This window comes from Amblyomma mixtum, chromosome 8, assembly GCF_055824585.1.
Source record: "Amblyomma mixtum isolate Tamu chromosome 8, ASM5582458v1, whole genome shotgun sequence".
In the NCBI taxonomy this organism is placed as follows: domain Eukaryota; kingdom Metazoa; phylum Arthropoda; class Arachnida; order Ixodida; family Ixodidae; genus Amblyomma; species Amblyomma mixtum.
The window spans coordinates 51,797,510-51,868,442 of NC_143019.1; the positions used below are offsets into that span (position 1 = coordinate 51,797,510).

Consider the following 70,933-nt stretch of genomic DNA (forward strand, 5'->3'; position numbering starts at 1 on the left):
CACCCGACTACTAAAAGAAAAAATTGGCGAAAATATTTTTCGCGAAACTGGAAGAAATGCGCCGAAGCGATGGTAATTGAGTCGGAGTCATTATGAATTCATCGCTCACATTTTGTATTCCTGTCTACACTCAGCGCTTATGCACAATGGGTGCGTCTACAATTTATCACAGTGTAGAACGGAGACGTGTCACACCTTTCCGCCAGTTCCCTGTGAGATTGCTTTCGCTAAGCCTAACCGAGACAAGGGGTAGCAAAAGACGGGCTCTAAATGCTGGCGGGTGATTGGGCAAATCATGCACTTGGCGGACTGGCATGTGATCACTTTCAAACCTACAGTGCAGTCGTGGTTATGATGAAGAAACAGGAGCACTGTCTCTCAATCACAGTGAACGCATGGGCAGATATAAAACAGTAATTCAGTTTAGTTGTATTCCTTTTACTGCGTTACCAGTACGACCATCTTTCTGAGAACAAGCCGGGGCCGGTATATGTGTGTCTGAAGCCTTCGCTCTCAGGAGGAAGCACGCACTGGCAAAAATGCATTTCCTACCTTCGAATCTCCTTCCCCGGAGCCCACGATGCAGCGGAGCGAAAAAGTGACGGCGAAATTGAATTCAAAGACGCAATGGAAAGGCGATCAACGTAAAAGCAAAATGTGTAACCATGTACTGATCATGCAGTTTTGTCGGATCACATCGCGCGACCACCCGTCCATTTTAGAGCGTTAGCTCTATTATCTTGTTCTTCAATTTCGCGTCATCGCTGGCGTCGTAGTCGGTGTCCGTAGCGCCCCCCTACCGCTTACCACCGGCCACCTGCCTCTCGTTGGCAGGTGGCTCGCCAAACCCTTCTCTTTCCGTGGTAAACCTCTTCCTCCTTCCAACCCGCTGTTGGGAAATCCTCTACTCTCGCCACACCCTCCTCCCACCGGTTACGATTTCCTCTCTCTCCATGACAACGCACTCGCCGGTTTCGCCGACAACTACTGCTACTAATATTACTACTACTACTACTACTACTACTACTACTACTACTACTACTACTACTACTACTACTACCCCCACCACCACCACCACCACCACCACTACTACTACAACTACTACTACTACCCCCACCACCACCACCACCACTACTACTACTACTACTACTACTACTACTACTACGACGCGAAATCCAGGAAATGGCGCTCAATAAATGCAGCTGTAAAACTGAACATGTTTGTGAAAAATCAGCCATGAGACGAGAGCTAATGATCGAAAACACTCGCGACCATCCTGTGGTATTTTCTTGTATTTTTACTTTTCTTCTCCAAGCACTGTGGCTTCGGGGCACGGCTGGGCACAGCAAAAGTCACCGGATCTAGAGCAAAACTGTAGAGGCATCTGTAGGACAACAGAAATGGCGCTTAAACAGTGCTAGGCCTAAGAACGCGGCTGAGTGTAGGCGCAGGGGCAAGTTTTTTTGTTTTTTTTTCGCCATTCATTACGACTGAAGTTTAAAAACAATGCCACAGAAGAAACGCTCTCTTGGCACACTGAAGCAGTCTTTGTCCCTACCTTCATGGTAATGCACGGAACTAAGCGGAGCAGCAGAACGCGCCGAACCGCGTCGATGACGTAACCCCGTGTCCCTAAGCAGACGGCGCGTCGCCTCTTGCAACAATGCCAGCAGGCTTTCACTTTCCCTCTTCTTTCGCTCTCCCATAACTAAGCAGGTCCTTTTCTTGTCTGCGGAGACCTGGGACCTGTCACTTGTGCTTTAAATATAGCAGAAGAGCCGGCAGCGTGTCCGCCCGCAAAGTGGGCTCTAGGGACTTGAAAAGAAATGTGTTTCCGAAGACAACTCTTTTCTTCCTGAATCCGGGGGCGCTCGGAAGCAGTGCTGCCTTAGTGCTGCCTAGGCTGCCTTGATGTTCGCGTGCCTAGTGTTGCCACTGCATGGAAGGCTTTGGTTCTGCTGTGGTCTTATCCTAGTGCTTATCATTGCAGTTTCATCAAAAGAACACGATAGCAATAAGGTGGTCGTCTTCGGAAGGCTTTTGGACTGATATGGGGGCTGCAGCTACGGAGCTGCCATCTGCATTGCTTGCACTCATTCATAGCCGTCTGCACAGCCTCTGAAACGTAAACCTTAACGCGTACTATTATGAACGTTTCAGTTACCATTGTGTTATTGCTGTGGATGTTGCCGTCTCGTCGCTGTTATCGCAGTCGCAACGTCATTATTTGAGTAAAAAATGATAACGGACGTATTAAGCTGTCAACAGATGATATTATCTCAGATGCCGAACTTCTTTATGGTTCCTTTATAAGTTCACGCTTTATTCCGATGACTGAATGGGAGAAGAGGCTGTAAAGAATGAAAAGACGAAGCTATCGAGTCACTGGGTAGCCAATTGAATCAAGCCTTACAGGACTGTGGATACCAAATTTCAGCTGCGTGTTTTCTTCTTTCAAAACATGCGCTGGGTATTAGATTACACGCATCGCAGCGTAGTGTTCCTCTGCGCCCACTGAATAATTTATGATTCGATTTCTTCTTTATGTCGTTTCGGTTTCGGTTTCATCAACCAAACAATGGCTATGACGTGGGGTTGGCGTCTTCGTCACGTGAGGTACAAAGAAAACCAGAACGTAATCGCTGATATGTAGCTTCAATTCATTATAATACTTGCAGTAAGCCTCCTTCGAGAGCTGGAATGACAACAAACGAGGTATCAGCAGTTATGCTGCCGTTTTTTTTTTCATGCATCACGTTACTGAAACACGAACTACACATCCCAGTCATTGTTCGGTTGACGAAATCAAAACCGAAACTACGTCAAGAAGAAATTGAATTGTAATTTATTTGGCGGTCACCGGCGAATACTCACGTATAATCATTTTTGTTTATTTCAGTACCCTAAAGGCCCATGCGCGCATTATAAGGGGGGAGGGGGGGAATTCATGAAGAAAAACTTAACAAATATACAGCACAAAATATAAAGCGCTGAAAACAAACGGACAAGAGGCCAGGTACCAATTATTAAGAGAAATGGAAAAAAGTGACTAGGAAAAGGTGCTTAAAAAATACACATGTCTAACGCGTCATTTGAAACAAAGCAAGCAAGCAAAAATTTGGGGTCTATATATTCATTAAGGCCAGGTTCGCGCGCGCATAAATAAATATGCACACACATGTTCGCTTCTTCGCACCCTTGCGTGTGGCGCAACACCGATACTGCGTAGTCCCACCTGCAGTGGAACAACTGGCGCAGCCGACAGGATCAGGCTTAGTGTACGCGCAAAAAGGCACAAAGAACGAGCGCCGGCTTGCCTTGTGTAAAGTCGGTTACTCTGTTAACCGGACGACTGCGATTTCGTTCTTCACCATCTGGTTTATGCATCATAATGGCACTATCGCGATAATAAATCAAACCATTTTTTCTTGAACGCAGCACCTGTTCGCGACTGTTGCTATATAGCTCCAACGCGGCCTGCAACCGCCTTCTTACAATTTTGACATGACCGTCGTAAATAATAAACCACTTTTTCAATGCACTGCTTAGTTTTTCTCCTTTAGGATGTCATCATGAGTTAGCTTGTCCCCTAGCGGACGAAGCATGAAATATGTCTTCCCTGGGCATGGAAGCGGTTCCTGTCGTCCCAGGCGCAATCGCAGTACCGTTGTTTCGCAAAGCTTTATTCTCTTTGTCCGCATATCCAATGCTTGCGTAAGTCCAGGGTATATCTTCCAATGTATTTCCGCGTCGCGCTGTAGACGGCAGGGCGGTGAAGTAAAAGGCGTGTCATCTGCGTATATAATATGTGCTAGGTATTCTAGAGGCTATGGGAACGCACGCCGTTAGGTATCTGGAAAACAGCATCACATAAATATATTGGGTCACCTCAAACACTAGGAAATAAAAAATGCCAGCACCGTTCAGTGTTCGGTGAAGTCTCAAAAGTATACAACAGGAACCCTTTTTAGTTATTCATTCGTGTTACTTATAAAGACCCTCAAATGGAGGGTATTGGCCGCCGCGGTGGCTCAGTGGTTATGGTGCTCGGCTGCTGACCCAAAGGACGCGGGTTCGATCCCGGCCGCGGCGGCTGGAATTTCTTTGGAGGAGAAATTCTAGAGGCCCGTGTACTGTGCGATGTCAGTGCACGTTAAAGAACCCCACGTGGTCGCAATTTCCGGAGCCCTCCACTACGGCGTCTCTCATAGCCTTAGTCGCTTTGGGACATTAAACCCTATAAACCAAACCAAACCAAACCAAATGGAGGGTATTATTTGGGGAGAGGGGGTGACGATATATAATTACTAATAAAATATCGTATACGTTAATATTTAATAAACGATATATAGAAACCGGGAAAAGGAAAACAGAGTTTTTAGTAGAGCAAGAAGAACAATCCTGATGCACGAAATAATTGAAAAGAGCTCGAACCAACACTATTTAACGTTTCTGTCGAAGCGATCCAGTTCATGAAATTTCATGAGTTGATGAGCGAGTTGACCTCCTTTGCTTGATCGTACAGAAATAAAAGCTTTCCCGCGGAGACACATCCCGCAAACTTTTGGCCTTGACTGCATACATATGCAAGGAACATGACAGGAAAGGCTCAGTTTCTACTAAAAAAAAACAAATTTGTGTCTTTCTTTATCAAAAATGAAGTATTTTAAAACTAAAGCTACTGCCAAAAAATAAATCTCCCCCTTCCCGCCCTCCCTGAGGCGATCTAGTGGCAGCAGGTAGCGACGGCTTAACTCCCCCCCCCCCCCCCCCCCCTTCATATATTCATTTCAAACCTGGCATTTTCGTCACGACGACATACCATAATGCTGAAACCGACGGCTACTCCATCACCTCGTAGGAATCCTTCTCAGCCCTTAATTAATTGTATGCTCCTAACCTCTGTTTGCCGCCGCGGTGGCTCAGTGGTTATGGTGCTCGGCTGCTGACCCGAAAGAAGCGGGTTCGATCCCGGCCGCGGCGGTTGAATTTATTTGGAGGAGAAATTCCAGAGGCCCGTGTACTGTGCGATGTCAGTGCACGTTAAAGAACTCCAGGTGGTCGAAATTTCCGGAGCCCTCCACTACGGCGTCCCTCATAGCCTTAGCCTCTTTGGGACGTTAAACCCCATACACCAACCAACTAACCTCTGTTTCTTTTCCCACACCTTGCACCTCCACGGATGGCTCATTTCAGTGGAGGCGAAAAGCATAGGCACCCGTGTGCTGTGAGATTTCAGCGCACGTTAAAGGTCCCCGGGTAGTCGAAATTATTCCGGAGCCCTTCACTACGGCACCTCTTTCTTCCTATCTTCTTTCCCTCCCACCTTCATCCCTTCCCTCACGGTGTGGTTGAGGTGTCCAGCGAGCTGTGAGACAGTTACTGCACCATTTCCTTTGCTCAAAAACCACTAAATTTTTTTAAACCCCGCCATTCTGTCTGCCCTTTCTGGGCTTTTATTTCTTTATTTTCATTTATTAGCAAAATACCGCAGGCCCCCAGACAGGCCCTGACAGGAGGGGCAAGAGGAACAAAAGTACCGTATTTTCCGGTGTATAAGACGCGCCCTTGTATAAGACGCACCCGCCGTATATGCAGCCCGCCATTGAAAAAGTTCGTATATAAGACGCACCCGTGCATAAGACGCACCCAAGCTTACCCAATTAGGCTAGTGAGGCTTAATTAAACATGCTTGCGCGACCATCTAGAAAGGCACCGTACCTGTGAGAAATTCTTAAGCAACGCTAAGTGATCGAAACAGGCAACACTCACGCCATACCCGCCCACGTTTCTGCAAGAAAGAAAGCAAAAACGAAAGAGCTACCCCTATGTCCATAACAACATTTTATTTCTACTTAAAACCTTCGAAGTCTTCATCTTCAGATGCGCTATCAAAAAGTTCGCTAATTTCGGGAGGCAACGCGGCTGAAACACGCACTACGTACACGGAGCAAACAAAGTTGCAAATGGTGACTAAAAAAGAACGCCGGTTTGTCTTGGCTTGTCTTGACAATGGCGAGAAGCGCGATTGTCGCCATTTTTTGGCATTTCTCATTACTTTTGCTTGGGCCCTCCGAAACGGCCGCGAGTTTGTGATCCCGGAAGCCGTCATCCCCGCCGTTTCATAATAAAGTTCACCTAAAAAAGTTGCGCACGGCGGTCCGCGTATTGAAGTATTAATCGTGTTGCAACCGCGTTATTGGTAGCGCTATTTTTTCGGTGAAGAAAGCTTGAGCATGAACCTGAGTAACCTCTGAACTCGCAAAAAAAAAAACGAAAAATTCGCATATAAGACGCACCCTTGTATAGGACGCACCAGCAAAATTTTTGAAAAAAAGCCGCGTCTTATCCACCGGAAAATACGGTAATACAAACAATACAATATCGAACGTGTCAAGGGCAAAAATAGTGAACTAACCCTGCGAAACAGTAAACTGGAACACATCAGTCATTACAGAAACCAAGAAAACGGGAAATTTTTAATTGCTAAAACCCGGATATACCGCTCAAAGTGGCGGAAGCTTTCAAGAATGAATTCGGTCAATCAAATTTGGTTTATTTGGGTTTAACGTCCCGAAGCAACTCAGGCTATGAGGTACGCCGTAGTGAAGGGCTCCGGAAATTTCGACCACCTGGTGTCCTTTAACGTGCACTGACATCGCACAGTACACGGGCCTCTAGAATTTCGCCTTCATCGAAATTCGGCCGCCGCGGCCGGGATCGAATCCGCGTCTTTCGGGTCAGCAGCCGAGAGCCGTAAGCACTGAGCCACCGGGACGGGTGGTCAATCAAGTGGATGCTATTTGTTAGGTGAGGTGGCAGTCGATTGCATTCTTCGATTGTATGCAAAAAAGAAAATAATATTTAAAGCAATAATTATTCCGAACTTCGAACACGCAGAAGCAAGAACGTAAACTACACCAATGTCAATTTTTGTCAAAAATTTAGCGTCTGTTAGCAACGAAACGGGTTAAAGCTCACTGTACGAGCCCCCCTCGCAAGGGACGTGAATTGCGGGACGCGAAGCAAGGTCTTGCGGGAGAGTCCGCGGCCGGAGACCGGTCCCTCCCGAGCCGCGCCGGCTGCGTTCTGAGCAGCAAAGCTGCCGCCGCCGCCGCCGGAGTCCCCCTTATCAGCTGGACGAACGCGGCCCGCTTATCTTCCGGGGGCCACCAGCCTGGCTGCCGCTGATTAAAACCGCCTGCCGTCGCTGCGTGTGTGCTGTCGGACTGCGAAAGCGCATCACCTACGAGCGAGGCCCCTCTTGTGTACCGGGAACTGGAAGGAATATAAACACTGAGGAACGGTGGAAAAGCGGCGTAAAAAACTGCGAGGACACTTCGGCAACTAAAAGTAACTTGAGAGGCGAAAGCCGAGGACACTATGCCTCGAGGACTACGGGTGGATGTGACGTCACACCGTTCCCGTGGCTACATCGATACTCAAATTGTACATCTTTCGGGGATGTTAAGTGTTAGTTACGCTCAATTACACATTTCCCCATCTAATCTGGCACAAATCCAACGTTTTTCCGACCATTCTGTGGCAATTTTCACTGTGCTGTGACCACTTCCGGTGGATGTGACGTCACACCGTTCCCATGGCTACATCGATGTCCGCGCTATTTCGACGTAATTTAAACATTTTTGCCTATAATTAATTAGCTAATTAATCTACAGTCATCAAACTTTGCTTCTAGGTTCATTTCTTCCTCTTCTATTTGAAGCAACCGTTGGTTTCCATCTATCTTGTTTAGTTACCGAGTTAAACGCGTGAGACACGCGTTGTTAACAGACGACAGTATGAGCCATTGAAGGCTTTCGCCTTAAAACATGACCACGACAGGAAAAACCGGAGACGACACCACGGGCGCTGAACACAGTGTCATTTGATCCAAATTCCCCACACTTCGCTTTTAAATTACTTTCTTCTCCATTCTTGATCGCGTGCAAACCGCACCAGCCTTTGGTTATTAGGGAACACCTAATGATAATAATAATTAGGTTAATTCATATACGTGAAACTAGCAAACGCATGAAAAAAAAAGGAGATTAATCCCTGGATCTGTCAAGGAATGCCAATTCGTTGTCATGCACAGTAACACCTCTGGATTCGGTGTTGTTAAAGCTGCACTAAAGAGGATACAGAACTCCTCTTTTGTACCGCGGGAACTCGATCTACACGTTCCGAGCATTCTTAGGAACTTCAAATTATTGTCCTGTGCGACCGATTTCCCTAATTTAAGTAGGGTTGAACGTACCGGCTCCCACTTTTTTTTTTTTTGAACTCAACACTGAAGGTAGAAGGAGTCGACCAACGCATGGAGTGCCTTTCAGGCAGTCACGTGGTGGCTTCGCTTTTACTTTTATTTTGTTTTCAGGTTTCCGTTAATAAATAGATCTAGTCAGAGACTACACAGCTGCAAATCAGGCCCACGGAAATAAAAATACGAGCGAACTCTTTGCTTTCGCCGTCAGTTACGTATCACTCTGCCGATGGCTGGGCGGCAAGCAGACACGGGACTGGCTGGAAGTCACTCCACGTGTTGCTGACTCCTCGTATACCGTGAGCGGTGAGTTCAAAAAAGAAGCGGGAGCCGGGACATTTAACACGATTTAAATTAGGCAAAATGGGCCGCACAGGACAATAATTCAAAGTTTCTAAGGATGCTTGAAAAGTGTAGACACAGGACAATAATTCAAAGTTTATAAGGATGCTTGAAAAGTGTAGACACAGGACAATAATTCAAAGTTTCTAAGGGTGCTTGAAAAGTGTAGATCGAGTTCCCGCAGCTAAAAGACGAGTTCAGATTCCTCTTTAGTGGCCCTTTAATATAGCTTTGATCGATTATTTCTTTTCTCTTTGTACCATATGTCCCAGGAACTGACCGTCATTCCAGTTCCTGCCAGAATCTGTGCGAAAAAAATTCATTTTTTTATACTTTCATTCATCTTTATACTTTCAAAATTCGTTTTTAAAGTTAAGAGAAAGTTAAGCCTTACACGTAGTGCCAGTTTAACGTTCGCGCGGTGTTTACGCTAGCCGTCGAGTTCGCGATCTCCGACTACTAGCGCCACAGCGACGGCATGACGTCCCACCGCACTGTGCTCCGCGCGTGATAAAATGGTGATTTGGCGTGCCCAAAATAGGCAGCAGCTCGCAGCCTACTGATCTGGACAAATATGCGATAAAGACAGTATGTACGTACCGATAACTGTCAGCACTCGAGCGTTCCATACGTGCAGTGAAAATCCGGGCCAAGAGTATGCACATACTTAAAGGGAACCCTGAAATGATTTCCATGGGCATATTCTATTGCAACAGGTGCATAGAGGTGTTTTTTTTTTTAGTATTCGTTCAAATTTGAAAGCACTAAGTGCACCCTATAATTTAGAAACCACTTTTAAAAATCGCTGCTCGCAGTAGCCGCAACCGATTAGGGCGACACACCTCACTACGCGTCCCCAACCCCGATGACGTCAGTGGGCAGATGAGGCGAGCTTGAAGGCTGGCTCTTCTTCCTACTGACGTCATCGCGGTAGGGGGCGCGCGGTGAGGGTTGTCGCCCTAATCGGTCGCGAGCTACTGCGAGCAGCGATTTTTTAAAAATTATTTATAAATTATAGGGTCCAAGCAGAGCATTCAAATTTGACTCGTATACTCACAAAGAACACCTCTACAGGTATGTAGCACTAGAGTATGACCATCGTAATCGTTTCAGCGTACCTTTAAACCTGATGTCTTGTACGAACTAAAAGCCTTTCGCGTCGGTAAGTTCGGTGTACAGGGTGCATCTCTGTAAGTTTGGTGGCCTTATTTACAAGAGCTTGACTGCAACGGGTCGAGTCAGGGGATTGAGCTGTGCAAGATCAGGCCGAGTCGACGACTGCCTGTTTACAGGAACTCAATGCGAGCAAATGAGCCATGTGTGACGAAGGGTCTCCAGAGATCCCGATCAACTTTACTGTACCTCACACGCACGGGCTCTGCTCGTACTCCTGCTTGGATGTATAAGACTGGCCTGGCGTGGTCTCCATCATGTTCAACGTGTGGTGTGTGCGGTGACTTAGGACATTACTTAATGTGCTGCACTGTTTACAGCGCGGAAAGGTGCACATAATTCGGTTCTCTCAAGAAGGCAGGACTCCCTCACAACTCCCTTCAGGACATTGTTTTCCCGCACGGGAACCAATTCTGTAGAAAGGAAGCTTCACGTCTTCTTTTAAAGTACTTGACATCCACCCAAGCGCAGCCATACGGCTACAAAGGAAAGCTATACAGCTTTCTCAGAAACTTCGCAGTTAAAGAAAAATTCGTCCTGGTCCGGGGTTCGAACCCTGGACCACCGCTTCACCGGAGCAGTAGCTCTACCAACTGAGCTAACCGGGACGGCAAGCTTATGGTAGGGCGAGAGCGAATTGATCAATAGCTCGAAGTGGGAACAGTGTTGGTCAAATGTTTAGGGGAATCCCCCAAGGTGGAGTAAATTTGTAATAAGGGAGTAATTACTCACTGACATCCACCCAAGCGCAGCCATACGGCTACAACTACACGGCTACAACTACACGGCTACGGCTACGGCTACACTGACATCGCACAGTACACGGGCCTCCAGAATTTCGCCTCCATAGAAATTCGACCACCACGGCAGGAGTCGAACCCGCGTCTTTCGGGTCAGTAGCCGAGCACCATAACCACCGAGCCACCACAGCGGGCAGTACTTACTGGGCACGGACCTAGTCTCCACATGGTGACAGCCTGAGTGACAATTGTTTGTGTTTGTGCGTTCGGTGCCGGATTATGTGATTTAGTTATTGTACGTGTAGCTACGGTGGAGCAGTTGCCAGCAGAAACCGCAAGGCTAACCCCACCTGTAGCTTACAGCATCTCAACTCCTGTGGCGCCCGGCAAGGCGCGTCCGCACGAGTAGTAAACCGGCTCCCGCTTCTGTTCTCGCCTACAGAAAATGCTCTCCCCAAGCGTAAAAGAGGATTAGAGGAATTTGCGGAGGGGACTGCGAGTCAAGCCAACCACTTACGGCGGAGTTGAGGAGTCGAGTCGTCCAGTCGACACCCCGACCTGACAGTTCTCGGTGGTGGGGGCCCGACTCGGCGGCATTTACACGAACCCAGTAACCGGTTTTCTACCCAACTCGACGCCACCCGACCCTGTCGGGATCATGTAAACACCACTCACGTCATTTCAAGAGCTCGGGTACTAACGCATAGCTGATTCATTCGACTCGCTTCGCTGGCGTTTCATTGCGCGGCAAACAATGTAGCAGGTTCAAAGACGGATCGAGCTTGAATGTGGTCTAAAACGATAACAGTGCAAAACAGGAACGTAACTCGAGAAAGCCTACAAACGAAAGCGCTTTGCTTATAGAGGTCTCCAAGTCTTAACAAAAGACTTGCCTCCGAATCCCAAGCAAAAGCAAAAACTATTCGTTCCTTCTTCCCACGCGACGTTGTCGTAATGTCAGGAAACCGATTTGTCGCTTCCCGCATTGTGCGGACGACCCATTGTCCGAGCGGCGGCGGCCACATAGATGCTCTCTTACTCGCCGGATCAAGCTCAAGAGCGATAGTTATATGAACGACCCTTGCGGGGGCAGCACCGGCGAATCGGAAAGAATGCAGTCGCTTTTACACAACTCGGTCATGCGTTTTTCAAGGGTGTTGACAGTCGTGTCCGAGTGTACAATACAATAAGGTAGACGAGTGGTTTCCCTTATCTGTTATACAGGCCCGTAGGGCGCTCGACACAAACGAGAGCGAATAGCTAAAAATAACTGCAGCGCAAACTCGTTCTCTTTCTTTTCACTCGCGGAAACTATATGCAGCGTTGAACTTAACAGTTTTCTTGTTAAGTTTCAAACTCGACCGAAAGCATGAGCTAAAGCTGAAAAGAAAAATTCCCCTCTCTATAATCTATGCATAAATAACATTCCCGGAAATCCGAAACAAACGTTTCTAGTTCCCTTGACTGCTACCATGTGGTGCATGGCTTTCAACATTCAAGAATCGGTGACGTCATCGGTGACGTAAGGAAGGTAACGACTAATTGGCTGCAGGACAGAACGTGATAAGCCGGTAGGCTTAGCGGCCCTGGCTGGGTACCGGCAAGAAAAATGGCGGCTTCTTGTGGCGACGTGGAAATAAAAACAAAAAGTGAGGTTTCAAACCGCGTAACTCTCAGAGGCTCGTTCTGAATTCTTCGTACGTACAGCTATGCAACGATTCTGCTCGAGTATGTGAGCCTTTCACTGCCGTTTTCGGGGGACAAACAAGGACTTTTTATCGTTGCTGCCTCCTCAAGTAATTGGATGAGGCAAGCACAGCGTCCGAAAAGTAGCACAGTTACACAGGTGATGATTTGTATGATCATAAAACAGCTGGGCTGAGCTATATATAAAACTAAGGACCTTCCCTTAAAAAAAAAATAGTCTACAGACTGTCCATAGACTTCTGTCTATGAAGTCTATAGACTCTCTAGAGACAAATCCTAGAAATCAGTCTATAGGCAATACAAAGGCTATAGACAGTAGATCAGATAGCCCCGAAAAAAGTTGGGAGCATTTGTGCGAGGGTTGACAAGCGCTCTGGTTGTGCTGTTCATAATAAGCGGAAGGTGTGCAATGTGAACCGTGTAAACGGGTACATCACGTGCGAAAAAGGTGTAGTGTATCAATTACGCTGTGCCGCCGCGGTGGCTCAGTGGCTATGGTGCTCGGCTGCTGGCCCGAAAGACGCGGGTTCGATCCCGGCCGCGGCGGCTGGATTTCTTTGGAGGAGAAATTCGAGGCCCGTGTACTGTGCGATGTCAGTGCACGTTAAAGAACCCCAGGTGGTCGAAATTTCCGGAGCCCTCCACTACGGCGTCTCTCATAGCCTTAGTCGCTTTGGGACGTTAAACCCCATAAACCAACCAAACCAACCAATCAATTACGCTGTCTTGTGGGCGCATGTATGTCGGTCAGACTGGCCGTTGCATGAATGTTCGCTTACAAGAGCACAACTTGTCGTTGGGAAAACCGCCTTCTTCCAATCTTACCAAGCACTGTATGGAATGCAGGGGCTGTAAGCCTTTACTCGATAAAACAACTGTTTTGTTTAGGCATCCTAATCAATTGACTAGAGAGGTATCATAGCTACAAAAACCAGCCTACATGTGTTAGTGACCTATCTGTTGTCCTGCATGAAGGGGCATTTTCATATCTGGACGCGCCTGCGTAATTGCTTAAGTTTTGATGTTTTTGTTTTTCTTTTGAGCATATATTTTCTGCGTTTGCGAATAAACGCCTAGTTGCGAGTCAGCGCTTGTGGTGTTCTCTTCTTTTTTCCTGTCCTGTGAGCGCTAGAAATTTTCCAACATGCTGTACCGTAAACTTGTTCAAATGTCAGTTTTGCAGTCAATCTATAGGTTTATGACCACACACTTTCAGCAGACTCATGCAGGCCCCTCCCGGATGCCTGCATGTCCCGACGAACCTAACCCCTTTGCAACTAACGACCGCATCGCCCTTGGTGACCACGGTTTCAAGGAATACCGGTTTTCTGTCCAGCATGTTGACGCGTCCAGTTTCAAGTGCCTTTCTTCCTCTCGAATAGGTTATTCTGGTTCAACGTGCCTCCCCAAACACCTGCACCAAGTCCGACTACTGCCCCCCCCCCCCCCCCCCCTTCCGTCTACCACGCTCGCGCAAGCATCCTCTTCGCTGCCTGGCACGGACGTTCGGGGTGTGAGGAGGTTGAGAGGGGGCAAAGAGCTTGTCAACGCGACTGCAGTGAACAACTGAAAAACCAGTTGTGGCCCCGTCCCATCGTGCCTTACGCTTCCCGCGGTGCTTCCGAGGTGAAGGGTGGTCTGCGTTTGACTCCTGTCCCCCGAGGTGTCAATGCCCTTCGCTTCTAAGCAGCCCCAGAGCAGTTCTTGAAGAATCATTGCACGCGTCTTGCAAGTGGAAGCCACACCGGATGCGTTGTCCCAGCCACGGGCAGCCGTCTCCCAAACTTCGGAGAGCCGGCACACATTTCAAAAGGGGCACTACCGCATGACTCTAGGGCTTCGAACCAACGTATTTTTTTTTTTGCTGCGAAAGCAACAATACTCGAGTCGCCGAGCCATTTCGCGCACCTGACGAAAGGCAATGGACCTCTCCCTGGTGTAAACAGTGTGACGTCAAAAAGGTGTGGCCCGATGGTGGTGGTGGTGGTAGTGGTTTATTTAAAAAATAAAAAGTGAAGCAAAAGAGTGTTGCCGGCCGCGGCAATTGCTATCTAATATCTTAAAGGTGCCCTGCGACGTAGATAATGCATGGGGTCTTTATTCTTTGTATGCAGAGTAAGGGACATTGTGAGTCCTGAACGCGCAATGAGATCACCGAAATCATAATATTTGATATTTTAATCTTCGCTAGAAATGCTTGTTTCGAGCCGATGGTGTCGCAACGCGGCGGCCACTTGCGGCAGCGGAAATGAGGTGGCATCCAGATAGAGCGCTGCCTTTCTCATTGGTTGGGCGTCCAGTTTGCATATTGTTCCTTTATACTTGCGAAAAGGATCCAAAATATTATGTCTCTGAGTACTGAAAGCTTTTCGCATGCCACAAAAACTGGAAAGAAGCAGGGAAAGCGATCGAAAACTAACAAGAATACAGCTAGGGGCGACACTTTCCATTCCGCTTCAAACCTTCGTGGCGGCCAGCGCTGTTCAAAAAACGTTGGCTCAGACCAGAAAGCGCGCGCGTCGAGACCGGCCGTGACCATACCAAGACGGCAGTGAAAAAAAAAGCCAGTCGACACACCTTGCCCAAAATTGTAAAGAGAAAGGCCGGACAGGAGACGGGAGTCGAGTTTGGGGGGTAGGGGGGCTACTGCCGACAGCCTTCCAGTCCGACTAAAAAAGAAACTTCGGGGAGCTTCCTTTGTTGTCACCCATGCCCTGACTAAGGCTATAGTGAACACTGTACTACGGCGCCGCGTACACGGGGGAAAGACGCCGTCAAAACGCGCGGCTCTCTACAGCCCCGACAAAGCAACAATTGCATGCACGCTTCCGCTGCGTGTGCGCTAGGCGCGGTTCTGATTGGTAGCGCCCAATCTCGATACTGGGTAAGTGAAATGGGCGAGTGAAATGCGTTTTCGTCTGAGCTTTTCACTTCGAATTTTCAGAGTGGAATAACTTTCGTTTGCATGTTCCGATTTCAATAATTCTTTTTGCTCTGGTCTCTGGAAAGCATGATGAATCTATTTAATGATATTAACTGGTACCGAGGAAATCATCGCAGTGCCCCTTTAAGCACCCGAGCTGCAGCCGGCGGAAACGAAAGGGAAAGGAAGAGGATAGTGAGGAGAAGTATAGAGGGGAGCGACAGCGAGAAAGGACAGAGGCCCGATGGGCAAAATCGTCGACTTTCGACAAGGGCAAGCTTTGGGCCAGTTGGTTTGACATGTTGGAGAGGAGGAATAACCGCGAACTTGACAGGAGTGACACCGCTCGTCCTGTCCTCTTCTCGTTCTTCACAGTCCTGTCAAGTTCGCGGTTATTCCTCCTCTCCAACACGTCGACTTTCGGTTCTGAACCGTTTTTTTTTTTTTTTGGTGTCGAGCGCTCCCCACCACCTTTGTTCCCCGATTCGAAACGGCTCGCAGCCTTCCTTCTCCCGGTGTGAGCCGTCTCGGTACGGCGCATGTTTTGCACATCGGACCAGAAACACGTGCGCTGATCACGTAGGCCGGGAGAGGAGCAGTGACGTCACACCTCACTGCTCCGTCGTGTTTTCAGTAACCACCTGTTTGTTTCTGTAATTTTAAAAATTACGCCAAGTGCAGATTTTGTCGAAGCTCACAATCTGCGAATTCGGAGTGTTGACGGGAGCTCCTCCCACTGCTCCGTACAGCGCAGGAGCAATCTCCTTCTGCTATAATTTCAAATGTCGTACATAAAGAGCTGATTGATTTCTCTTGTCACTTCAGCATATGTGCCCTGATCCTCGCACGTATTCAAGCTGATACTGTAACCTGTTGGTTTGGTGTTAAAATTCGATAATTCCAACATTTCATTTCGTTCTTTGCGCGAGACGGTCTTTATTTTGTTTTGTTTGCGTTAATGATAACAGCCCCACTACAGTGTTGACTATGGAAGTTTCTTGATATTTAGACAGCGCTACATTTTTAGACGAATGCACAGAAAGACACAGCGCTCGTCCTGTCATGTCTTTCTGTGTATTCATCTAAATATATAGCGGTGTTCCCACCGCGGTGGCTCATTCCGGCGCTCGGCTGCTGACCCGAAGGACGCGGGTTCGATCCCGGCCGCGGCGGCCGAATTTCGATGGAGGCGAAATTCTAGAGGCCCGTGTACTGTGCGATGTCAGTGCACGTTAAAGAACCAAAGATGGTCGAAATTTCCGAAGCCTTCACTACGGCGTCCCTCATAGCCTCAGTAGCTTTGGGACGTTAAACCCCAATAAACCAAACCAATTTGTGCTCGTTTAATTCCAATTCGTAGCTGAATACCTCTCCACGCAACTCCTACGAATGCGAACGTATATCGACGACCTCCGGTCGACGTGAGACAGCCGCATCGATGCGCGGCGCTACGCGCATACACGGAGCGGCGAGCTCCTGCTATCTCGTCCTTTCTGCCCCTCCTATCGGTCGGCCGATGATAACGTTGTTTTCGCTCTGCGACCGATGGTTCCGCTGCAATGACCAGCGCCTCTATCGCGTTTTTTTTTTCCTGCTCGCTCCGAAGCGTTCGATGAACGCGGCCTCGACACCCGCGGAGAGTGTGAGCTGAAAAGAAGGCACCGCACAAAGCAGTATGCAAACAAATGTATTCAGGCTTAGCCGAATAATTTACAGTGGCTAGACGGCGGCCGAAAAGTTAAGCTCTTGTTGCCACGTGAAGTCAAGGACGAAAGCCACTATATTATCGAAAGCAAAAAACATCTTGGTATAACACTAAACTATACGGAGTTCTGATTATAGTCATACATTTAGGATCAGTAGCTTCGCCGGCTTTTCAACATATTTTAACGCTTCTATCTGACACGCTGTCGATGTTTATTTGGTGGTTTATGGGCCCTGCAATGGTTTATGGGCCCTGCAATGGTGGTTTATGGGTGGTTTATGGGCCCTGCAATGTAGGGGCCGAGGGGCACGTCAAGCCAAAATTTCTGGCTTTTTTCCCTCGGCCCTCACCATGTGTACATGGGAAAAATAAATTGAAAATTGAAATTGAAATTGAAACGTCCCAAAGCGACTAAGGCTATGAGAGACGCCGTAGTGAAGGGCTCCGGAAATTTCTACCAGCTGGGGTTCTTTAACGTGCACTGACATCGCACAGTACACGGACCTCTAGAATTTCTCCTCCAAAGAAATTCAACCGCCGCGGCCGGGATCGAACCCGCGTCTTTCGGGTCAGCAGCCGAGCACCATAACCACCGAGCCACCGCGGCGGCCTCGATGTTTATTTCATATTCTTCTAGTTGCTGTGTTATCATCAACGTTTTGCGATGTCGTATGTGTCGTAGTGCGATATGTCGTATTTTCTTCACTGATGTCTTTTTCTATGTGGGGTGCTTCCGCCGAATTGATTCATTCTGTTTTTTTATGTGCTTTGTTTCCATCTGCATTGCAACGTTGTGAATTCTATGTTCTACATTGCACATAATGGTGTACTATACTGTTACTCATTCTCCCGGAAGACATGTCAGGGCTTGGCAGGTGTTTTTGATCGTTTCTGGAATAGTGGGTAGACTGTGGTACAACGAGGCACTAAACTCTCCTATATTTAGGTTGATAAAGAAAATATTGTTTAAAGACAGTTCCACTTCTGGTAATCAAGCTGTCGCAGCTTGACGCAAGGTATAGATGGACTTATCCCTATCCCCACTCGATTATTCCGTACTCCCTTGTAATCCTAACATGTCGCGGCACGGTAGTGTCACAAATGGCTTTGAGCCGTTCGCTAGCCCGCGATATCTGGTGGGCCGCCGGAGAATAAGTTGCACATTCTGAGGAAGCGAGTGTGACTTCGTGACCCTGTTTTTTTTTTTTCTTGAAGGCATTGTCGTCAGCTATTCCAAGCACCTGCGAAGACTCTTCAAGCGCTCGTCAGCTCGTTTCGCTTTAGTACACATAGCAGTCAGTCAGAGATTCAGCCAATATGCCTTAATAAAAAAAAAAAGACAGCTCGATGGGCTTGCACACCGCGCCAACGGGTGTCGTCCATGTATGCCCCTTTACTGACGTCTGCACTCCCACTCTCTAGAGAGAGTCGCCGTTTCTGATTGCTGCCATCCACTTCTTCCCGTCCTATGCTGTGTCCACTCACAATTTCTTCTCCCGAAAATATATCTACACCATCTACCTGCGCCGACACCTAACCTCCATCTTTATTCTTCATTTGTCCCGTTTCTTGCAGATTGTAAGAAGCCCCACATTTTTTTTCTATCTTTAGCGGTTATGGAACATTCCTTTGTATAAACAACGACGATATATGGTAATTTTCATTAACTGCGGACTCTAAGATTGCCACTCGTAATTGCCGTCTTGATTTGCGGTTTTCAACTGTTACATGACGATTTTTCGCGTTGAACAGGTCCTGCGAAACCTCTCCGGGCATCCGCAGGCGTAGGTAGACCCCCACCCACGTAAGCAGATGTCGTGCAAGGATGCAGAGCGCCATCTACATCTCCTCCAACGACGAAAATTTCTGGCTATAGGCATGTAAATCCAGAACTTAGACACCAACGGACAAGCTTGGTTAAAGGTCCCTAGGCCACACTTTCTGCTTTTGAGCTAAGTATACTGGGAAATTTACGGTACCCCGAAGCGTGAAATCTCTGCAGGGTGGATAGGAGCTTCATCCTTGCCCCTGAGGATCAAGGTAGCTTCATAGGTGCCGTAAGTGACCGACTGTACTCCTCAAAAGCAGACTTCTGTGGCCTGGGGACTTTTGACGAGTCCTGTATACAATGTCTCGAAGTCGGTGCGAGAGTGGGAAGCGTGACCAAATGGGAAAACAAAGGCACACGGCTTTGCGTGCGGGTGAAAGAACCCTTGGTTGTGGTTTTAAAGAAGACAGAAGGAAAGCAATGGTTGCTTCAGACAGAGCAGGAAAAAATGAACCTAGAAGCCAAGTTTGATGACTGTAGGTTAATTAGTTAATTAACTATAGGCAAATATGTCGAAATTGCGTCGAAATAGCGCGGACGTCGATATAGCCACAGGAATGGTGCGACGTCACATCCACCGGAAGTCGTCACGGCATAGTGAAAATTGTCGCAGAATGGTGGGAAAAACGCCCGATTTGTGTCAAATTAGATGGAGAAATGTGTAATTAAGCGTAATTAACACTTAAGATCCCCGAAAGATGTACAATTTGGGTATCGATACAGCCACGGAACGGTTTGACGTCACATCCACCGGAAGTGGTCACGGCTTAGTGTCCTGGGCTTACGCCTCTCAACACTTTAGTTGTCAAAGTGTCCTCGCAATTTTTTCGAAGGTCATCGAGCTACCGGGCCGAGTTGTCGCCAACTTCCGCACCCGAATATAAACGGCTGCGAGGAGGTATAGGCGTCGACAGCGCCACGCGAAGCGACAGCGGCCGTTAAGTGATTTAACGGGCGACTATTACCATCGGCACCCCCCCTTCGCTCTCCCTTCCCCGATGAAGATATCGACGGCGAGGCCTCTCCCAATTATTACACCACCGAAACAAGGGGGGCCGGACTGCCTAGCACGGCCTGCCCGAACGGGAGTAATAATGGTAATACGAGCGAGAGCGAAAGCGAGGGAGGGAGCTTGGCATTCATGAGACGGAAAGCGACGGTAGCACGCGCGCCCACCTGTAATGAGCGAGATGATGAGAGGCGGCGCGGGTGAAGTGTAGTAGTGGCCACGTCGGAGGTGCATCGTGGCCACCGTCCGGGCCTCGGCACCCCCCTCCTCCCCGCCGAGATCAAGTACCGACGCCGTGGAAGCCGCGCTCATTTGTCATGCGCCGCGATTGGACGCTAACCGCCGCCGTGGGGACAGCAACCCCGTGCATCGCCGATTAAATCGCGCCGGTGGTGGCTAGGCGGCGGTGGAGCCTACGGCGTGGCTTTCCTCGCTTGAAGTGGCCGGCGTTTAGGGCAACCTCTGTGAGTAATAATAGCAGCGGTAGTAGTGGTGGAGGTGGTAGAGGTGTTAATGCTCATAGTAGTAGCAGTCGTGCCAACGACAGCCGAAATAGTGCATGGTAGTGATAGCAGTAATACCGCCCGCACCAGAAAAAAGTGAACCTTTACTTATGGCTCGGGTGAAAAGTTGGTGAGTGAAACCTCTGTGTCCATGCTTCAGAAAGAGTTGCTCTTTATGGACAAGTAAGCTTTGGTGGTTCTTGCACGCTCTTTAATAGTATATCAAGCGATAATAAAGGAGCAATTACTTATTGACATCCACCCAAGCGCAGCCATACGGCTTCAAAGGAAAGCTATACAGCTTTCTCAGAAACTTCGCAACTGCGAAACTTTAACTGCGATGTTTCTGAGAGAGCTGTATGGCTTTCCTTCGTAGCCGTATGGCTGCGCTTGGGTGGATGTCAATGAGTAATTACTCCCTTATTACAGATCTACTCCACCTTGAGGGATTCCTCTAAGCATTTGGCCATATCAAGCGATGTACACAGGTGGCATCATTCCTTTACTTGAATGTTGGCAATGCATTTCCTTCTCTTGTTCTGCATTTGGAGATCGTTGCGCTTGTCAAGGCAGACTGCGACAGCGCTGGCGAGCTGTCCCTAGAAAAAATTTCTGAATGAACTCTCATCTTCTCTTTTCATTCGTCTAGACCTGCGCTTTCAAAGTACGTTAATACGGGAAGAGGGACGCATGTTGAAACTGGAAATTGGGAGCACATGATCATCGCTCACTCTGGTGATTTTATCTTGTTTTGTTCGATCAGTGTTCATTTTCCTTAATAAAGATCTCTCCCGGACAGCCCACAGGAAAGACATGATGAATATATGGTGCAAGAAAAAAATTCAGCACGCTTCTACCCCTAACTGCCAAGAGAGAAATTACACATTTCAAGAAACATCGCACTGGCTATCGCAGAATTCGAAGGAACAGACTGTCGCGTCATCCAGTGGCATTATAACGAACTGCCCAGCTCCGCTCAAAACTTTCATTGTGCCGCCAGTCACCGACGTCATAAGCTGCGCCCCTGTGACGAAACATGGCCTCAAGATGAGGTCTTACTTTTGACCCGCAGCGATTGCGAAATTGACGAATTAAAGAACTCTGCGGAGAACTGAGGTCGGAAAAGAAAGTATTTAAAGTAATGACTAATAACCGTTCTTAGCGCCACGAACAGAGCATCTCTTGAATGGCCTTTTTCAATATAAACTCTCAGAATATGAACAAAGCACTGGAATTTTCATTGCCAGTTTACACATACGAACAGCAACAAAAGACTTTGGCAGGAGGAGGACATGGGCCGCTATCTCAAGAGGATACTACACTGTCGAGCATTTTATCTGGTAAATCGACAAGTGTATCGTCAAGGCCAGGCACTTTTAGCTAATCTCTCAGATTAGACCTGCGATTGACCGATTTATGCTGCCAGTAAATGCGCAGCTGAAAATAGTCAGACCGCAGAGGAACACGAAAATCGTGCGACAATGAAAGGTGGTGATACGGAAATGCGAGGTTTTCAGCAGAGCCAACAATATTTTATCCGTTATATCCTGTATCCCGAACAGTGGGACTTCCGCCCAACTCTTCACTGATAATAGATGAAAAAACAGCCGATGTTAGGCCTTACTGGCCCTGGCAGAATGGCTGAGGGAACAAACGCGGGTTAATGACATCTAGTCGAAATCAGGAGGAGAAATGGGCTTGGGCAGGGCATGTAATGCGAAGGCAAGATAACCGCTGGTCCTTAAAGGGTAACGGAGTGGATACCAAGAGAAGGCAAGCGTAGCAGGGGGCGGCAGAAAGTTAGGTGGGCGGACGAGATTACGAAGTTTGCGGGGATACGGTGGCCGCAGCTGGCAAAGGACAGGGTTAATTGGAGAGACTTCGGGAGAGGCGTCTGCTCTGCAGTGGGAGTAGTCAGGCTGATGATGATGATGGCGATAGACATTTGTGGACGCGTTAGTCAACACAGGTAATTTGTCTTTTATACATTTGCATCCCAAAATCTGCGGCACCATAAAAGAGTTATCAGGAAACAAAATAACGCTATAGAGAATATCCGACGGGCCCAAATCAAATGTAGGCGCAGCTTGTCACAGTCAGTCACTGACTGACTGAGTGACTGACAGACTGACTGACTGACTGGCCAGCTACAGCAGCATGTCAGGTGGGAAGGACAGATCACCAAATTTAGTGGGAAAAGACGGTCGCGGCCCAGAACACGGTTAGTGGAGTTCATGGGAATGACTTTTGCCCTCTTGTGGATGAAACTTGAATGATGATGATTAATATTATGACGTCGTAGAGGCAATAACGATAAAATGGTTCCCTGAAGAGGACAGCATATAGAGGAGCGTGAAAAATCTTCGCACTGTACGGCCCTAGTTCAACGGCGCATGTTCACATAACAGACCAACCAAGAATTAATCAGGAGGCGTAGGGTGGACGTTCAGAAACTAAATGGTTTTGAAAGAATAATGTAGAAAAAAAACTAGCCGCAGGCTAGGCTACTTCACGTAGCCTTCAGTGTCCCAAAGCTGCTCACGCCATGAGGGGCGTCGTAGTGAAAGGCTTAGGGAAAAATAAAGGTGGGAGTGGGAGAACAAAGGAAGAAAGAGGTGCAGTAGTGGATGGCTCCTGAATAAATCCGACCACCTGGGACCTTTAACGTGCACTGACGTCGCACAGCACACGGGCGTCTTTTGCGTCCATCGAAACGCGGCCGGGCTCGAACACGGGAACCTCGGCTCATTAGCCGAAGGCGCCCTAAGCACAGAGGTCCACAGTGGGTCGTCTCTTTATCCAGTCACGCATTCGAGTCACAAATGGGATTCTCTCGACATCTGTGTTTGGAGCAAGGAAGTATCTGACGTCAACAAGTGTACTGTTTGCATCGTAGTTCTGTTGCTGCAGATGACCGTCTGCGTGCTTCTCGCAAGACGCAGCTGTCACACGTATCATTCAATAACATTAATAGGAATTTATGCTAAATCTTATTTTCCCAGTATATCAACCATGTAAGAATAAGTATCGTTGGAGTCCTTGGTTGAGCAAAAACTGACCCAGTCAACAGGTAAGAGCTCATACTTTCATGAACAAACATTGCGAAGCGCCCATGCAAACAGGCGCGTGCAAGCACGCTTGTCGAACCAAGTTTCCAGCAGCCCGCCCTGTGCAGCGCAGGAAAAAGATCGGCGCCGGCGGGAAAGGTGGCCAGCTGAGTGAGTCGGCAGCAGCGGCCGTTCGGGAGGAGGTTGAGGGTGGCCCGTCCCAGAGCGTTCCCGCCAGAGAGGGGCAGGCTCGGCCAGTGCACACGGCGACGACGCCAACCTTCGCAGCAGCAGCAGCAGCCCAGCCAGCCTCGCCGACTCTCATCCCTCGCCCACACCAGCAGCCGCCGCCGGCAGCAGAGCGACATGGCCGCGTAAAAAAGCCGCGTCCTCAGCTGGAAATCTTGGCGTCGCCGCCAGGCACCGCCACAGTTGCTGCACTCTCCGATTGGCTGCAGTAGGCCACGTGATCATGGCGCGCGAAGCACGATGGGATCGTCGCGCGCCCCGTCGTCTGCAACGCTTGCGTCGGGCGCTGCTTCAGTGGGCGATCAGCCGCTGTCGGTGACGGTGTGTCCGGAAGAGTGGTACTGCGGAGACGCTGCTACCGCGAGTGCAGTCTGCGCGCTTCTCTCTTGTGCGTGCTCTTTCGTCGTCTGCTGCTGCCGCCAGCGTTCGGCGTCGCCGTTCCCCGGCCTCGACTGTACCTGACATCAGTCGTCCCGAGCCAGGGACTGTGTTCTCCACGACGTGTCGGCGTGACGACGAAGTCGACGACCACCACGGGACGAACCGTGCGGCCGTCATTCCGTGTCCGACGCCAGACGCCTATGGCATGGGGGTAGAGGTCAGCCCACTGCATGCCCTCAGATTTAAGGTGAGTCTTCGTTGCTGTGCTTTCGACATTTGTCGACGTGTTTGTGTGCACGTTCTCCTAGCGCTTGCACAGCGCGCGCGGCGACCGTCACCTACGGCAAGGGGAAGACCCCGGGCATTCTTTTATCTCCTGCGGGCTGAACGGCGCGGTGACTACGGCGCGCAGGCCCGATGAAAAGCCGCAGCGTGGCATTGTTCCATGCGAGCTTCTGTGTGATAAGAACTGGGAGCTCTTGCTCCGGCCGTGTTGTTCACCGTACTCGGCACCGGACGCTGCGCTGTCAACAGCCGCTGACGTGCTCCCGTGCGGCTCTGAGGAAATCGCGTTGCAAGCCAGAGAGCCAACCTCTGGGCAGCGTTTTGCGCGGTCTCTGGACGGCCGGGTCCGCCTTAGCTTACCCTTCACCCAGCAAACCCTGTGAATGTGTCTTGAAGTTTGGAGGCTCGCAGCCTTTCGAAAGCCATCCTCATCGTAAGCTTCCGAAACTCGCTACGCGAAAAAAAAAAAAAATGTAGAGGAGTTTGCCCCGGCGGCGGTGTCAGAGCGCGCGGCTTTCCCTGTGCGCGGAGCATCACCTATTCGGCACGTGAGATTCGCGGCCCGCGTTGCCCGGTGCGCTCCTCCTCATCGGCGGCGCCGTTGCTCGAAGAACGATGGGTCTGCCGAGCATCATCAGCAGCAGCGGAGAAAATTCTTCGCCTCTGCGGCGCGCTTTCGGTGCCGCTCGAGTCCCGACGGAGGAGTTCGCTACGCCGTCGCTCGCGGTTTCGCCGTCGGATGGCGCCACCGCTCGGCGCGCGAGCGCTTACTCGATGTCCCGCCGCTCGCATGCTCACCGACTTGTCGCCTGGTTTCGTTTCTTTGAACGTCTGCTGCTGCGTTAAGTCAGACCGCGGCTCCGGTTTTGGTTCCGGTTTCGCTGGTTGGGCTGGCTGAGTAGGCGCCTCGCACGCCGCGGGCGCGTTTTCCCGAAATGTCTTTCTGTTGCATGGTATGGGTTTCGCCTCTCAGTGCCACTGCTGCTAAGCAATATTTGCTCATATCAAGGTCGTGCTAAGGATGAGAGCTAGTTTTCTGTGAACAATGTACTTTTATCATAAGTTTTACGCCATCTCTAGCATGTGTTCCGCTTGTGGCGCACATGATGCAAACTTCTCAGAAGTCAACTTGCGAACGCTGCGTTCCATCCTGCTCTTGTAATGTCATGACATTCAGCCCCGAGTCATGTATCTCGTGTGGAAGTAGCTGTTCTTCTCAGATCTATTGCGTGGACTGTTGGGTGTACGTTTTGGGAGCGAAAGAAGCTACTTTGTGTGCTCACTTGTTCGCTCCGATTTCTGTGTCCTCGTTAGGCCTAACGTTGCGTAGTTGTGCGAACCGTCCCCGAGCTTGCTGTGCTGACGTCCTGCCCTTTTGTCGTTCGTTTTTAGCACGACCCTCGTTGAACGCTCGCAAGGTCCGTCGCGGATTCTCGCCCTGCGTCTCCCGTCCGGCTGCCGCTGGCGCGGAATTTCGAGTTTGCCCCAGTTGCCCTCAGGAGCTGGTGATCGTACCCTGCCGCTTGCGTCCGGCCGTGTCCTGCCTCGAGTGCTGGTTGCCGCCGACGGGCGAAGACGCATTGCTGTGCACTCTTGACGCGTTCTGTGGCGTGCTGATTTCTTTCCCCGAACCCGATCTCAAGTGCCGGTCTTCCCCTAGAATAAAGAACACTCGCTTAACGAATCGGTGGCTTTTGTCTTTTACTTGCTCCAGTGCAGACCATTGTCCAACTCCGGATGTCGTGAGGAGTTTATTCGTGGGTTACCCCCGTTGTGTCTAAGGCCCATTCAGGCTCTCGGACGCGATCTTAAACTCTGATCCGCTGCAGACCACAATTTGGCGCTGGTACTGTGCGTCGTAAACCCACGGCTTCCTATGGCGGTACCTATTGGAGTTTCGCTGTGTCATTTCCTTTTGTGTAAACAGTGGACACCGCTTCTCGTGACAGCCCTCAAATAAAAGATATATCGAAAGTCTCGGCAAAGTTTTCGGGGCTTTAGATAAAGGAGCACTTGTTGGTGTACATTTTTCTTTCCGCCCGTGGCGACATCTGGAGCGGCGCATCATTTGAAACACATCGCGGTTCTGAACCGACCGGAAGGTTGACGCCGCTCGCGCCTTCCCACTATTTTATGACGCACGCGAAAATTTATCTCAGACAAGGAAATCTTTCCAGTGCCCTTTACTTTCCTCCTGAATATCTGAATTAGGTGCGTCAAATGTTTACGGGAGTAAAAAAGTGTGTCTTTCCTGCGATATGTATTTCCGTGCAAAAGCGAAACTAAGGGACTTGCTCATTGGCGTTGCCAGGGGGTCACGTGATTGTGGAGCCAACAACTTTTCCCTCCATGATTGCGGCTCGGCGAGTCACGGAGCTTTCGCACCGGCAACAGGCTAGCATTTTCACCACCGTGGTCATGTTTTTACGCTCTGTAAAGCAGTCTTGCGCCAATATTCTTTGGGCGCAGACACGAAACTAGAAAGAAAACAAAATGGCATCCCACTCGCTGTGTGGAGTCCGAAAGAGGAGCGCGTCAGTTACGCGATGTGTCATCCTCGCGTTCCGCTCGCGCCGGGCGGGCGGGCGGGCGTTTATCGCGCTGCCACCGATACCGCCTGCGTCGAGCGCGCAAAAAAAGCGATTCGGCAAGTCGCCGGCGGCAAAGTTCACGCCGCAACGCTCGCAGCGTCTGTCGTTGCTCCTGACAGCGACGGACGGCTCTCTGTCGATATCCGCCGCTGAGCGGCGGCGGCGGCGCTTTCGTTCCGTGGACGTCCGCACCTCTCTCGCGAGGCGCTGCCTTCGCTCCGGTGAGTCACGTGCGCACTCTTTCCATCGCTTGGCAGATGGGCCGCCGCCCGCCCGCCTTGAACGGCAGCGTTGTTGCCTGCACGGCGCATGCGCCGCAGCTCCCCTCGCTCCCTCTGTTTCAGGCTGGAGGGCCCCAGCCGTCGTTGCTGTTTTTCTCCCTCCGTCTGAGCTTCCATATTTTGTTTGTCGCGTTTCCTTCGGGATCGGCTTCGCTCCCTCTGCTTCTCTCCTCCCCTGCCGCGAGGGCTGGGGCAAGTAGTGGCGGAGGCAGCGCCTTCGGCTCCCGTCTGGCTCTCTTCTGGTCGGGTCAAATTTTGCGGGCGTCGGGGGCCGTCGTGTCTCGCTTTGCAGTGCCCCCCGAGAGATGGCGCGACGGCAGAAACGAGAAGTTTTGATTTTTGGGGTCCGCTCCGCATATCGGGCAACTTGTAGGTAGCGGCCGCTTGACCGAAAGATGTATCTGCGTCACTATTCCATCTTTTGCGGGCGTCTCTTCCGTAGTTGTAGTTGAGTGTTCGGGAAAGAAATGAGAAGGGGGTGCGGACCTCTGTAGCTATCCGATTCGCGCTGATTCAGAACAGCTGCTGAAATTTTAATTTGAGCAGCTTAACTCTCGGACAGGCTAATCTACCACACTGATCTAGGCTTATCCAAAGATTTTGCTGCTACATCGTCAGGATTATAAAATTTTTTAGTTCAGTTGTCTGTGAAACATCCACTTGAAGCCTGAAGTAAATAAAACGGCAGCATTTCGGGCAAAATTTCGTGTGAAGGGGTTATCTTCAGTTTAACATGTCTTGGCCCTGGTGAAATGTACTCGAGTGCTCTTTGCTGGTTCAAGTTTGCTCACCCTGTAGTCTTACTAGCGACCACACCTGTTGGATTAGTCTACATCCTTCGCAGCCAAGTTTAATGAAGGCAAATGACAACCTCGCGAGTTGAGTGGATGAATAAACACATTTTGTGCTACCTATCAGAAGTCAGTTCATCGCAGCAGCTTTGCGGTTGATACAGCTCCAATTCTCTCGCTTTACTTGCTGCCGGCAAAAGTAGCTTCAGAAGGAAATAGCTTAAGTCGCCATCGCTAGCTTAGTGAGTACTGTCGGTCCGAAATTACTGAGTGAACTGCCGATTACCCTTCTGTTTTCTTACCAAACAAAGTAAGTCGCCTATTTTAAACCGCTTTCAGTGACCATTGCCTCAGTTGGCAATATGCCACTCGATTACTGCCACCTGATGCGGGACCAATATCACACTTAGTCGCTGCTGAAAAGTGGCTAGCCTCACAACAGTGAAACGACGACGAACAATCATCATAGGTGCTTCTCCGTTCGTCGAAGCACACGTACTTCTGTTCTCGAAACTCATCCTTCCGAATGTGCAGGTTTTGCACGCTTGGGTCGAGTCTCTGGACTCTTCACTGTTGGGGTTGCATTTGTTTTTTCCTCCTTGGACGCATTTTTTTTTCGTCATAAGCTAAGGATGGTCGCCGACGCTGTACGCGCGGTAACATGCCGAGTGGAGGGGGAAGGCGATTCGCGTAGGTTCGCGCGGCCTAGAGAGAGAGGGTAAGGGTGCGCTGAGCGACGGCATTGGCTGGGTTCGTCCGACGCGGCAGCAGCTGTAATAAATAAAGCGGCCAAGAGAGAAAGAAGAATCGAGCAGGGGAGAAATGGAGGGACGCCGTCGCGGCGAGAAAAATGGAAAGAAGAGAGAGAGAAAAAAAAGAGTGCCGAATATGAAGCTGCCAGGAAAGCAGCAACAGAGCATACACAAAAAAAGACAGATAGGCAGAAAGGAGACTGGCGGAGGGCGCTGAGCCGCCGCCGAGGAGGGAGTTTGGTGGCGCCATCGCGCGTGCGAGCTTGTGCGCATGCGCGCTGGGTCGGCGCACGCGTGCCGTCGGAATATTGCGGAGAGGGTGATGAAGAGAGAGAGCAGCCAGAGCACCCGTGGAGTGGGAGAGGGGATTGTGAAAAATGGGGGGACGTCGGCAAACCAGCTGAGCGCGGCCATTGTGAGGAGGGGGTAAGGAGAAGGAGCTTGGTGGTTGCTGAATTCTGCGAAACTGAGAGCGAGGGGGACAGCCGATGGAGAGAGGGCTGACGACGATGCTTTTTCTTTTGTCTTTCCTCTTCGCGCCGTCGCCCTGCTGCTGTTTTTTTTTCTTTTCTGACCAGTCATTTTCTTTTTTCATTGGGGTACTCTCTCTCTCGGCGTTTGCGTTGCGGGTTTTACTGTTTTTCTTCATACGTCTCTCGGAACGCCCCGTTCGTTTTGGCGGCTCCTCGCTCTCTCGCGAACTCCCTCCTTTTCTGCGGCCTCCTTCCTCGATTGGTTTTTGTGCCGTGGTGTTTTTCGCCCAGTTCGGAGGTTGGGAATCGGGAGAGAAGAGGGTGGGGGGAAGCTTCGGTTTTGATTCTTTTCCTTTTGTTTAGAGAATTTCCTTCTCTTCCCCGTTCTTTATTTCTTGTACTTGCTCGGCTTTACTCGTTTCTTGGTGACGGGTATACTGACTAGGGAGGACGGGAAAGGAGGCGTAGCGCGCGGGTGAAGCGAGGAGGTTGCGGCGGCGGCTTTCAGAAGTTTTGCCGAACGGGACGAAGAGAGGAAACACGCATACACATGCGCGCATGGCTGTTTGAGAGAGAGGAGGAGGAGACGAGGACAGCACTGCCCGTGCGCGGAGGGGGCATCCTTCTCAGTGCGCATGCGCGTTGGCCCGGCGCCGGCGCTTTTTTCGAACGAGGCGATTGCGTTGGCCGGGGACGACGCCGTTGTCTGCTGCTGCTGCAGCGCCGGCGTGGGGAGCCCGACGGCGGCGACGCCGCGCGCGCTGTATCGATGGGCCGATGGCTGGGGACGCGGCTGCTGTCTTGCTGAAAGGGAAGGCAAAGGCCCGCGCTTATGAGAGCGCGCGCTTTCAGGGCCTAAGCTCCTGGTACAGGAGTCCATCCGATTTCTCCAGCCCCTGTTGTCTGAAATGCTCGCTTGCGTCACTCTTTTGGGCATGATACTTCAGAACTTTCATGCTTCAAACGTAGTGTCATCCAAGCTTTGCCAGTAGCTACACGAGATAGATTTCGAAGCGCTATTGTAGGAACTCGGGAGGTCTACGACACAAGCGCAAAGGAAGGTCACTAAAGTTTGTCTCCTTGTTGTTTCGCTTCGAAATACAAGCATGAAACCTCACCAACGTGCCCTAGTTGTCTTTTCTTTCTGGGTTACATTAGTTCCCAGTTCACTCCTCGCCTTCCCTGCATTCCAACATTTCTGAAGTGCCAGATGGCTATGCTAGTTTATAGAAAGCTACCGGGAGAGGGAAGTGAACTCGGCCATAACTTGATAATATGTATAAGGTAACCTGTAAGTTATGCTCAAGTAGCCTAGGGCTGATCAGCCGAGGGTAAGGTGGCTAGGGGTGACAGTAAGACATATGCAGGCATTAACGGTGGGTGAGTTCTCTTGCATAATGTGGTTGCAGTTTTGTCGACATAGAGGTTAATAGAAGGACAGCGGTGCCTTCGCCCTCAGGTTGGTCTCGTCGCACTGATCATAAATAAATAATAGTGACGGACCTTGTGCGCTTGTCATTTAGTACACACCTCTGGCGATGTGTGTACAGGTACGTGAGAAGAACAGATACGTGAGAGCGTGGTAAAATATCAAAATTTCTCGAAACTGGAAGGCAGCAGCTCGGAGAGCAAGCAGGTCACAGCCGCACATCGTTTTTGCCTCTTTCGTTTTCGGTATGACACTAGAGTCGCGCTCCAGGAGCGCAGTCGTGGCGAGGTCTGCACAGGTAGACGGGCTGTCGCAGCTAGATCGATGTATGGCGGGCCTGAGGGCGGTAGTGAGGAATGCTAACTAGTACAGCACTGTTTCGTAACAGCGCCGTCCGAATTTCGATTGCGCGCCCGTAGCGTCATCTGTGACAGCACGGCACTCTGGGCTTACTAACAGGATACGATACGCGAGTCATAGAGTGCCTACAAGAAGTTAATTGCCAGTTCAGTCTTATAAACTTGCTATCTCCTTGGGTTGACAGCGGATGTTCAAGAAGAACAGCGCGAAAAAGACAAAGACTAAAAGAAGATACACAGCCCTTGTCTTTTTCGCTCTGTTCTTCTTGAACATGGCGTACCAACTCGCCCAAGCATCAGTCGTAACGAGTTGGCAGCAGACTAACGGCATTTTAACCATGGACGTAAGAGGCGGTTTCGCTACAGTACTGTGCTGTTCATGAGATCACTCCTAAACTTCTTAACTGAACCACTTGGCCAATTACGATGAGGTACACAGTGTGAGAGAAGGATGAGCGTCCCTGGCCAATTCGATGTGTCATTTCTCGCGCAGTTATGGTATCTGTATCTTGTCAGCGAAAGGGAAATCAGTGTGCGGCGATGACAGCGACGCGCGAGCCCACTTATAAAATAGGGCCGCTTGCTCGCATTTGGCGAACGGATAGCGCGCGAGCGCATCAAAGAGCGCGTTGTGTCGTCGCGGTCCCGTCAGCTGTGGCGGCAGCGACGAAGTAGCCGGGATTCCTAAGCGGGAGCACGCGAAGGCCACTCGCGCCGCCGCGAGCGAGAAGTGCACAGCCGGAGAAGCGCCGCTGCGCCCCCGCACAGGAGGAGTCCACGCACGCAGAAGCAGTACGGCAGGACTTTGAACTTGCGTCGGCGGCGCGGCGGCGACTAGTTCGCGCAGGGCCACCGCTCCGCCGCCGTTCGGAGGCGCCCGCCAGATGGCGAGACTTGGCAGCCGGCTTCGAGGAGGAGCGGGTGTGTAGGTCTAGTTGGTGACGACTACGGAGCGGCTATCATCATCGTCGCCGCCGTTTTGTCGTCTGCTCGGTTTAGGCAAGGCGGGACTGAAAGCTACGCTCTGGCCGAGCTTGCTTTTCGTAGGTGGCATCGCCGTAGTCTCTCCATCCAACGTTTATAAAGTATATCTATAAACGTTGGTCTCCATCTGTGTGTGGCTTTGGCGTCTGCGCTGTTCGGGCGAAACCGAAACGAGCGTTCTTTAAATATGGTATTCCATGGCTTCGGGGCCTTTTCTTTCCCACACACTTGCGGCGTGTTCATCCATTGGGCAGCGTAAGCGCGCAGTCAGCTATTTGTCACCCTGAGTGCCACTGGCTAAAGATTTTGAAAGGCAGCGCCACTTTCTAGGGTAGCCGAAAGGACCAACATACTCGCCTAGCTTTCAGGGATAGACCTTGGAATACACCTCCTTTTTTTTTGCGGGACGGCTAACTCCACACAGCACTGTTTCTCGCACGCGATGTGCCATTTACCTTAAATCGTCCAAGCGCACCTTACACTCTACACCAGTTTTTTCGGTGATGCATTTTTTTTTCTTCTTGAACTGCGCACTTGCGCAGTGCGCAGCCATATCAGTACGGCCTGTCACCACAGCTCTTCACCAGGGCGAAGGGAGTAGCATAGAAGCGTCGATGTCGTTTTACGCCATCTCTTTCAGAGGTACACCCGCATATACGCCCATTTTGTGAGTGTATCTACCACACGCTACACCCCTTTCAGGCTGGCGCGATGCACCTTTTTTTCCTCGAAGCGCCAACTGCACTCCATGTGCCACACTCCAAAGAGAAAAGAGTAAAAAGAGAGTGAAGTTAGGAAAAGAAAGGAGTAAAGCGCACACTCTTTAAAAAGGAGTGCGCTAGAGAACAGCTTACTTCCTTTTTTACTCCCATATAGGTGTATTCGTGTATAGAGTGCATGTCCAGCTGCTTTCTTGCCTTCCAAAATCTCCTCGTAACGCCCGCTGCCGGCGCCGTCCTGAGCATTCCCCCCTCCCCCCGCTAGGGCTTCACAGCCACCTGCAATCCTCCAGTAATGTTAAACGCACGCAGTAGTGGCGGCCTCGAAGCGGAGGCTGCAGGCAGCGCCACATTCGCATGCAGCGGCCGTCGCGGCGGCAGCGGCGCTCGTGCAGCCCACGCTAGAAGGGTCCGGTCGCGGCCGCTCCTCGTCTGCGGCGCTGGCCTGGAAAGCGGACGGCCGTAGCGCGCGTTGTAGGCTCGCTCGCTCGGCTCGTTCGCTCGGCCCGACGTCGTGGGGCGTCGGGAACGCGCTTCCTCCTGTTCGGCCTCTCTCTCTCTCTCTCTCTCTCGATCGCCCCCTCTTTCCTCCTCGCTCGGCGGTGCGCTTCCTCGGTTTCCTTGAGGCTGACTTGCCCCCGTTTCTTCTGGCCGTGCCGCGCGCGCTCTCGGTGCGGGGAAGAAGACGCGGCGCGGGCTTATCCTTTCGGCGCTTGTCGTCTGCTGCAGATTATTGTAACGAACGCGCTGTTCTGCAGTCGGATTATACGAGACTGTGGAAGCGGCAGTTCGTGCGTTAATAAAACGTGACGTTACCTCTTATTTATCGTTCACCGACTAACCCAAGCTGCTACCCAGGAAATGGCAAAGCCAGTCAGATCGTGCCTGTTGCCTAATTGGTTCGTAAGAAATAATGGTGAATTTTACTGTTCGAAAAGCAAAGTGGTCATAGTTTCTTGCACTGTTTGAGCGTTATGTTCCGCGTGTTTGTTTCTCCTTTTTTTAGTTTATTTATTATGTAAACCTATACCGGCGCACTTACACTTCATAGAATCGTGTACTTAGTCCGGAAGTGCTTTTCGCGCTCCTAGGTAACGAAGATTTAAAAGAAAGGAAGGTGTTACGATAACTGTAAAAGCTGTTAGGCGGGAAGTGCTGTGGTACCGCCGACTATGTCACACTAGTCTAATTTCATTGCTACTTGTCATCGGTGCTATATAGGGGAATAGAAATGCGAAATTCAGCGGCTTTGCCCAAGTGCACAGCACACATAGACTTACAAGACGTTCGGCCGGCTCATGCGTCTCTAAAGCCTTGCGACACCCTCAGGCGCACGCCGCGTTTGCTGTTTGCGAAAATACTTAGCGCGCATTGTTGAGCAAGTTCATATTTTTTTCAAGAAGTTCAAGTCTTAAAACGTGGCAGTTCCTACCGAGGGCTGACATCTTTCGCGCTGTGTGCTGTGCTCCGAAGTAGCCACAAGTTGTGCACATTTACAGAACGGCTAATGACTTGCATTCATCAGAACTTCAAAGATAACACATTCAAAACAAGGAAGAGCAGATCGTACTTGAAGGAAAGCTTTTAAGTGCAAGCATTGTAGCCATTTCAACATCGATAGAAAGTAAAACAGAATGAACATCTGTGTACTAATTACAAAAGCTGAAAGCTGGAAATCCACCGAACATTTTCTAAACGGCGCCGAAATATTGTAACGCAGGAAATAGCGGAGCAATGGAGGGAGAACATTTTCAGATCTCCATTGAAATGTATTCAATTAACCGGCTCACACCAGTCGTGATGAACGTTCGTGGTGGTTTACCAGCGTCTCAGCCCAGACCGAAGTAAAAGGCAAACAGTTGGGGCAGACGCCGAACGAGCCTCCGGTTCCGAGATCGAATGGCCCATGCAAGGTTCAGATTCTCTCCTCGTGTGAGTAGACTGGCGCAGTGTCTTCGGCTTTGTGTAATGCATATATGCGAGACTAAAATGCTTCAGTCAAACGGCTCATGACTGAGCCTCAGCCTTATGAGCTCGACCCTTTGTTTTATTGGCAGCATTGATCGAGCTTCCGGTCGCTGCAATGGCAGTGTGCATGGTAGAGGTATTTTAAGGAAGCGAAACAATCCAAGTCTTCCGGGAGAAAAGGGGCATTGTGAATGCACCTGAGTGTCTCATTAAATGAACCAAGGAGTCTTCAGTCTCTCTTCAAGGCGGCGTGACCATCTGAAAACGGAAGAAAGCTCGGCAGAAGTGTTGAAATACTGCACTTTCTCGGAACCGAAGCTTGAGCAAACACAGAGAGACAGACAGACATCGTGTTCCGAAAGAGATTGCGGGTGTCGCGTCACTTATGTCGCGAGTCTTGCTTTCCACTCGCGCTATCGTCGGACTTAGCCCGGGGACTTACGCTCAAACCGGCGGCCGAAGCTGGGCTGTTTCCTCCCCTGCAGCAACTAGTTTCACTTTGCCAAAGTGTAGTTGCGTGCAGTGGCGCGAGCTCTCGAGAAGCTGAAGGCTGTTGCTTGTCCAGTATGGTGAGCTCAAAGGGTTTAAGAAAGTGCTTTCACCCACCGCATTCATCGCTGTGTAACGTCGCGCCAGCTCTTCTTTTTAGTGCATTGCACTGTTTTTTTTTGTGTGTGTGTGTGTGTTTAGAGGCCGATAGCGCTTCAAGAATGCCAAGATAGTGTTGGTTTCGTCGATACGCCGCCGTAATACCCAGTACGCTCGGTCTGACTTCGCGTTCCGCTTCTCGTAGAAGCAGAATCGAGGAGTGCGGTGAGGGTGTACGACTTTTATCTTGTCCAGAAAATTGCGGAGTAGATTCAACTATCTCCCCCACTCCTCCGTGTTTAGTGCCGTCCAAGTTAGCGCAGCTCAAATGTAAGAAGTCGTTATAGCAGGCATCTGGAAATTCGCGGCAGTTCCGTCCGGTGTGCAGTTAAAAACTGCCGCACCTCTCTTCTTGTGCGCGCGTGCCCCCAGCAGAGGGGCCTCCTTCAATGCTGCAGGCAATTAAATTCGCGCAGAGCGTAGCCGGCGTCGGCCGCGATAAAGAGCGGCGGTGCGCGGAGTGAGCGTCGCCGGAAGCACGTGTGCCCCCCCCCCCCCCCCCCCCCCTCTTTTGCCGCTGCCTGCCTCCGTGGTGGGATTCGAGAGAGAAGAGGAGCAAGAAAAAGATGGCCCCCAACTTCCGTTTCCGGTCCCCGCCCGGACGGGAAGGAACGACCCCTCCGCCACCGCAGCAGAGACAGGCTGAAAGAGGGCACCCGAGCTTACGAGAGGAGGTCGACCCCCCCCCCCTTCCTTTTGCTGGCCTCTTCCTCTTACCTGTTCCCCCCCCAGTACTCTCTTTGGATGGGATCTTGGCCCATAGTTTGGTTTGGATTGTTTAGTTTGGTGTGGTGTAGTTTAGTGACTGTTCTTCACTTACTATCGCTTCCTCTCTCTGTGCCGCCACTCCCTCTCGCGTTCCTTGTCGCGCCGTGCCGGTCTTCGCGTCCGGAACCGGCGCTTTTGTGTGAGTGAGTTGTAGTGACCCGCAGTCATCCTTCTAGCACGGAGAAGTTGGCTGCGATCATCCCCTGATTGGTAGCCGGCGAAAGAAAGGGTAAAAAGGGAAAGAGTTTCCTTCCATTTCGCTCATTAACTCTGGTAGCCCTCGTTCACCGGCCTCCTCGGAGCGGTCACTTGATCTGCGATCGAACCAAGGTGTCATTCGAATCGCTCGATGCGGTGATGTTGCCTTAGCACTCCGTAGGCATGGGGCGGTAAAGCTGTTCGGGAAGCGCATTAATGTTGCATGCATGTGATCACGTGGTTTAACTAAAAGCGTGTTAGGAGAGCCAACCTATGCTCTTTCTTATTGCTCCCGTTATCCCTTCTCCTTTTTCAGAGATGCGGGAAGTCTCTTGTCGTTTATGTCCTTGGCCTCCTTGCGTTCATTGATGTTGTATTCCCTTTGAGCATGCCCTGTCTCTTAGCCTATCACCATAAGATGTCCCCCTAGGACGGTGCTATCGGGTGTTCTCATTAGGCGTTCTCTTAAGAAGAGGGGGACTTCAAAATCTGTGATGCATCATACTGCAGTGCGAGGTCCCCTGGTATAGCGTTGGGTTGTTTGCTTTTCTAAGCCGCGACGTACGCTGCGAACGTCTATATAGTCGAACCTCGTTATAACGAAATGATGGATGTAGCGAAGGAGTGACGATTCTGCGTGGAAGCTCGGTCAACACGGGCTATAACGAAGTAATGGCCGGGGTCCTTCACAACTTCGTTACTACGAGGTTCAGCTGTTTGTATACTTTTTTCGCGCCAAAACAGAGTACAAAAAACTAGACGCCTTGATCAAACGCCCGTCATTTCTACGCTCGAGCAGTAATTCTGCGAGTCCAAACGAGGAGGAAACCGATGGGAAGCACTCGCGGCGTAGCGAACTTTTCCACTAATCTTCACTCTGATGTAGCAAGCTGGCAGACTGACATGCTCGCTAGTTTTGTACATCGAAGAAGTTGAAGGAAGGAAGGGTCGAATTAGGAGCTTCGCTGCTTGCCCAAGTGCGACGTCTCGCGCCATCTGTCCCCGCTAAGAGGCGACCGCGCGCGCAGTCGCGTGTTCGGCGCAGAGCTGCAGTCGTGGCATTTCGAGTTCTCGGCAGTTAGCGAGGTAGCGCCTTCGCGCAGCAAGTGTTGCAGATCGGTGGAGAGAACAGGCTTCTTGGCCGTACTACGTAGCCGCGGAGCGAAGTCTGCGGCGCATCGCGTGGGAGTTTTGACGGCGATGGAACACAATTGGCTTTGTAGATCTCGCTTCGCTAGCTGCCCGCCCACATCGCAACGCCTGGCTTCGGGCCTGTTGTAACGTGGCACGAGGGCCCCTCCCTCTCTTTCCTATATGTATATATATCTCTCTCTCTCCACACTCACAATCTGTGTCGGTCTGAAACTATTCTCTCGTAATTTTTTTTTTCGGCCTGTCGGTAATTTGTCAGTCATTTCGTCGCTGGCTTCCTCCTATGAATGCTCAAGTCACTTCGCGCGTGTCACGGCGCGGGTGACCCTCCAGCATAAGTCGTCTTTCGTTTACTAGTTGTCCACCGCGGAATACTCTTGTCGCTGGGTACGTAATTCTAGTCTGCCTTTTCATTGTTATTTTTTCTCTTTTTTTTCTTAACTAACCAGGCCGCTTTGTTTATTTTTGCCGCTTAGCAACCTGGCTTGCGTGAAAAATCCGACCACTAAAATTATCTTCAGCGCGTTTTTTTTTGTTTTCTTTTCTGACTTGTTTCTTACGCGCGCTGCGATCCTTCAGAAAACGGAAGTACGACGGAGCGTTACACGTGTGCAGATCGAGCTTTTTGCGCTCTTACAATCGCGGTTCATTAATTATCTCTCGTACGTCCACTTAGCGCGATTTCTGGGACATTTTTTTTTTGCGTGCCTTTCGCAACGCGGTCGTAGTATGAATCGGAGGAGCTCGCATTAATGGCCTAGAGACTCGCAGATGAGGCGCGGACGCTTGCGAAATTGACGGAAGAGATCGGCAGCTTTCCGCCAGGTGTTAACGCGTGGGTGAATACAGTCAGGCGCTTCGCGGGCTGACGTATACAAAGCGCCTGCGTCTTTCTTTCTTTTTGTCTTCAGACAGCTCCATTCAGCACGCTTAGCTTTGTGCGCAGCGGTTTCTTTTTATCTTTGGAATTCATTTCTTATTTTAGCCTGGTCGCTGCTGCAAACACTGACCAGATGAGTATCAATTTCTTTGCTGCGACGTGTAAGCCAGAATTAGATATTTAGGATGTACAGTTCGTTGCAGAAGTTTCCGCGCCACTTCGATCACTGAGCCGCGGTGGCTCAGTGGTTATGTTGCTCGGCTGCTGACCCGAAAGTCGCCGGTTCGATCCCGGCCCATTTGTCGGACTATGCACTTCATCATTCCATAGGTTACATCAATACTTGCCATTGCATCCTTAGTACCCATTTCATGGCCGCATTTTATCTTCGTTTTTCTTCACCTCTTCCACACTGCTCTCCTTCTGTCTTTATCTCCCAAATTCCCCTCCCTACGCAGAGTAGCATACCAGCGATTTTTAAACGCCGGCTAAATTCTCTGTATTTCATTAAAGAGTCTTTCTCTCTCACGTTAAAGAACCCCAGGTGGTCTAAATTTCCGGAGCCCTCCACTACAGCGTCCCTCATAGCCTGAGTCGCTCTGGGACGTTAAACCGCCATAAACCAAACCAAACCAAACTTCGATCACTAGCACAACAGTCGCTGCGTCAACACAGTTCACCTGCCGCCGACTCAAGACGGCTTCGCAGACGTCATCATTCTGTTAATATCAGTTTGCGTATTGTATTAATCGCTCATAGTGAATGGGACTTTGAAGGCCCGACGACTGCTTTCAGTTGCAGCAGTTGCATCCTGTGACAGCCTGCTGACAGTATTACTGTAAGTCTGAACAGACTTCTGTAGGCTTTGTCGTTACATTGTCAAAGGTACTGCATTTATTTTTGTTTGTTTTGTATTACTCTAAGTCTAACAAGCTCTTGTAGGCTTTGTCGTCACGTTGTCAAAGATGCTACATTTATTTCAGTTTGTCTTGCACAAAAAAAAAAGGGGAGGGGGGTTGCCGCCGTAGGCTTGTGAATCGCATTACATCCCGTGTTGATATCACTGGTTGATGCGAAGCTGTAGTAGAAATATTTGTTTCTGATTTCGCGCGCTTTTCGTAAGTTATTCAACGTCAGTCTTTTCTCTGGTGTCTAGCTAGGTCTCAAGAGAATGATTAGTTTTCCAATGGAAAAAAAAACACCAACGTGCCCTCCATTATGGCGCATCTTTTTTCCTTTCTTCTTTCACTCCCACCTTCCTCCCTTCCCTTACGGCGCGGTTCAGGTGCCCGCCGAAATATGTGAGACAGATACGGCACCATTTCCTTTCCTCAAAAACCAATTCCAATTTCATTCCAATTTATTACAAGTATGTACAATTTTTAATACAAACTGCCCTAACAGTTGAAAATTGGCGTTGAAATTCCAGGGATTGTCAGATCAACACCCGAGAAAGGTCTGGAATCATTTTCCCTTTTCCATATGCGCGTGACGCTGAAAATTCAGAAAAAGAAATAAAATGTATTATCAGTAACTGGAGGCAATACCTTTGAGGCATTACTGCCAATCCCACCGTTTTGTGAAGCATTATGTACTGCGTTCACTAAGTGGCGTAAAAAAAACCCACCTCAGTTGCGACGTGACGGGTGCTAAATTCACCTGAAACAAAGAAACCACTGCAAGCTCTACCACGCATTCTACAGTTTCGCTTAATAACCCCCCCCCCCCCCCCCCACGTATCAACAAAAGCTTTATATTTGCATTAAGTCAATGTCGGTGGATTTTACAAGAGCCGCAGTCGAAGACGACGATGTGCCCGCGAGCTTTTAGAGGCCGTGCGTCGACGAAGAGGCAGAAGCTTTCTCACCGTCGCCGGTCGCAGTCCTCCCACCCGTCTCACCGTGTTCGCGACATGCTTGCCTCGGCCGCCCGCGCCGAGAGATTTGCTCGGACGGCCGAACTCGTCGCCCGCAGAATGCGTCGTCGCTCTGCGGGGAACGTAAGCGACCATGCGCCCCACCTCCTCCTCTCCCTTGCCATTTTCCCTTTCTCTCTCTCTCTGCCGTTACATATTAAGGCGAGAGCCTTCAATGCCTCATCGCTGTCAGCAGAAGGTTGTCAGCTGAGGTGTCACGCTTTTCGGTTGCTCGAAATGGTTATGACGTCAGAGTGCGCGGATTCGAAGTAATGAGGTCACCCGCGGATACCTGACGCCCCCTTTTGGAGCAGACGACAAGTAATAAAAAATAGTAGTCGTCCGCTCCGACAGGGCGCGTAAGGCGTCCGTGGGTGACCACATTACATACCTCATTTCTGCGAACGGAGCCATGGATGCAACCGAACTCATCGAAGCAGAGAGAGAGTCGTGCTGAAGGAGCAGTCAAAGTCGGCAGTCAAAGCGTGCAGTTGTAATGTGTAGTCTAAGTGTGTAGCCAAATAAAGCACTAGTACAGCACAAACAGTCTCGCAGTCAATGCCAAACAGTGCGCCGGGAAAGGCTTTCGCCTTGCAGCACTTTAGAGAGCCAAAGTGCCCCCTGAATTTTTTTTAAGCGGATGCCGTTCGATTTCGGCCGTTGGCGCCGAATTTCGCCTCTGTGTAACGTCTCGTATCTCAGTAGTGCCGCCCTGAGATGCGCGCAGTTTGTTCTCACGTTAGAAGCCTGGTACCGCGTCTTGGCGGATTTCACTATGCTTACTGGACTGTAGTAGGGCCACGTATGTGCTGGTAATATAAATGTTGCGTGAGCAACAATGTCGTTCATCGTGTGTGCTTGTGTCTTTAATGCGACCGCCGTCACTGCCTGGTTAGAGCTTGACGCGGTTTAACGCAACTGGTGGAATGTGTCGCCGTCCTCGGAGGAGTTAATCATTCCTTCCCGCAGCCACCCTAAGCCGAGGGCTGTGACTGAATCGCGCTTGATGGACGTTCAGTCGCTCCATCGGGATCTTGTGCGAGAACCACGCGAAGTTTTGGCGTCTGCGACGTGTCGCAAATACATTGTCCTCCGCGGCTTGCTACTGCAGCGGCGATTGGGAGTACCATGCAGAGAGCATGGGCACGCCGGTAGAGGACACTGCTTGCGTATAACAGCGCTAAATTCCGCTGCCTGTAAGTCTTCTCTGGCGTATGAATTCCGAGGAAAGAGGAGCTTGTACACAGAATCGAACACTTCTTTCGTGTGGAGCAGCCCTAGTACCCTGTCTTGAATCCTTGTGTGGTGTGGGCTCAAGGAAGCGTTTAGTGCTCTTGTCTTCCCAACGAAGTAACCGTTGGCTTCGATTTGTCTATGAGGTCCATCGGCTGCTGTACTCTATGGGAAGAAAAAAAAAACGCTGAGCTGATGTCATTCCGCTCCTTACTCCGCTTTGTGAACCGGGGTGCCAATGCCATGACCCTACGTGGCCTCGACACATGCGCGTAACGTGAGGGCTGTGCGGTGGCCCTGAGACCTTGCACGGTCCAAACTGGCTTGCATAATAAAGTTTTCCATCCATTGTCTCATTCGAAAAAAAAAAAGCCACGACACGTGTTCAGCTTCCATGGCTATAAGAATCGGGCAGAGCTAACAAGGAAAAAATTACGGTGCCTCCCGGATCTGCGCGACACACCCGCTACGACGTCGCACGAGCCCGTAGCGCACGCTCCGGATATTCTAATCGACACATCTGAGAAGACAGGAAGGGAGAGCTTCGTTTAATTCGAAGACTGTCTCGATGCACACGGCCTTCCGTACACACCGCCCGCGATTCAGCGGCCACGGCCCTGTTTACTTCCGCGGTGCGCGCCGTCGTCGACGGCACTCGGCACTAACGTACCGCACACTATGTGCCGCGCGCGTAGTCGGCGACGCCGTTGTCTCGCGAGGACGACCTCCCGCCGTCACGTCCAGCCCTTCGCTCCGCCGAGCTCGGGAAGGGGGGCGAGGAAAATAAGATCGCGCGAGGGGGGAGAGGCGGGAGGGAAGGGGAGCGTGAAGCTGGCGGTAGCGTAGCGGACGCAGCAGCACCGCTAGCGGCTCCGCGCCGGCGTCCAGTCTCCCCCTCTCTGCCACCACCCATGCATGCCGGACAGGGGGCCGCAGCGAGAAGTCCCGTACGCGGAGCGGAGCCCGCTAGCATCGGCGCTGACGCTTGGCTTGGCTTGGCTTGGCGTGCCCGCTGCATTTCCTGATGCGGCGGACGAGGAACGGCGCACTTCTCTGTCTCACCGGTCCTCCTTCGCCCTCTTCTTTCTTCATCTCGTCCACTACTGGCTCCCGCGAAGGCGCGAAAAGCTTGGGATAGTATAACAGTAAGAAAACACATCTCGCCATCCCGTCTGTGGCGTCGGCGTTGGCTGCACAAATCAAGTCCCGAAAGCATAAAGCAAATAAGGGACTTGAGACTCGCTGTGAACTCAGGATGGAAGACGAAAACAAAAGCGTAGAGCTGTGGAAGCAAGGACAGCGCTGGTTGGAGAAGGTAGAAGAAAGGACGCCGCCCCTTCTTTCTCTCTGCATCATCTCTCCGCACGTTGGGCTTTTTTTGCTGTTCTTCAGTCATCGCGGTGTAGAACAACAACAGGCTCTCTCCCTGCTGCAGTGGTCGGAGCAGGACGGGGCAGCAGAAGAAGTAGGTGGTATGAGGGGGGAATAGCCAACATGGCGGCGCGGGTCCTCAGCGGCGGCCGACGCAGAACAAATAAAAGAAACGTTGCAGGTGAGGAAATCGCCGAGAACAAGGGGGCACATGCACCAGCCACCGCAGGAGGCCGCGCTGCCCGAGAGACTTTATAATAAATGCCGAGCGCGGGCCGGAGGAGAAGCAGCGGCGCGGCCAGAAAAGAAACCAGCCGGCCTACGAAGTAAAATAGGAACAAGCGAAGAGGCCGAAATTGAAGGGGAAAGGCGAATGAAAAAATACCAGAAAGAGAGAGACACCCGGGATGGTGGTGAGGAGGGGGAGAAACTGTGGTGGCTGTCTCCCCTCCCCCCTTCCCCCCTCCTTTTTTTTTTCTTCCCGCTGTTTGGTTTCTGTTTGCGAACCGGTTTGACCGGTGCGAACGAGGTCTCGCGGACGGTCGCCGGTCGGCCCGTGCGCGAGCGGCAAGCTCCAAGGACCGTCGGAGGCGGCCGCTGCGATGCCGCTCGCTGGTTGCGGCGGTTGTACCAACGTCGTCGGCTCGGCGGCGGCGGCCCTGGTCCGAGGATCTAGCGCGAAGCCGGTCCGCCGTTTGCGCATGCGCGGCGTAGGATAGTCCTGCGCCCGCTGTCCCTCCCATCTCCGACGCGCTACCGCCGCCTGTCCCCCCTGTCGTCTTTGTGCAACCGTTGGAGCAGGCGAAGCGGGGCTTTCGGCGTTGGCTAACGGCGGTTGTACGTTGCTGGGGCGAAATTAACGGCAAACTTAAAAAAAAAAAGAAAATTAGGTAACTGTTGGCAGCACAAACACATTGATGGAGTGATGTTCAAGATTCGAGCAGTTTGTTTATCGGGAACAAACTAATCATTGGTGGCAAAGTAAGTCCCTTTAGGCACCAGTTTTTGGAAAGCACGTACAGCCTTTGTCAAAAGTTTGGAGCCCAGGGGGTTTTCTTGTCAGCCACACTGTGTCGTTCCTAATGGATCTCTAGCGCTCCAAATTTCCTGGACATAGAAGATTTCTAGTACTGCCTCCTGCAATAGGTAGGACTTCCATGAATGCTCCTGGAGTCCCAATTTAAAGCTTGGAAGTGAACTTTCTGGGCTCTAAACTTTTGACAAAGGCTGTACTTGCATGTCTTGCGAATTGGTACACCGTACTAGCAAAGGTAGTGATGACAATGATATTGATGGCTGGAGCGGCCGTGTATCTGTTAGCAGATATCTGCTTAGTCGGACATGTTGAGAGGCAAGAGTCCATTATTGCGTGCGCGCCTACAGACGCCGTCTCCACGAAGGAGGAGCCTAGCGTGGCACATCTAGCGTACGCAGTCCCGGGAGCGCAGACGGCTCCGTTTAATTATCCCGAGCGACCCACGGCCAACGCCTCGTCAGCGCTCGAGATACCCGCAGCGGGCGTTGTAATATGTTCCTTGACTTCAGGCAACAGCGTGTTATGAAGGCGAAATTTACGTCGAAAAGAGGATGCGACAGTAATCGCTCAGTTGGTGCTTGCGGACCCAAGAAATCGCAACAAACTGACGCCTTTGCCACGAAATGCTTGTAAAAGGTTTGTTTTATGGTTTACATGAATTTAGCGGCCCTATCAACTCAGGCTATGACGGACGCCGTAGTCAAGGGCTCTAGAAATTTCGATCTCCTCGCACAGTACACGGGCCTCAAGTATATCGCCTTCATCGAAATGCGACCGCCGCGGCTGGGATCGAACCCGCGTCTTTCGGGTCAGCAGCCGAACGGGATAACCACTGTGCCATCGCGGCGGCCGCTGAGCGAGAACTTTCACATTCCCCATGTGGTCGAAATTTCCGGAGCCCTTCACTACAGCGTCCCTCATAACCTGAGTTGCTTTGGTACGTTAAACTCCAATAAACCAAACATTCTTCAAAAAGGATGTTCGAAGAGCTCAGTTGATGCTAATTTTTTGTCTTAGCTGGAGACAGGGACCGCACGTGAGCGTCTGTTTCGGTGTTTAGAGGTACCGCCCAGCATGCAGCTGTCAGCCGCGTTGCGACACGGGATACAAGAGCGTCATGCGTGAAATCGTCAGCGTCAGGGTAGGTTGGAGAGGACGGCTAGATTAGCATGTCTGTGGCCAGCTAGCTCACGGCCCTGAATCACATGCACGGCGGAAACGGCTCCACGATCATTCTCACCTATATTCGGCTCTTCCACGGAAAACCGCAGAAGACCTTTCCCAAAGCGGGAAGCACGTCACCTTTATTGACGTCACGTGGTGCCGGAGGCCTGAGCTAAAACGAAACTCCGTACTTGTTCGCAGTTCTTGTAATATAAACAGGAATCTGTGGCGCCGATTGTTACTTCCAACAATATAAAACATGAGCTACAAATGCGTCGGTATGCTCAAGCCAAGGCAAGAGGGAAATGCAGTGTGAACGTTATGGAACACGAAAACGCACCCCTAAACCGCCCTGCCGGGTGGAGGAGCCCCTTAGGTCGGCCCGTATTCAAATTTAGTGGTCATATATTGGCCTCGCCTTGGGAACAGTATTTGTACACAGGAAATTGATGGTTTGGTTTATGGGGTTTAACGTCCTAAAGCGACTAAGGCTATGAGAGACGCCGTAGTGGAGGGCTCCGGAAATTTCGACCACCTGGGGTTCTTTAACGTGCACTGACATTAAAGAACCCCTGGTGGTCGAAATTTCCGGAGCCCTGACGTACGGGCTAATTGATTCCACATCAGTGTAGCCTACACCGCTACGACTACGAGGGGCAGGACGAGCCGTCATAAATTAGAGGAACGTTCGCTATCGACCACGTGATTCTTTGTGTTCCAAGGCAGTTCACGTGCATGCGCTCCTAACCGCGCGCAAACCGCTTGTGCCTCATCGCCTAGCGCGGCCCCCCGGCGTCTGCCGGAGTGTCCGCTAGGGCGGCAGAGCTGCGCGTCGGCAGCCGTTTTCTGGCAAGCGCAGAAGGACCGACGAATAAAAAAAAAAAAAAAGCGAAGGCACAGTAACGAAATCGTCCGGAGAACTGGAGGCGGCACCTGTCGGGGAAAAAGAAACGCGCGCCTCCTTCTCCTCTTTCACCTCTCTCTCTCTCTCTTTTTCCCGTCCGTTTTGCCGCTTCTTGTTTTTCCCGCTCCGGGCGGCCTCTCCTTCTGCGCGTCCTCGCTGGCACGTCCCCAACGTTGGGCGCCAAGTTTTCAAACGGCGGAGGACGCGTTCGAGTTGGCACGCCCGGGCGACGAAGCCGATGCCGCGGCTGCCCGTTCAGCGCAAGCTGTTTTGTATCCGCGCCGATTATTTATTTATTTGCTTGTATAGAAGAAATAGAGGAAGAGGTGATAAGCGGCTAGCGGTGCGGCAGTTAGCCTGTTTACTTGCATTACTTATTCAGCAAACTCAGCCCCTCGTGATGCGGAACTGTTAAAGAAACCGCTTGGCTATTCTGCAAAGCACGAAGGCCTGGTTTTGATCTAGCTATATAGGCTCCTTCACTGAGTCATAGGTTCATTTATTCGATCGCTTTGCCGCAACCTTGCTAACGTAGCTATTGTGTATTGTACAGTCACAGGCAGCTCATCACACATGCTGTATAGAATGCGTCTGCCGTTACCTTAGTAACCAGAGAATGTGGTAAACCGCAGGCGTATAAATCACGTCAAACAAGCACGTGAACGGACTTGCTCGCTAGAGCTTCCTCATGGCGAGTGATGGTGATCGCATCATCTCCTCTTGTCGAGGTGCCTGTGCTGTTCGGACGTTGAGCGCGAGTTCCTGGGTTTATTTCCCATCCCGGCGACCGCATGTCGTCGGTACTGAAGCTCGCTGAGCGCTCAAGAACCCCAGGGGGTGGAAATTAATCCAGAGCCGACCCTCGGCACGTACCGTACTCCATATGTCTCTGAATTCTTTGCTACGTAAAGGCGTGTGATCCTAATCCACTTGTTTTATTCTTCTTTATCCCACCCTCCCCTTATCCGATCGCAGAGTGCAGCAGCGCCCGTTGCCCCGCCTTTCCATGTGAGCGCCATGTTCTCGGAGGCCCAGCCCCGGGGTATCAAGCGCAAGGCGCACTCGCTGGACGACTTCTCCGACGGCGGTCTCGACGAAGAGGAGGATGACGAAGAGGAAGAGGACTCGAGCTCCTCCAGCTCCTGCTCGTCCGCGAGCTCGACGACGGGCGGCGGCTCGTCGGGGGACGACGCGCGCTCCTACTCGCGCCGGCACCACGTCGTCTTCAACATGAGCCTCTGCAAGTTGGCCCGCTTCCGCCAGGCGGCCGACCCCAGCCTCCTGCGGTCCGTGCTCGTGTGCAACACGCTGCGGGCCTTGGAGCGGGACAGGCCGCCCCGAGGACCCGAGCCGGCCCTGCCGGCCTCCCCCCCCAGCTCACCCCTTCACCCGCACCCGCCTCACCACCACCACCACCACTCGCCCCACCACCACCATCACCACCTGAACGGCGCTGCCATCGGAGGAGGCGGCGGCCACCACCTTCCGCCTCACCAACCGTACGGCGCCGCGACGCCCTTCCACAACGGCGGCTACGGCGACGACTACGACCGCTCCTGTCCCCCCGGAGACAACGGCGGCCGGCTGACGCCCTTCCTGCGGTCCGAGCCGGCGACGGCGTCGGGACCCCCTCCCGCGCCCCTGTGGACCGAGGAGGACCGACTGCCCAGCCTCAACTGGAGCTCGGTGCTCAACTTCGGCAGCGGGGCGCCCGTGACGCCTCCGGCACCCAGCGTGGCCGAGCCGGTGTCCTCGGCGTGCGGCGGCATCGGCGAACCGGGCTGCGGCGCCGGTCCGGCGCCGCTGTACACGCTGCTGCCGGCGCACAACTCTCCGGCCGCCATGGTGGTCACTTCCTCCTCCGCGTCCGTGGTCGCCTCCGCCGCTTCCCCCGTGCTGCAGACGAGCAGCTGCTCTTCCTCTTCCTCGTCGTCGTCGTCGGTGGCGAGCAGCAGCGGTGGTAGCAGCAGCGACGAGATCTTCGGCGACATCGACCTGTCCCTGTACGACTTCGACCTGCTGTCGCCGCTCTCGCCGCCGCACGTCAAGCTGGCGCCGGTCAGCGCCGAGGACCTGATGCGCTCGCTGGCCGCGTCGCAGCAGCAGGCGGCCGACTGCGTGGTCACCACCACGGCAGCGTCGCCGTCGGCCGCCACCTGCCAGCTGGTCGCCTCCTCCGGCCAGCAGGTCAGCTTCGGCTACAAGGGACTCATGGGCTGCTCCGCCGAGGACCACGTCGCCACCGTCATGTCCTGAGGGTCCACAGCGGGTGGTTGTCCTGGAAGAGGCCTTTGTCTTCTAGCCGCCTCCCTGCCGGTTCTTTCCTCTGGCTCGGAGGATGAGCTTGCTTGTGTGTGTGTACATAGGACAGTGAAACGGCGAGGGAGGAAGGCGGACTATGAACGCTGAATCATCATCTAAGAGTGCCGACATTCACGTTGCCAAAGAGTCGCGACTGCTCATTGTTTTGCGGGCGGTGCTGTGTCGCCGCGGAGCTCGCTCGCAGTCGGTCAATGTCCTGCAGCCGCTGAATAGCGGTGCACGGTTGGACTAGCTGATGACCTATCCATCTTTGAGTGTAATTAACTAGCGCCGGGGACGGAACAGCGGGGCAGTGCAAAAGTCGGAGCTCGGTTCCGTTTTGCGCACATCCCCTGGCCTTGCTTCCTCGGCCACCTCTGCGGCCTAGTTAATCATCTTCAATCGCATGGGCCGTTGAGGTCGCGCTAAGGGTGACGAGTGCCACTGAGACTAAAAAGAAACACCCAAGGAGGAAAACGGAAGTTGAGAGAGTTTTCTTTACAGAACGGTCCTGGGAAGGGAATATCCCGCCGTCGATCGTAAACATAAAAGGTGCGGCGAACGAAGCTTCCTGTTCTAACGCTTTTCGAGACCTAGTCAGTGAAGGTACAACCGATCGGCTATTCTCAGCCCCTTCCATAGGGCCATGCCATATCAGCCGCCTTGCCTTTTGCTTTTTCTTCATCTTGAAAGGGCTTTTAGCAGCATTTACTCAGCTCAAATTCAATTGATAATTGTTGTCATGAAACGTATCTTTACTCCGGATAGTGTTGTAGGTTCGAAGGCAAACTGATTTTTTCCGTTGATTCCACGAAGATTTTAGAAAACGTGGGTGAGGGTCTTGAACGTTGGTCACGTCTTGGAGCTTACGAGTACAAGCAAAAATAGTGCATTTAGCTGCCTCGACACCGCACTAACGTTATAGTAGTTTTAGCGATGATTATGCGAGAACAAAGGAAATTGTAGAGGAGAACACAAAGGGCAAAGCGGCAGCGACTGGCTCTCCAGCACCAGTCGAGGTAGTGGAAATGGTGGGTCTGCTCGTTCGTAGCCCCGGACCAGGCGAGAGCAACGACCGCCGCTCTAGACAGATGGCGCCACACTCGGCAGAGACGAACCTGCACCAGCGCCCTCTCTCGCCGCCTTCAGCTTCGTGACGTACTCCGCTTTTTTTTTGTAATCTTTCTTGGTCGTCTCACGGGCACTCGTCTCCCGCGAACCTTCACTGCGCTGGGCTTTCCAATTTCGCGCTGCGGCTGCGTCTTTTTTGCGCGCCGCAAACGTCGCCACTGCTGATGCTACTGCGCACGCGAGCGAGCGACCGTCGGTTTTTTTTTTTTTTTAACGTGACGAAATGTGGTGCTGGTTTCGAAACCGTCTTTCTGATTTTGTTTTTGCCGCGCGGGTATTTCGTGTCGTTCGGGAGCTCCAGTGACGAGGCTTACCTCGCCAGAACTGCTGAGAAAATTTGACTGGCACTCGGTTTCCAGAGCTTGTCGCATTCTTTAAAGTATTCTAATCGTGCGGTAAGCGTATCTCATTCGGCTGAATTAATTTCTACTAAGTATTCTGCAAAGGTCTCCGACCTTTGAAAACTCAAATTGAACGTTCTGCTGTCTCGTCACTCACATTACTGATGTGTGCAACCTCTAAACAACTTCCGATCGATACTGGCGCATCAGTCGTCTCAAACTTGTTTCCAGTCATTCGTTGTCCCTGCAGGGCTTCTTGATCCTTGACTGTGGGTTCCCGACGACATCGACGACAATCTGGGGGCGGATATCGTGAACTACGGGTAGTCCGTGGAAGACACTCGTCTTCTTGAACGGGGAGGGGTTACGGAATGATTCTCGCGTCATCTAGCGGGCAGCAGCAAAGTCTTTTCGGTGCGTTTTCCGCGGCCTTACACAATAAGCGTGCTTGTGACTTACTAGAGAAGCCAGCGCCATGTATCGTCCGCGAGCGTGCATGTATATTCTTCGCGAAGCCTTGTAGCTGTTGGTGCGTATTCAGCTTCTGTGGGTTGCGTCGTCCGAGCTTAGCGCACGCACTCTGCCAGGGGAAGAAAAAAAAACAAAAAAAGGGGAGGGAGAGTGTTTGGGGAAGCCACGTGAACAACCGACGTTGTCGATCACAAGGCTGAAAGCACTCTTGAGAGAAAAAAAAAGGTGTACATGTTAACCCGTCCTGTCTCGCCACTCATCCTGGCGGTTTGACTCCTTTTGGAACAAAATACACCCATAACGGTGCTAAATATGTCCGACATTCCTGATCATGCAGAATTATTGTGCACTGTACTGTTCCAGAGAGCACCAAGAATGACTGTCGATGGCAAGTTGAGTGGATACGGGACAGGAGGGGTTAATGTGCACACCTTCCTAACACCCTCTTTTCCAAGAAAGTGCTGGGAAATGGGGCCATTTACGCTATTGAGAAGCGGCATGGGGAAAATTTTTTTTCTCAATTTGTGATATAAAAAAAAGGAGACCCCGTAAAACTGTGATAGGACGCATCAACTCTCTCGGACCACGCAACTTTTTAAAGAATGAAAGAAAAAAAGCTGTGCATTTTCACGCCTGATGCCAACAGCAGCGACCACACAGCAACATTTGGTGGTGTTGTACATAGTGTATCATCATTTATTTTTTACGCCCCAGTCTTGCCCCATTTTATTTTAGTGCCCTTGTTGTGCTTTTGCCGGCAGAGAAGAGTATTATTATTATATTATCCGTGTATGTTTACTCTTGTCGGCGAAGTATTGGTGACTGCTGTACATATGTGCGCGTGTTCAGTTGTTTTTATTTTTTTAGATCATTTGTTGTTTTCGAAATCCCGGCCGCACGCATATTGCCCTGTACATATATACGTGTGTGTGTAAGTGCGCGCTCGAGGCTTTCATTCTGTGCATACAGTTGTATGGAGGGTGACGCCGGCTTCGTGAAAGACCGCCAAGTATCGAGGCGTGCTCTCTGTGAACCCCCAACGCGGGGACGATCGGAGAATGTGTATCCAGTTTCTGGTATCTCAGATTTTGTCAGAACAACCGATCGAGCAGCGGCCGTATAGGCCTACAACTTGTGTGGCCGCAAGATGGGCAAAACTGTCTTCTCTCGCCGCCACGTTAGGCTTAACATTTCAAGCTAGGAAAACTCGCTCCCTCGATGACTTTTTCCTTCGACCAAAAAACCATGCAGGGTATCGGAGTTTCAGGTCGAATTCCCGCTCCTTTCTTGGAGCACTAAAAATTGTTTGGTAGTGCTTTCTCGAGACTTGGCGGTCTCCTGCTGTGAACGCCGGGGTTACCCTCGTTTTTATTGTTTTTTTTTTCTCATTTATTACCCAATGAGACAGCTCAAGTAAAATCCCTCACGATACACACGACATTGTGGAGACGATCGGAACCCTCACCTGGGCAAACGTTCACGCTCATTGATTGCCATTTTATGCACACCACACACCGATAGATATATACATGGGCGTTCTCGTATTTTAAGAGCACTGGAATCTTTAGACAGAGAAGCTGCATTAGCACAGGTATTGCCCCAGCGGTTGCGTTGCTGTGAGCGCACACGTCACTCAGCCGTGTGGACAAACTTAGCGTAACGCCGCTTCTATTGTGTTTTTTTTTATTTTCGCCTGGTGCAGTTACAAGAACACTCTGCGTAGCCGCTCACTTTGTCGTAATCACATGAAAGCCCTTCCTTCATGAATAACTTGCGTCGAACTTAAAAACCGCTTACGGATTTACAGCGCTTGCCTTGCCTAACTCATAGGCGCAGGTCGGGAAATTGTGGCCTGCATTTGCGGTTTTAATCCTACCGTCGCTCACAACTGCATTGGCCGAAAATCTCTTGCTTTGCAGTTTCGTCTTTTTATCAGAGTTTTATCATCTCGTCAGTTCACGCGGCGATATCGCAATATCTGTTGCGGGCAGAGAGAATGCATATTATTTGCTCATACTGATTGTTTTGTTTCGCTTAGGTGCTTTAATATGCGACTAGGGGCAACGTTCCAAGTCAAAACAGTGCCAACACCAACAGCAGCAAATTTTGGGGAAGAAACTAGCGCGGCTTATGCGAATAGTCGACACCGCGAACGCCGCTTTAGAGGTCATAAGCGAAGTTAGGTCTTCGCTTTCGTCGAAGGAGACTCGCCTCGTGCGTGTAATCAATACCCGCACTAATTCCCGAAGTAGCAACAAAGGAGCGTTATTAGAACAGGCTCGTTATGGTAGTTAATTAATGGCTGATAATTCAAGTAGAGTTCTCGTGATGGCCGCGAGGAACAAAAGGCGCTGCAGTCGCGTCACGTTGTTCCTGTGACGACATACAGTTTGTGCAGGCCACACTCGACTGCAGCGCCGCTAGTTCCCGCGAGCTCCGCACACCTCATGGTTTCCCGAGAATCTACGATGTGAAGCACTACGCATTTTGATATCTCATAGTTATAATGCATCACTCTAGGAACCCCAGTGCGCAACGTCGAATTGATTCCGACTGTCCACTTGTCACCGTGTCTCTCTGTCGAGCTACCAGACTGAGCCTGTTCTTCTAACGTTACCTAACTCAACGCGCGCGCTAATGCAGCGCCAGCCGCCGATCTCAGTTGCTCGCACGGGAAGAAAGGAAAGGGGAAGAAAAAAAAAAAATCCCGGGCCTCGTAACCGCGTTCGAATTCCCTCCATGTAGGCTTCGCCTGTGCACTGCTTGCACCCCCACACACACAGACACGCAGACACGGCAACACATCACAACTTTGAGGAGCAGCTCCCTCCGCGACTCTTACGCAATGTCGCTCCCTTGTCTTTTATGCAGGGCGGGGGGGAAAGAAAAAAATCAAATGTTCAATCAACGCGGTAGCGGAGAACAGTGGTCCTATTTCCAAGGGAAAGATATAATCCTGCTCGTGCATGTAAAAGCAATAATGACGATGTAAGGCCGCAGGCATTCTTCTTCGCTGTTGCCACCCGTGTTCAAGCTGCTTTTGCAATAAGGCACATATATTGAGTTTAGGCGAACCTCCTCTAAGCGCAATACACTGCATGATGACACGCACGATCTAATGGCAAGAGAACTCCAAGGATGAAAGTGACTCGCTTTTTGTTGGGCCTTCCTTTTATCTCTAATCATCTTAATTGTAAGGCATAGAGATTACCCTCCTCAGGTCCCATTTAACGAGTGTTTGACGACTTCTGAAATGTTTCTATAGCGGGATATCTATACACGTTCGACTGCAATCAGTAACTGCAATCAATTGGCATCGTTATTCGATAGGAGAGTCCTAAAGGGGGCTTAAGGCACAGCAGAAAGAAGGTAAACCACGCGGAATCAGGACGCATTTCGTGTGAATGAGTCAAAGCTTCGGTATAACGAAACTCGAACATAAGGTTTCCCAGTTAAACGAATACAAGATGAGTTTGCTGCAGATTGCCGCACAGTGAAACGTTGTTTCGGTTTGCCGAATTTCTCGATATAACGAAATAGTTCGGGCCTGTCTTGAAAACACTGTTACATCCAGCTTTAGGGATAGCAAGCCTCTTCGCAAGACCTTCGGTTTTCATGTGCAGCGCATACCATTGCTCGTGTAGTAGGCTTAGATGCGCGTAGTTAACATCAGGCGTGGGTGAGGGGTAGAGTTTGCGTTACAAAACAGTGCAGACGTTTACTAAGCAAGGAGCTATCTATACGTGTGTTCAGCCATTTTTGCCCCAAGCAAGTTGTGTCTCTTCAGTAGCAGTAGCAGCATGCGCGTGCTTCTTTATGGCCCGCTTTTTCTTAAATTGCTTTGCGATCTCTTTAAAAAGTTCAGTCGGATCACGCTTCGCCATTGGCCAAAAGAGACAAGTCACGTGCGCGAGGGAATTTAGGATGTGGCGAGGGGAAGAGAAAGCGAGCGAAGGCTGCTGGGAAGGGAAAAAGGGCTAGAGAGATGAGAAAGTGCCTTCATAGAGACGCGAAAGCAAGAGGAGAGGGATTTGTGGAGAAAAAAAAAAGAGTAACAAAACAGAAATGGGGTACCGCGATTCGCCGCAGCCGCGATTGGCGAACTGTGCTGAGCGCTTGCTTTAGCCGTGCCTCAGAACCCTGCTGGCGAACGTATATCAGTGCGTATTTTTTGCTGCCGGTTAAGTTGTAAAAAAAAGAGGGTGGGGGGCTTGATTGGGTTCATAGGGGGAGGCCTTTAACCTACAATAGACGTACTCGCTTTCTTTCTTCCTCGCATTTCATCTCCAGTTTATAAAAAGTGGAATAAATCCTGAGGGCACCCTTGGTTCAACAACGAGTTCACGATGATCTGGATTTATCGGAATACGTAATCCAGAATCCCGGAGGGCAGTCTGGAATTGTGCAGAAATACTCTAGAAATTGTCCGCGTGCGTAGGAAAGCACGGGAATGGATTTGGATACAAGCAATATTACACACTCATAATTCAGGCGTTGAAGGGAGTTAATAAGCCTTGGAAAAAGTCGCTGTTTGCGCGCGGCATCACGTGTCACCTGCTCAATTCCGTCGACATAACTTGAAATGAGCGTCCACTTCGGGCGCTGTTTACTCGTAGCTGAGAAAAGAAAAGTATACATCGGGAAGGTTAGCCGTGCCATTATCAGTTATGCGTCGAGCACCGCATCGGGTGGGTCAAAGGCTTTGGAAGGGTGTAAGGATGCAAAAGATACTTGCCATACATGTTGATTAGCTCGGCTTTGAGAGGCTGGGCACTCTCTGTTCGGTAGTTCATGTTCCATCAGCTCGACCCGCTAAAAGTCTCGAGTAGAAATTCAGAAACCGCCCACTCCCTATTACTTCCTGATCAGGCCTCGCAAGCCCCCAAAGAAACCTCCATGCCATACAAGCGTTCACAAACTGAGAGTTACGGCTACTCCCGATGACCGAATTATAAGGAAGTGGCGAGCAGAGACTTCTAAACTGGCGCCCAATGCTCACATCCTGGTACTACTCTGTCATGTTTTGCTCACTGGCCAGTAGCGCTCTCCTTCGCAGGTCGCTCAACCAATCGCTAGAGCCAGACGAGGTCAGGCAGCGCCCTCTGTCCCTCCGCTAACCAATCGGAGGTGTCGTTTTAAATTTCGTACATTACCGCATAGCCGCGGCGCGCACCCGGAACCACGGGTCATCAACACTGATGAGCTTCGGTCTCACCGAACGGTTCTGCTTAGACTGACTTCAGTTTTCACTCTCATACGTTTACAGCATTCTGCCTAGGGCTCGCTCTGGTATAGGGATAGATAAAGTAACGGTTGTGATAAAAAGAAAACACTGAGCATGCGATAACGACGGAAATGCAGAAAGGGGGGGGGGGGGGGGGGGCTGTCAGTACAAATCTTGAAATTGTAACAGTTCTCCTATTTAATTCAAGTTTGAAGCTCTTGTTTCTAAACATGTGCCGTATTGGTCTCTTTAAAATCACAATCGCCCTTCCTAGTGACGTGAATCCAAGAAGAACCTTGTCATTTCTGCTGCGCTTAGAATACTTTGGCAAACACACAGTGAGGGTGGTAACATGAAGGGGGAAAAAGTACTGTGCGAGCGTACACAAAATGGAAGTGAAACAGGTGCGACATGAAGAGAATAGATTTATATTATATATATACATTATATAAATATATATGTATATTCAGAACCGTGCTACAGGACGAATAAGACGGAGTAAATATGGACGAGAGTATATTATAAATATATTTAAGCGAGCGCGATGTTACAAAGTGTAATATATTATATATAAATATATAAATATACGTGAAACGCAGTCACATCCGCAGACACACCTTTAGACCACACAGACACACACACGGGCATAATTCCTCTTTCCCCTGTCGATCTTGCTTAGAGAAGGCTGTTTCTTTTCTACTTCTTTTTTGCGACATGTCAGTTCTTTTTGTCATGGCTCACTGTCAACCACCCCTCACTTGTTTTAGAACCCCACGGGTGTTGATTCTGTACCGTCTCCATTTCGTGTTTTTTTTTCCTCGCCCATTTCATCTCGAGCTGTGGAAATGCACAGAAAAAAAAATATGAATACAACTCGCAGCCACGACATCTTTTTTGCCATATATTGTTACTGTTTAAGAAAAAAATTGTCGCCAGTAAAAAAAAAGCGTCTTGGCGAGAAAAACGATAAAAAAGACAAAAAGTTCTGGAGTGAGAGAGAAGGAGAAAAGAAAAAAATGTGTTACCGCTGTGAATAAAAAAATGAACTGCGGGCTTGACACACGACTCCCTGTGTTTTCGCCGAGTTTTGAACCTCGCTGGAGCATCTCTGCTCGCGGGCTCACACCGGCTCGGACATATTTTTCAGTTCGTTTTTTTTTTCCAGAGCACAGCCATCTTGGAGAAGGTTTAGGTACTAAAAGTTGCTGTAAACAGCTCGCTGGGCCCAAGAACCTGTTACGTGGCAGTCAACGATGCAACTTACACAGATATGCAACTTGCACCCCTCATTTAGAAAACTCATCGTGGGACCTTGAGGTACCTGAAGTAAACAAATAAATAAAATGTCAGTAAATATGCAACAGAAAAGCATTCATAGAAAAACATTGATCAGCTGTGCTGCAAAACAACTTGCGCAGCCGCGTATAAATAAATCCTGGTTATGCAAAAGCACATGTCTCGGAACACATCCGCTTCATTCTAGAGTTCGAAGGCCTCACCTGTAGTCGGACGCTTACTATAGTCGGATACAACTTAAGTCTGCAGTGAAGCTCCGCCCACAATCAGCCTCCGCGCACAGAATTCCTCCACGACGAAAAAATAGTGCACTGCTTAAGAGTTTCTTGTTACGTAAACAAGAAGCTTAGCACAAGAAGAAAGTTATGAGCACTAGAATTTTGTTACGTGCAGTGTTTGATATAGTCGAACATTAAAAAACTAGTTTCGTTTACTTTTTCGATTGACCAGCGGAGTAATACAGGACGCCGCGGACCGCGGCCCAGTGTTAGCAACTGCTGTTTTTTTAAGTTGTATCCTACTATAGCGAGGTCGGTCGCATAATTCACAACTGTACAGCATTTGACAAAAGTTTACAACCCAAGGGAGTTTGCATGTAAGTTGTGTAGTAGGGCTGTTATCACATCCGTGGAAGTCGTAACGTTTGGACGAAGGAGAACGAGATTTCTGCATCCAAGAGATATGAAACGCTGGGAATGCATAACATCCACACGACTTGGTTGAGAAGCTAACAGTCCTGGACTTAGCTTTTGGTGAAGATTGTACATAAATCCTAAATACACAAAAACAAACGAGAAGACGCAGTCAGTTTCTCTAAAACATTCCTTCCTCGTCCTCAAGAATACATTCACTTCTTTCACAAGATCTCAAATGCTCACGAATTTGACCTTTGTCGGGCTATCATCATCATCAGCCTGACTACGCCCACTGCAGGGCAAAGGCCTCTCCCATGTCTCTCCGGGTAACCCTGTCCTTTGGCAGCTGCAGCAGCATCCCGGGGCTTGACCAGGATCCAGTTCGGGTTCGGACTAGGAATCCGGACCATTGGAACTCAGCCAAGCTTCAGTAGAGGGCTCACGCAGGCTTAGCCTGATCACACTCTATCGGACTCGAATGATCCGTTCGGCATCAGATTTGACCTTACCAGACTCGGAGAACTCCGTTTATTCGGACTCCGTTTAATCGGACTCGGTTTATTCGGACTCCGAGTCGCTGCGAAAATAATGTAGACACGAGATCAGAACTCGAGTCCACCATGCTTGAGCTTATTTTGGGCTTAAACCGCGCAAAAAGACGGTTAGTCAAGACAACAAAGTGCCAGACTTACTACATCTAGAGGTGCGGACAAACGTAAATGGAGCACCTCCTAATTTTACGTCTTGCGTAACTGAATTTATCAGTGCGTAAGCACTAATCCAATGGGTACCAAACCCGAGCAAAATCTTCCGTTGTCGGTTCCCTCGTCTGTTCGCCGCTGGCCTAGCAAGAGCGCGCCGTCCCGCGGCACAGCCCACTCATCGCCGTCTTCAAGCAGCACAAATCCGTACTTTCGCACCGATGTGAATCTAGTAAACATTATCTGTATATTTTAAGCTTGGTGTGGGCATACGGGGGATGGTCACTTGCTCCATTTCTCACGAATAAACCCAGTTGTTTTATTTCTGCTAGGGAGGGCGTGATTGCATTTAGAATATAATAGTCTGCTAATTTTGCTTCTGTCCGCACCTGTCCGTACTCTGGGGGGCTAGTTGGCGCATAGTTTTGAAAAAAGAAGACAAGCATAGCAGACAACATAGTCCACCGCCTGTGTCTTGGCCACTCCGCCGTAGTGGGTATGTGCCATTTTATTTGAAGCCAGCCAACCAACCAACAGGAGGAAGACAGCCTCCCGTTTTGTCTGTTTTACGCATCTTCTTTACTGTGCGTACAAGCAAGGCTCCGATTTAACGAGTTGGTAATCACTAATAGTTAAACAGCGCTCGCGTTGCGTGTCCTTCTTTCGTGTGTCCCGTCTTCCCGCGCTGTTTAACAACGTGCACATAAGGTTTCAGAATTTTTCTACAATGCAGTAGGCCTTACGATCGAGCCAACTTCGTTACCACATACACCTGCCTGCTTGACTCTGTTCGACACCTGCAGTGCCTTCGAGATTCGAGGTAGCGAGGATATGAACGTCTCTGCGGAGAGGAATCGGTGGGTTTCGCAAACTCGTCCCTGGGCATCGCCCAATGGAGAGCAACAACAACACGGCCAGTTTCGCCACACCTTGTACATATACGGCTCGCTCAAACCTGTCTCACTCGGTGGTTTTTAACGGCTCGAGTAGCAGGAAAAGAACGGAAAAAGCGTGTGGCCCTACGTCATCGAAGTACGTACGACTACTACTGGCGGCACGCGAACTCCGACGCCTCGTAAGGATTCATTTTGTACCGAGAAAAAAGGTTAACGCCGACAAAAGGTTCGGGTCAATAGATGGTGGACGTTTCGGCTTCCATACGGAAGCCTTGTTCACTTGTAGGCAGTGAACAAAGTTCTGTATGGAAGCCGAAACGTCTGTCATCTGTTGACCCAAATCCTTTGCTTGCATTAACTTCTTCGGCACATCATTATTATCATCATCAGCCTGACTACGCCCACTGCAGGTCAAAGGCCTCTACCATGACTGTCCAGTTAACCCTGTTATTTGCCAGCTGCGGCCACCGTATCCCCGCAAAGTTCTTAAATCTCATCCACCCACCTAACTTTCTGCCGCCCCCTGCAACGCTTGCCTTCTCTTGAAATCCACTCTGTTACCCTTAAGCACCACCGGCTATCTTGCCTTCGCATTACATGCCCTGCCCAAGCCCCCTTCTTCCTCTTGATTTCGATTAGAATGTCATTAACTCGAGTTTTATCCCTCACCCAGTCTGCCCTCTTCCGGTCTCTTAACGTTACACTAACCTTTTTTCTTTCCATAGATCGCTGCGTTGTCCTTAACTTAAGCTGAACCCTTTTCGTTAGCCTCCACTTTTCTGCCCCGTTGTTGAGTACCGGTAATATAGAGCCGTTGTATACTTTTATCTTGGGGGATATTGGTAAACTCATATTCATGATCTGAGAGAACATGGTGAAAAGTTACAGAAAGAACTTATTCCCCGACCAGACGAGATTTCTTCAAACCTTAGATTTCTCCTCGTAAGGATGCGACGGTCTCTCGGTGCAGAGGTGCGCCACCCCCTTCCGAGCCAGCAGCCTGCTTGCGTGAACCAGTCGAGACAGGTCTGGGCGATTGCACACACGTATACTACGGAGAAACGGCGTCTGTAAGGACGCGACCGATGAAGCGGGGAACACCGGGGAACGACAACATCGAAGGCAAACAGCACTGACGTATCTGCTGCTGTTAGGGCGCAGGAGCTTACTTCAGGCTTCTCACTTAGCTTTTAGAGTGTGCTGAAAAGCGTGCAGGTATCAAATGCTGCTGAGAAGAAGCCATGCTCGAAGCAAGCGCTAAGAAAATTGCCAAAGTTAACTCTACGAGGAACCAAACTTGAATGGCAGCATTAACATGAATGAGTACCACCCGGACAGCAGTTCACTGGGTATGTCGGCAGAAAACAGTAGACACCTTTCAATGCACACCCACATCCCATAGCAACCGCTGCTGCGCAGCGACGAAGAAAATCTCTGCGCGCACACTTTCTGGAGCCACCGAGACCGAGTGACTAAAGACGGCACTTTCACCATTTGACTGTCCTTTTGGGGAAAATAGGTGCATATAATTTTTCTTACCCGGACATCCATCCAAAATGCATCAATAGAAAAGTAAAAGAATACTGTACTTAAGCAATTAACAAATTAAGTTTATTTGCGAACTTCTAAAAACCGCAAAGCTGTGGTTAATTGGAGAGATATGGGAAAGGCCTTTGCCCTGCAGTGGGCGTAGTCAGGGTGATGATGATGTGATGATGTGGTAATATACTCAGCAGCTTACACCCCGGAAACCAACTAAATTTCTAAGCATTTATCCACTACACTCCATAGAGTTTCTTACTATTACCTAGAGGGAAAGCTGGCAGCCCGTCTATGGGAGTTTGCATGGCGACCCCTCGAGACCACTTCAGCCACCATGGGCGCTCAAAGCATCATGGGGCGGTGAGCTACTTGTTGCGGAACTGCAACTTTTGGCCAAAAAATAACAGAAAAATAAAGCTGTTTGATAACTACAAACGTCCTAACATTCAATATCTTGTCTAATGATTGCAACAAACGAGCAGAAAAGCATTTAAGTGCAAAGTTTGCCCAAAATAAGAGACGACTCGCTCTCCTATTGGCCAAGTGATGAACACTATAAAAACTAATATTTCGTTATTAACAGACGCACTTTCAAAAGTAAATACGTTTTCAAAAAAATATTGTTGCTTAAACATTATAAGAGGTTTTTAATGCCATTTCAGAAAAGTTAAACCTTTTATTGGCGTCGTGTGTCGACGCGTTTTCACTACTATTAGTGTTGCACACTGCGTTCGCGCCAAAGTCGTCTGCGCACACACGAACAGCGTTTTCGGAATGAAACATCTTAGTAGTGCCACTCCGTGTTCCAAAAAATTACGACTGTGCCGCAACAAGTAGCTCACCGCCCCATGATGCTTTGAGCCTCCATGGTGGCTGAAGTGCAGCGCCGCCAGCTTTCCCTCTAGGTAATAGTAAGAAACTCTATGCTACACTCTGAACAGAAAGGAGTAAAAAGGGAGTAGACTCTCATCTAGCGCACTCTCTCTTATAAAAGGGAGTTAGAGGTCAACTTACTCCCTTTTTACACCCATATAGGCGTATTCGTGTTTACAGTGTAGTCATGGAGGAATACGCAATTTTAGGCTGCTTTAATTAACAAAAGCCTTCGTTTCTGCACTCAGTGAACTTACAACATGCCTTCTACGCAAGCTAACACTGGTTTGAAAATTCTGGGGATGTCCTTGTCCGAAACTGTGAGGATCGGTTATGTGATATTCAGAAACGAAGATTGTTCCATGTTCCATGATTTGTTCCATGAGAATGGTAAGTGCCACACTCACGACTGCCGAGAGTCAAGAGGAAAGAATGTAGTTATTTCTGCAGCACGTCACATGAGCAGAAAGCCACCCGGTGACCTTTTTGAGCAAATTAGTGAAGGCGATGATATCCCATTAGGAGGATTTTCCCTTCGCGAGGAATTTGAGGGGGAAAAATTGGCGAAAGGAGAATTTTTACGGCGTTTCAGCGAATCTTGAGAACCGAAATCGCTCCACGTTTTTCCAAATTGGCAGAATTTTCAAGCTGCCGAAAGGTAGAAGGCGCTGAAATAGGGATTCTAGGGTCTCGTCGAGAGAATTTTCGGTTACGGCATGGAATATCACTGAGTTAACGGTGATCGAGTCAAGTGAAATAGATGACGCTAGATAATTTGCTTGATTAACTGGCCTCATTCCTGCCGCTGATTCGCTGATGATGATTATAATGACAAAGCTAAATGAGCCCACGCCTCGGGTCCTAGCATGTCGTCTATTACGTATTCCTCAAGTCTGTTGCATTGGTGCTAGCATTAGCAGACGAAAGCAAAGAATATGCTGTGACGACTTCCGGTGGATATGACGTCACACCGTTCCCGTGGCTATATCGGTACCCAAATTGTACATCTTTCGGGGATCTTAAGTGTTATTTACGCTTAATTACACATTTTGCCATCTAATCTGACACAAATCCGACGTTTTTCCGACCATTCTGTGACGATATTCACTACACCGTGACCGACTTCCGGTGGATATGACGTCACACGGTTCCCGTGACTTTTTCAACGTCCGCGCTATTTGGACATTTTAGCCTATAATTAATTAATTAATCTGCAGTCATCACACTTGTCTTCTAGGTTCATTTTTGCCTCCTCTATCTGAAGCAGCCATTGGTTTTCTTCTATCTTTTTTAGTTCCCGAGTTGAACGCGTGTGACACGCTTTGTTAACGGACGACAGTATGAGCCATTAAAGGCTTTCGCCTTAAAATCATCCCCGTTTAACCTGTAGCCAAGGTTGCTAGCTCGAATTGCGAACACGGAAACGGCCGTCGACAGTTGGTCGCCTGCCTCTCCGAAAGACGGATACGGAGCGAGAACCGACGCGAGAGGCGCACAGAGCGCGCGACGCGAAGCAATCGCGGAATGCGGTTTGCGCCGCGCGGGCCGCTGCCAACAGGAAGCGTCGTCATCGCTTCTCTCTCCTCCGGTCTTCTCGCCTTTCTCGCCCGCGAAGGGACGCCGTGAGCGGTTCTTCTCGGAACTGTCAACGGGATGTTTGCCGCCGCCGCTCTGACGCACGCTTCGAGGATGCGTAGGTGACGAACGGCAGGTTCAGAGCGCGGCGATTCAAGAGCCGAAACTTTGTAATTCGTTGAGGCATTGTTCGTACCACCCTATTGCCACCACGCAAAAAGAAAAAAGAAATCTATAGACGGATACAATTTAAGTCTGCAGTGAAGCTCCGCCCACATTCAGCCTCCACGCACAGAATTCCTACGCGACCAAAAAGTAGTCCGCTGCTTAAACGTTTATTGTTACGTAAACGAGAAGGTTGTCACAAGACAAAAATTATAACCTCTAGGATTTTGACACATGGATTGTTTGATATAGTCAAGCATTGAAAAGCTGATTTCGTTTACAGTTGCGGTTGGCCAGCGGAGTAATACAGGACGCCGCGGACCGCGGCCCAGTGTTAGCAACTGCTGTTTTTAAGTTGTATGCTACTATAGCCCCACCTGCAACATCTTGCTTATGTTGTACACCATCCTGTCCGGTCCTGTGTTGTATGAACTTATATCGTTAATATGATATCTTTATTTTATCGCGGAACTAACGGCCGGAGATGCTACTGAGACCGAAACATTGCAACTTGCGCATTGTTTAAGCGAAACCATTGCCGCCACTCTAGCAGGGCTGGTTTCGTCTTCACAACTGCATCTGTCATGCAATATCGTTATGCTAATTCGTTCCTTTTCAAGTACAGAAGGACGGGAATACGGAGCAAAAGGAAAACAAAACAAAACAAAAGCATGGCGGGAACACTAGCCTGGTGTAGAACTCCGAATTATAGTTTGGCCCGTAGGCTCATTTTTACTTTCACAATTTTGATACTAGGAAACGGTTAGTAGTTAAAAAGCGAGCCTTACGAAAAAAGCACACGAACATAATTCACCAAAAATAATTGGTTTGGTTTATGGGGTTCAACATGCCAAAGCGACTCAGGCTATTAGGGACGCCGTAGTGAAGGACTCCGGAAATTTCGACTTCCTGGGGTTCTTCAACGTGCACTGACATCGCACAGTACACGGGCCTCTAGCATTTCGCCTTCACCGAAATGCGACCGCCGTGGCCGGGATCGAACACGCATCCTTCGGGTTAGCAGCGCCGAGCACCATGACCACTCAACCATCGCGGCGGCCAATAATAAATCGAACAAACAGCTAAAAACAAAACGGAAAAAGTGTGATCTCACGTTATATTCTGACCTGTCCTGCCCTGTGCTCCCTCCCCTATCCACTTCTGTCCTGTCATCTCCCGTACTGTCCTTTGTACCCGATCCTATCTTATCGAGACCGTGAACCCAACGGTTGACAAAGAGATCCCTCAAGACAAAGCGGGCATGAAAGAAAACACGCAGGGCGCTAGTTAGCATTGCATCTTAGGATACATATTTCTCGTCCATTGTTTCACCAAGGCTAATTCGAAAATTAATTAGTCCAGCTTTCCTCTATAACTGGGCCGCCATTTTATTGCAGGCTAGCCTCAAGCTGTGGCTTTGAAAGGTACTTTCACGTTTATATCCTTGACCAGCACTGCTTAAAGTTAGCAGGAGGACAATAGAAGTGCAATGATGGAGCGTAGAAGTATACGCATTTATTAAAGCAGAAAAAAGTGCAAGAAGTTGAGCAAAAACAGTCGGAGGCAACATAGGGGAGGCCTGAGGCGGTCTGCCTGCATTGTACGTGACTCACTCACTAGTGGTAATGACGACCAGGAAGTAGTGCACCGGTATAGCAAGGTTATATTAGGGGAGTTAGTTAAGCAATGGAATCATGGCATTCTAAACAGATTTGATATGGGCTTGCAAAAAAAGGTCTCTGAGAATCCAATCACAGCGCAAAGAGCGCCAGCTTCATGATAACTGTATTGATAACTATATTGATAACGTAGAGGGCGCGCTTCTCGAGGCCGGCCTGCCAGCCTGTATGTCGTCGCTGGCGTCAGAAAAAAAGCGCTAGTATTGTCAGTTCCCTTTTATAACAAGTCCTGGGATAGAGAAATGTCAGAAATTAATCATTTTTGAGGATCGTTGGCTAATGGCGAGTTGCTGGTAGAAGTGACAACTGCGATACGAGGAAATTTTTTTCCCATAGCCACTTTGGTGCTGCTGCCTGGTGCGGCTTGCCTGGCGTCTGCTAGAACTCGCGGAAATAGAGAATATTTAAATTTTTAAATAATATTTGGTTCACAGTAAAGCGGTGACGAGAGTAGTACATTTATTAGAGACTTTTAGAGCAGGCTGACCCTAGTCTAAAAGTCCCTGTTAAAGCGCTGACCAGTTCAGATGCGCCCTCAGCTGCGGCATCGATTCGAAACCGGCTAGGCTTAGCGACAACCAGGGCAGCCAGGGAGCAACGTATTATAGTTAGTCGTCCGGTGCGCCCTGGGCGGTGTCATTCCCGAAAGCTGAGCACTTGCGCAGGCTTGTTGTCGTTGCTCGAATACAGCAGGCAACCTTTCTGGGCTTTTCTGGTGCGAAAGTGAAGTATAGAGGGCAAAACGCTTGTGTAGAACACGTTCTGTCGTGTTTCGCGCTCTGAATGTAATGGTCTGAATGTAAGCATGTGCAGCTATGCTCATAGGATTTTATTGTTAATTTTTGCCTTCCTGGTCGCAGCGGCTTTGGGAGCTGCGGAACAAACAGTTCGGTCGTTCTAGACAAGTGTTTCACCCTCTGTACATCGAGCAAGCTAGCGCTCAGACACCTGCTACGCGGTTGCAAGGTAATACTGGCTGTGGGCGGAGCTTGAACGTGGCGGCGCAGTTCGGTCGTTCTAGACAAGTGTTCGCCCTCTGTACATCGAGCAAGCTAGCGCTCAGACACCTGCTACGCGGTGGCAAGGTAATACTGGCTGTGGGCGGAGCTTGAGCCTTAGCGGCGCATCGGTGCTTGTTGCTTCGGATGTTCTTGCTTGCTGCGGTATGTCCTTGCTTCCTGATATGTGGCTCCTGCTTTACAGAGGACCGAGAGGCAAGCAGGTGAACAATACTAGCGCGTGGACTAGTTTATGGGATGCATTTAAGGTATATCAGACACAATTAGCATGGTGCGTATCACCGCAGCTTCCGCTCACTGGTATACCGCGCACCGCGACTTTGCATGCGTAGTTCACTGTGAGGAAGCCAGAGGGCGCCAGGTGTCGACCAGCTGCGGGTACTGCTACTACGTAGAGAACGTCCGCGCATGCGCAGTGATGGTGTAGTGGTGGAGCGGGCTACACAGCCCGGTGTGTCAGTACCCCCATATGCTAAAAGTATTGCGAATTTCTTAGCGCAGCCGAAACGGGATGCAGACAGTTCGAAGACGTTGCGGCGAAGTCAAATCCAGTTAGAGGGTAAGGGGGAGGAGCACAGGTAATCGGTCCAAAAGGCCAGTCCTACAAAGAACCAGAGTGCAGCCATCCATTTACAATACTGGGCCCATTACCTGTGCTGCATGCTTGGGTGGAAGTACGGAACGTTTAATTGTTCTTGCTATTTGTGTGAGGTCATAACTTTGCAAAAGCACGTTCCCAGCTGGGGCGTTCACGAGAACTCGGAACATATTGGGCTGTGGTGGACACATCTGGAACGAGGTTCCATCGTCATCAAAAGCGACTCGATACGGCACAAGCTTGCCAAAAACCTAATAGGAGCAAATGCGCACAAGCAACAAAGAAATGTCGAAAAAGAAGTAGTGGTAAAATGAATAGTAAATAACTAACGAATCAAACGAGTCGTAAAATGTAAGAGAAGCAGAAAGGAGTTTCAAACGATAAATTTCACTGGTTAGTAATATATCTATAGGCCGCTATTCGAAGGAGGTAGTACGCATGCCCTACCTGCGTCTGTAGCTCAGCACCGCTCCGTAGCACTGCGAAGCTCCAGGTCACATGCGATGTTTGGATGCAGTGGTTGCATTTTGATGCGAACGAAACACCAACAAGGTCGTGCACGGAGATTTCGGTGGAAGTTATAAGAACCGCACCTGATCCAAATATATTTTTAGCTCACTCCGTAGCCTTCTACGAGCAAAAAGAACATGCGCCCGTTACCCGAAAAATATTTGGTGCATTTCTGTTGTTCCCTTTAATTTCACGGCCCGCGTCATGCTCGGCTGTTGTGTCGTGTCAATGACACTGTGTCCATTTTTCAAGGCTGCAGTATTCATTACCTTACAAACAAAGCTGTGCTTTTATAGCCTCATTTATAGGGAAAAAGAGGTTGTTGTGAGCCCAGAAAGTGCACATCACAGTGCTACTAGCTGCCGAAAGAACGAACTTTTCGTTCCTTTAGTAAACTACCTTCCTTCTTGGAGTACCCGGGCTCGAACCCGACCGCGGCGGCCGCGTTTCGTTGGAGGCGAAACGCAAAAGGAGCCCGTGTGCTGTGCGATGTCAGTGCACGCTAAAGATCCCCAGGTGGCTGGAAATATTCGGAAGACCTCTAATACGGCACCTCTTACTCTCTTTCTTCTTTCGCTCCCTCCTTTATCCCTTTACTTACGGCGCGGTTCGGGTGACCACCGACATATGTGAGACAGTTACTGCGTCATTTCTTTTCCTCAAAACAATTTTCAATTTTCATTTCATTTTTTTTATGCGATTGCCCAGAATCATAAAAGTTAATTGCGAAAAGCGAAAGCAGGAAATTCCTTATTTCGGGCCTGTGGGGTTGAATCCACGCACTTTCAGAGTGCCATCTAATTTTAGTCAAACACATGACGCAAGGATGGACAACGCCAAAACTAGAAAATACTGGACAAAAACTCTAGATGTATAGGGTCTCTCATGACGTCTCTATAGGCCAATATAGTATTCTTCCTCTCTTACTCCTTTTGTGACGAGCTTATGATGAGTCACGCACTTTCGGTGCGACACTGTACCACTCTGTCTCCCGGCCCACCCTTGTTCCCTTTCGTCCTGGTCTCCACAGGGAAAGACCGAGCGCTTCCCGTTTTTGTGCACCGTTCTCCCTTCTTCCCTGGGAGCGCCCGTGGTCGTCGTCGATGGCGCGCTGGGTACCGAGGACGGGTCCCCGATTCCGGGAACGATGGGGAAGAAAGACGGGAAAAAGGAAAGGGAGAGGAGGGACCGCGGCCCGCTCGGCTCCCCTGCCCGCTGGTGGTGGTGCCGGATGACAGTCAGTCCTGCCTGGAGCCGCGACGGGGGCTACGCTCCCTCCCAACCCCTGGCTACACACCGTGCCCTCTCCGCTCCGAACGCATGTGTCGATCAATCGTTAGCTAAGGTTCGCTTCTCAGAACGCCAGCACTTTGATCCCGCACGTCTTCCAGTATTTTATTTTTTTTACCGCCGGCTCTTCAGTCCTTGGAATGGCTTCCCTCTTTCCCATCTGACTAGCAATTCGAGTCCTCCCCTTTTCTGGGCCCAATTAGGAGGTACAAAAACGTTAGTTTGTTTCGTCTAAGAAGCCTTAGTACAGTATAGTTTTAGCTGGAACTATGAAACGGCAATGGATCCGGGCAAGGCATATAACACGCGGAGCAGAGCTGACAACTGGTGGCCATTACAGTGACAGAATGTGGACAGAATGCATGCCATACGAGAAAAAAAAACATAATCGTGTGCGGCCGATAGATGGAGTGACGAGCTGTGAAAATATACCAGATCACGTGGCCGCGGCCGGCTTAAAATATAAATAAGGCTTTCGTTCTGCTGTGTACCCAATTCGGCTGCTGCTGCTGCTGCTGCTGATGATGATGATGATGGCGACGAAGACGTTGTTCATGAAGCGAGCCGTTGCATCTCCCAGTAGGCGCTTAACCTGAGTTGACTTGAACGCCTACTTATCTGTGCTGCTTTCCATTTCGTAGGATTTCGGTAGATCAACGTGCTAGTTTTACCGGTGACTTGCCAGTTGCGACCGGTGTAGCAAGAGCACTGAAGTTTTGCGTAGCTTGGTTTGAGAGTGGAGAGCAGGGTATTTGGGTGACGGAAAAGAGAGGTTGGTTCCATAGAGCTTGATGAACAGAACTTTTATAGATTGGCATTGAGTCCAAATTTAGAGTAAATGCACTTGAAAACTTGTGATATGATCGCAGCTCAGCGCATGCTTGCTTCTGCATTTTTTTTTCTTCCCGTGGGGCGGTATAGCAAAGTGTGATCAGGCAAATGAGGCATAGTCACGGCGCTTAAAACGACCTCCGAAACAAGGAAGACCTGGTGCATCCGACGCGGTGGGTTCGCATCCTGCTTAGCATAACACATCGGCACCGTAGTTAACAGTGTAAGTGGCGCCATCCACAACGGGTTCCGTGAAGACATAAGATCTGGATCGCCACGGCAATGGAAGCGACACTTTGGAAGCCATTGTGTGATCCCAACAATGGTGCTTCTCGAAAAGCTGGCTGAATGACGTCTCGCAAGATCCTTTATTCCGTTATTTCCCATTTCCATTATTTCGACTGAGCCGAAGTGACAAAGACGGAGCAGATGTTTGACAGGACAAGGCTTGTCGTGTCTGCACTTTTCTCACATGGGCTTGTTCTTTTTTTGACTTGTTGGTGCTGATGGAATAGTCTTGCCGGAGCACCCCATGATATGACGCTACATGTATAGAAACCGATGCCCATTAGGTGTATTGCATTTAACAGACGGCGCTATAAGCGTTTTCAAACATGGCTACACTCGCATGCCTTCGGTCGTGGCTTCCTTTATACCACTGCTATGGAATGCCTGCCCTTGTGCGCAATATCCGCCGTTCACTTTTCGATAGTTTTCGCCGTATGAGGGCGCCAGTTTTGAGACTGGTTATTGTACACGTGGAACGCGAGTTAGGCCGCGGTCACTCCTTTCCAGCGCTTGCAGTCGCTGCGGCTAGAAACAGACAAAATTTACAGCGTGGTGACAAAAATCTACAGATTGTTGCTCATAACAGAGGCATCTGTAATGACATGATTCCTGTTAAGAAATGTGCCGGTCACACTGCTGTCGGCAACGATGACGGTGACATGATGGCGCCTCAAAGGCTTCGCACAACTTCCTATTTGCGTTTTACGATTCTGGTCGGATCACAGATCCAATATGCCTAATTGTGGGCGCAAGACATCCTCATGCGGTCCAAGGAGGGCTTTAAATGCTGGGCCCAGAGCCTGTCCACATTTCCGCTAATCACAATCATTTATGGCACGCCTCTTGGTAGGCTACCGTCATTACACAGTTTCATACTCATGTGAACACTCCTACACTGCAAACCGAAAAACACCCGGATAGGAGTAAATGGCTCATCGCGTAGCGCACTCCCGAAAAGGGGTTTTTATACTCCTCAGAATAGGAGTATATCGTCTACTCCTCTGCTTGAAGGGGTACTTTCGGAGTGCTAGAAGGAGTAAAGTGTTACCGCTCTGCAGACGGGAGTTTATTTAGGAGTAAAGTTGTGATCACAAAGGAGTTAGCATGGCAATTAATAGAAGTATTATATACTCCTTTGCAGCTACTTTTATAGTACATTTCAGGAGTACGTGCCTGTTCCTTTTAAGTAGTTCTGGCAGGAAATTTTTCGAGAAATTTTTCTTACTATAGGGTTACATTTATGATTCCCAGACGAGTATAATACTTCACTTGATGCGGAAGCCGATTTGAAATAAAGTATTCGTATGGAAGGCTCATTTTAGAGCTTGATATTCCAGGATAAATGCGTCGATGAACTTACAGTGATTTATTTCAAACAATATTTTATTGGGTACAAAACATTTGAGACATGTGTTCGGCAGCTTGCTTTCGACGGTTACAGAGAACCTACGTCTTGGCCCCTGTAGAAAAGAAGAGTGCCTTAACCCACGCTGTCTTTGGGTACATAATTTAAATACCCAAAGGAATGAAAATAGAGATGCCACACTTGAAAGCAAGGAGGGAACCTTGAAATGCTTCGCTGTCAACATACGGGCTCCTTCTGAAAGAAAGATTAGAAAAAAAAATGCATCAGAGGAATTGCACCTCTAAGCTTGAAGTATGACGTGCTTCAAGTGTAGAAGTCAACGTCCCAAAGCCGTTCAGAGTGCACTTTTAAATAAAGTAGGTATTATTGAAGTTTAAACGTTTTTCATGACTAAAGATTAGCTAGTAGAACATAGTAGGTAATCAAC

General features: G+C 50.0%; 2 protein-coding genes and 2 long non-coding RNA genes across 4 annotated transcripts in view; 3 read left to right on the forward strand and 1 right to left on the reverse strand.

Annotated features, from left to right (window-relative positions):
* The first annotated feature begins 953 nt into the window (after window positions 1–953).
* On the forward strand, window positions 954–1,196 carry LOC149332404 (uncharacterized). The gene is made up of 2 exons (XM_089557510.1): window positions 954–1,025; window positions 1,104–1,196. The coding sequence occupies exons 1-2, from the start codon at window positions 954–956 to the stop codon at window positions 1,194–1,196; spliced, it is 165 nt and encodes a 54-aa protein (XP_089413636.1).
* Window positions 1,197–23,692: 22,496 nt separating this feature from the next.
* LOC149332405 (uncharacterized) lies at window positions 23,693–52,896 on the forward strand. The gene is made up of 2 exons (XM_089557527.1): window positions 23,693–24,120; window positions 46,750–52,896. The coding sequence occupies exons 1-2, from the start codon at window positions 24,079–24,081 to the stop codon at window positions 48,028–48,030; spliced, it is 1,323 nt and encodes a 440-aa protein (XP_089413653.1). The 5' UTR covers window positions 23,693–24,078; the 3' UTR covers window positions 48,031–52,896.
* On the forward strand, window positions 24,133–25,842 carry LOC149332406 (uncharacterized). The gene is made up of 2 exons (XR_016285179.1): window positions 24,133–25,111; window positions 25,551–25,842. It is a non-coding gene; the product is annotated as an uncharacterized LOC149332406 (long non-coding RNA).
* Window positions 52,897–70,505: 17,609 nt separating the features above from the next.
* The window catches only part of LOC149332407 (uncharacterized), a 3,113-nt gene continuing 2,685 nt past the window's right edge, over window positions 70,506–70,933 (reverse strand). The window contains exon 3 of the long non-coding RNA XR_016285180.1: window positions 70,506–70,740. This is a non-coding gene — a long non-coding RNA (uncharacterized LOC149332407). The remainder of the gene's footprint in view (window positions 70,741–70,933) is intronic.

Bases quoted from the DNA above. Each gene is read 5' to 3' on its own strand.
- LOC149332404 (XM_089557510.1), top strand. From the start codon at position 954: ATGACAACGCACTCGCCGGTTTCGCCGACAACTACTGCTACTAATATT. The intron at 1,026-1,103 runs ACTACTACTACT...ACTACAACTACT, and splicing joins CTACTACTACTACTACTACT to ACTACTACCCCCACCACCAC.
- LOC149332405 (XM_089557527.1), top strand. From the start codon at position 24,079: ATGGGGGTAGAGGTCAGCCCACTGCATGCCCTCAGATTTAAG. The intron at 24,121-46,749 runs GTGAGTCTTCGT...ATCCGATCGCAG, and splicing joins TGCATGCCCTCAGATTTAAG to AGTGCAGCAGCGCCCGTTGC.